General features: G+C 45.4%; 2 protein-coding genes and 1 pseudogene across 3 annotated transcripts; 2 read left to right on the top strand and 1 right to left on the bottom strand.

The window, feature by feature from the left end:
• The first annotated feature begins 23,412 nt into the window (after window positions 1–23,412).
• Window positions 23,413–26,353, top strand: LOC308171172 (non-structural maintenance of chromosomes element 1 homolog; annotated as a pseudogene). Its single transcript has 6 exons — window positions 23,413–23,424; window positions 24,754–24,831; window positions 24,941–25,087; window positions 25,200–25,317; window positions 26,030–26,156; window positions 26,265–26,353. The product of its transcript is annotated as a non-structural maintenance of chromosomes element 1 homolog (transcript).
• A 2,441-nt stretch (window positions 26,354–28,794) lies between these two features.
• LOC308171173 (induced myeloid leukemia cell differentiation protein Mcl-1-like) lies at window positions 28,795–30,773 on the top strand (the record flags this gene model as incomplete). Its single annotated transcript, XM_080546028.1, has 3 exons — window positions 28,795–29,191; window positions 30,021–30,271; window positions 30,636–30,773. The coding sequence occupies 3 exons, from the start codon at window positions 28,795–28,797 to the stop codon at window positions 30,750–30,752; spliced, it is 765 nt and encodes a 254-aa protein (XP_080402154.1). The 3' UTR covers window positions 30,753–30,773.
• Window positions 30,774–40,058: 9,285 nt separating this feature from the next.
• Window positions 40,059–45,951, bottom strand: LOC308171174 (neuronal acetylcholine receptor subunit alpha-4-like; the record flags this gene model as incomplete). Its single annotated transcript, XM_080546029.1, has 7 exons — window positions 45,823–45,951; window positions 45,459–45,503; window positions 45,230–45,339; window positions 44,261–44,477; window positions 43,223–43,906; window positions 42,357–42,587; window positions 40,059–40,184 (listed from the first exon to the last, which is right to left on the bottom strand). The coding sequence occupies exons 2-7, from the start codon at window positions 45,486–45,488 to the stop codon at window positions 40,059–40,061; spliced, it is 1,398 nt and encodes a 465-aa protein (XP_080402155.1). The 5' UTR covers window positions 45,489–45,503; window positions 45,823–45,951.
• Between the last annotated feature and the right edge of the window lie 26,138 nt (window positions 45,952–72,089).

The raw sequence follows: 72,089 nt of genomic DNA on the forward strand, positions 1-72,089 counted from the left end.
CAGCAAAGATTATAGGCAGTTTGATCTATGCTATGACTTGTACCCGACCAGATATTAGCTGGATAGTTAGTAAACTATCACAAACACTGGCAAACCCAAAAGCAGTGAACCTAGTAGCTGCTAAACATGTTTTGAGATACCTAAAAGGGACAAGTGACTATGAGTTGTACTTTAAGAAATCTGATGAAGACTTAAGTCTTATAGCTTATAGTGATTCTGATTGGGCATCTTCTGTGGAAGATAGACGTAGTACTACAGGGTACTGTTTTAGCCTGACAAAACAAGGCCCTGCCATATCTTGGAAGTCAAAGAAACTACCCACTGTAGCACTCTCGACATGTGAGGCTGAATACGTCAGTCTAGCCACCACTACTCAGGAAAGCATGTATCTAACTCAACTATTAAACGGCATGGATAATAGAGTCTACAGTATTTAAAGCTATCGTATTATCGCTATCCAACTGTTTCGTTTAGTTTGTCAAGCTGTGATATTGTTTACTGTCCATCAGAAGACATGGCTGCAGATACACTTACAAAGCCAGTAGTTAAGTTTAGGTTCAGAAAATTCAAGAGTTTTTTCTTTGGAAACTAATATGGGTATCATCATTTTCGGCTTGAGATGATGAGAACAAGTGGGGGTGTTGGGATGTGTGTTCTCATGTGTTAGGATGAGTGTACATTCATGGTACATATTTGTGTTGTAGTGCCTTGTGCACATTTATTGTGAAGGTTATATTGTTATCTGTACATGTGACATGTGTAACACGTGACGTTTATGTATATATATATATATATATATATATATCACGTGACGTTTATGTATAAATATCCGTTTTGGCGCGAATGTTGTTTCAGACAAGTTGATGGATACCACAGTATTGAGGAGTTTGCTGGTGCTGTGAAGATTTTGGTAAATAAACCAATAATATGAACATGTGAGTGTGATAGTCCTTTTTATATGGACGAGGATAATATATTGCACATACAGATGGCGGATCAAGAAACTGAACGTCTTCAACTTGCGTACGTGCCTAGCTACGGAATGTTTTCTCCTCAATAATCGTGTTTTCACGTTCGCAAGCTCTCAACGATCATATTCTGCTGTTGCACAATATTCTACTGCGCCCCATAGTGTCTTGGTGGTAAAGTGAAGGCAGTCAAAGGCATACTGTCATTCACAGGAGATTAATGCTGGTGCGTGTAGTTCTTTTGGAAAACGTGTTTATTTTAGAATATTTCTCATATAAATAAATATAAATAATACTCATTACATTTACATTTTTGATCAAATAATGGTTGTGGTAATGTATTATTAGCGACCCCCACAGATGTAGGATTTAGTTTCTCTTAGAGAGAGAGCTGTCAAACACTTGTGATCTGTACATTGTGACATCATAGGTGACATTTCAGTGATGTCATATGATTCTATAGTAAAAACAGAGGAACGCAGTTTCAGACAGTCTTTCATTTCAGTAGGAGATGTAAGAAGTATAGCTAACAAGAGAGAGATGATTAATTAAAAGATGAGTTGTGTTCTAAACCAGCTGGGAGGACGCAAATGTGTCTGTGTGGCTGGCCTGGCAGCCGCTGCTGGTTACTACATCTATAAAACCTGGGGCTCTGAAGAGGCCCCTGTTATTATCACTGAGGAGGAAGGTAGGTTACAGTTATCTCTGAACTGCCCTAAACGGAGATAGAACCTTATCATTCTAAGCTCACGAAATGTCAATGTCATTATTCCTTCTAGTCCACCGAGTGGACAAAGTTGGATGGTAATTTAGCTACGGCAAGCATGGCTCGAATTTTACAAATCACGTTACAGTACATAACATCAACCCACTATAATAGAGTGCATTTATTAGTTCAGGGGGCCTCATTTATAAATAAAAATAAATAAAAAAGTACTTGAACGTCATCTCATCTTTGACTTTCACGTAAGCACATTTTTCTAAACGGACGTGAGCATTATTTATAAAACGGGCTGAGATGGTTTAAAGTTGCGTGCTTCCTTCTATAAATACCAACGCAGGTAAAATGAACGCAGGTGAGGTTTGTATTAACGCCCTGTGATAGCGGCTCAATTATATGAATGAATGGTCTTTATTGTCATTGATATAGTACAGGTACCAAACAACGAAATTTAGGAGGGGTGGCTCCCCTGGTGCTAGGAAAAAAAAAACTAAAAACAAGAAGGGAAAAGTAGATATGTACACTGCAGGTTATCAATCATATCTACATTACATATCACATTTGATTATACATATCAGGCGGTCGTGTTGTTAAGAGAGAGGCTATCTTTAGACTCCCCACCAAGGCGAAACAGCGGAAATATCAGTTGTTTTTCAAATGTCAGTTATTTTTCAAATGTCAGTTATTTTTCAGATGTCAGTTATTTTTCAAATGTCAGTTATTTGTTCTAATTGGTATTGGTCTCAGGTATCTGTAGTTAGTTAACGTTACAACATGCACGTCTTAACGTTAGCTGGCTAGCCATGTCCTCTGTGTTACCATAGCTACATAGCTAGTTAGCTCGCTGCTCTCGGGTGCGTTCGTAAACACGCTCTGGAAATCTGACCAGCACTCATGGGAATGCCTCTCGTCCAATCTAATTACTCGGTCCCTTTATGGACGTTGAACCCAGTGTGCGCTCCGGCGCTATCAGAACGACTTTACGAACGCAACCCTTGTCGGTTTTCTATGAATGAATGAATGAATGAATGAATGAATGAATGAATGAATGAATGGCATTCCTATTATTCATTAGTTAGGTTACCACAGAATGAATGAATGGTCTTTATTGTCATTGATATAGTACAGGTACCAAACAACGACATTTGGGAGGGGGGGCTCCCCTGGTGCTAGGAGAAAAAGAAAAAAAAGCGGCTGAATTAAGACAAGTGCTATAATATAATATAATATAGGGTAGCCGTTCGTCTGGAAGCGGGAGAGGGCAGAGAAGGGTGGCTTCTCTGTAAGTTGCATTTGTAACGTTTGATCATGACAACTAACCAGGCACATGCTTAAATACTCTACTCAAGTTGTAAAAGAAAATCAGGGGAGGTGGTAGATTTGATCATAAGAGGACAATTTTAGCATCCCCACAGCGTCAGTGACTTCAGTGTCAGTAACTTGGTAAAAATGTCATTGCATGTGTGCGTGCCGTGCCCCCTCGCACCTTGAAATAGCAGTAATACCACGTTCATTGATAAAATGACATAAAGTATGGAAAGGGGGGGGGGGCGATTTTGACTGTTTTTATCGAGTGCTGCTTATACTGTAATAATATAATGGTCTTATTCTTATATGGCTGCTCACTCCCAGACACCGGGTAAATCCAGTATAATTGAGCGCGTGGCCGGGCAAGGTCCGTTGTGGAACGCACTAGGCATGTTGAAGGGGAGACAGCTCCGGAGGGATATAAAGAAAGACTGAAATACAATCATAAACATCAGTTCCCTTTAAATCTTGAATTAAACTCATTTTCTCGGCTGATAACAACATCGTTAATTTTATTACGAGCCACTTGCATGAATTACACTAGGCAGTGCGGCTCACATGCCTGTAATAACTCCGCATAACCAGTAGGTAATGTGCGTAAGCAAGTTGAATACTCGACGTCGAGCTACGATCGTTTCCACGGTCAAATTGACTCACGTTGAAATTGTATAAATCACTACGTTGACGTGGTTTTCTACGTACGACACGGGTAAGATCAACATTTGATCTAAGCACGTTCTATAAATGAGGCCCCAGAAATGATTACAACACTTGTGTGTTGTTGTGAACCACCTATATAGCCTGTAGAACATTCTAGAAACCCTACCAATAAACATAATCATGTTTGATATTACTAGTCCTGACCGTGGACGGCGTGGAGGATCTGCCAGTGACTCAGGCGTGTGTCCTGACCCACCCTGTGGGAAACCCAGACCTCGGTCAACCAGACCAAGACTCACCCACTGTCCTCATCTGTGAGGTAAGATCTCCCACTAGGAGAGAATGATGACAGTCTCTAGTCTAGGTGTATGTATGTTAGTAGTACAAAGCATTACGTTTATTTTGTATTGAGTATAAAACAGTATTAATGCATTTAAACATTGAGACATATATTTTGTATTGACTATAAAATAGTATTAATGCATTTACATTAATGCATTTACAAGAAGCTGTCTTCTGTACCCGCTCTCCCAATATCTCAAACTGTGACCCCCCTCCCCAAGAAAAAGTTTCAGGCGCAGCATTTTCCCCCACTTTAAGCCCTGATGCTGGTGCTGCTGAGTAGCCAGTCAGTTTCCCTATCCCCAACCCCCCCTTGTTCCCGGTTATCCTGTGTGTCAGACACCTGACCCTCCCAGCCTGCTTATCTGGGGTTCCCCATCTCTTGCAAGTCTTTCTCCTGCTCCTATTCCTAGCCAATGTGTTCCTCCCTTAGGTGTATCACAACCAATATGGTAAGGGCATTCAACTGCAATCCTTAAGGGCCACAGTCTCTGCTGGTTTTCTTTTTTCAATTGATGTAATGAATCACTGAGAGTGTACACGTCTGGGTTTCCAGATCTAATTCGAAGTATGAAAACCAGGAGACACTGCAGCTCCTGGGGGGTGAAGTTCAAAACACCAGAGGTGTGCTGTGTGAGAACTGATATGGTACCACCAAACTATATCCACTAGAGGGCAGTGCAATACATTAGGAACAGGCATCCTATATTACAAATGTGGGATTAGAGTGTCATTTGATGTACTTATACTACTGCTATGATGGACCTCTCTGCCACGTGTTTGTATAGGGCCCTATTTAAACTCAATACAGACCCTTCCTCAAAGACTTGCGCGATGCCAGGGATATTCAGCAGTTACCTTGTCTTGCAAGTGTATACAGAACACACTCTTTTTGAGCCAGAGTTGTCCTGTCCTATAGGTTGCCACGGTGTCCGAGAAGTCCCGCATCATGGAGCTGGAGAGGGACCTCTCTCTGCGGACAAGGGAAGTGGCCGACTTGCGGCTGCGTCTGGAGTCCCAACAGGTCTCTGAGGGTGCTGACTCCACTGCCTCACCTCTTCTTGAGGAGGTGATCACACTAAGAGCTCAGCTGGCCTCTCAGGAAGCCAATCAACAGGGTGAGCTGACTGAGCTAAAGGAGAGGATGGGGGCTGAAGAGAAAGCCCACCGTGAAGCACTGGCCCAGCTTCAGGCTTCATCCGGGAGGCTCTCCGGTGACAACGAGCAGTTGCGAATGCGCCTGAGCCAAGGTGAGAAGGAAAATGCAGACATCATAGAGTTGTGGCGCTCTAAGCTGGAATCTGCCATTGCCTCTCACCAACAAGCAATGGAGGGGTTGAAGGTGTCCTTCAGCAAAGGGGAAGGTGCCCAGGCGACAGAGCTAGTAGAGACCAAGAGTGCCTTGGAGAGGCTGAAGGTGGACCACAAGTTAGCGCTGGAGGAGGCAGGGGCCAGGCACAGGGCAGGGGCTGCAGTCTTGGCACAGGAGACAGAGGAGCTAAAATCACAGCTGCTGATTGTGTCAGAAGAGAAAGAGCATCTGGATGAGTCTCTGCGGACCAGTGTGGAGAGTGCTGAGGAGCAGCACCTGGTGGAGATGGAGGATGTGCTGGGCAAACTGCATTCTGCTGAGATGAAGGTAAAGGAGCTGGAAGACAACGAAGCAAAGTTAGTCCAGCAGGTCCAGGACAGAGCCAGAGAGGCCCAAGAGCAGGTGGCAGCTATGGAGGCCCTGAATTCCCAGGAAACTCAAGGTAACTTAGAGCTCCAGAGCCTGAGGACCCAGCTGGAGGAGGCCCAGAGCCAGGCCCGCTCACAGGGCGTCAAGGTGGGCCTACATCCATCTTCCCATTGTCAATCACCATTTCAATCTCCAAATGTATATCCAATCCCATATGTTATAACTAACACATTTGCCAATTGATCATGGAATACATCTGTATGATACTATCTGTTATAGCTTATCCCTTTCATCAAATTCCTTACTTGAATTTATTTTTATTCATTATTACCCTTTCCTCCATATTTATTTTGTTTACTTATTGTCATTTTGTTTTCTTCAAAATGTCCTCCATGTCCATGCATGGTGTCACCATCTGGCCTGTGCTATAGCTCAACGAGTTAAGCTCTGAGTTGGAAGGACAGCAGCAGAAGCTTCTCTCTGTGCAGCACAGCCTGACCTCTGTTCAGCAGGAAAAGAGCTCCTTGGAGCAGGAGCTGGTGAGTTATGGGGCCTACAGAAGGGTGGTGAGGAGCCAGGGGTTGGGCATGGGTGGCATGACTGTTGGGATAGGACTTAAGGTAAGCTCAGGTAAGGAAGAGCATAGCATCATCAGCATGCTAGTGAATGCTACAAAGAATGCAATGTTGTGCTACAAAGATTCATCACATGGTGGTGACACATTCTTCAAGAGGCTAGATGCCTATAGAGGTTTTGACTTATTATATCATCATGGATAAACCATAATTTCAGTCTTTAGTATAAGCATAACTTGATGTCTCATTATGAATTGTGAGTAATTTTGAGGTGTGTCTTGGAACAACACATTCCAGCATGCACACACATACTAATAACTTTTTTTATTTCCTCAGAAACAAAAACTGGAAGAAAGCACAGATGAGAAGATTAAATCAACACAAACTATGCAAGGTAAATGTATTTACTTGGGTTGATCTTTCATACCCTTTTTGTTTGACAGATCTTACTTGTAGATACATGAAGTAATCTGAATTCAACTCCTTCTTTCAGAGTTGCTTGAGAAGCTTGGCAAAAAGGAGGAGCAATGCACATCTCTCTCCGATGAATCAGAGGCTCTAAGGAGCCAACTTGCAGGTCAGAGCTTTGGCCAGAATGGTGGTGTTTAACGTACAGCACACACACAGTACAAGTCACCATTTTTGTGACATTGTTTTTTTGTTCTAGTTGAGTAAAGTGTGAGTAAATTCCAATGAATTGTCTTCCTTATGGGTTATTTTTCATTCCATAAAACACCGGTGTAAGTGTGAATATGCCTGGTTAAAAAGGGGACACGTGATGATAAAAAAAAATCACAAAATATCACCATTATTGCTCTCCTTGGTGATAAAGTTGTGTTTATGTCCATTGTGTGGGAAAGTTGTCTTTACTGACATGTCCATTGTGTGGGAAATACGCGTATGTTGTAACAAAACGGCGTGTGTTCTTGTTCAGGGACTGACTAGTAGATTTAATTGTGTTTCTCACATTCAGGCCTGGAGAGGAAGCTAAAGGCTGGGGATGAGAAACTTGATCAGATCACAAAGGACAAGGCCCAACTCAAAAGTGACATCTCAGACATGATGAAGTCAACAGGTGATCGCTCAGAACAGCTCACCAAAATGAATGAAGACCTCACTCAAAAAGAAAGGTACGGTACATGCCTTTAACAGCCCAAAAATGTTCTGATGAAGTCTCTCGTACATTGCATTTTCAGCAGAGGTGTGTCCTCAAACATGCCAATCCAAATGTTATTTGCTCTGTTGTAGAACAATGAAACGTTAATTTTCATCTTACAAATGTTGATACCTGACTTGCCTTTAGTGTTATTTAAGAAATTACAGTTGTATAATCTTGGGTGATGTTGAAGTGTCTTTACATTGCTTGCTGAACAGAATACAAAATATTCACAAATTACTCATCTTGTACTTGTACTGTAGTTTTAATGCTCATCTCAAATAGTAAGATGTTGCTCATAAAGCATGTGATAGTTGCTATATTAAAGTAGGTCTCACCATATTTCTATCTTGGTTTATCAGGTCTTACTGAGGTTAATTTTGTCTCCATATGTGACATGGTCTGGTGAAAAAGTCCCCAAGTAGGGCAAGGTAATTTTTCAGTTCAGAGATTATGAAAGTGCAGATTGTAAGCTTTCAAAGGATGTGTCATACATTGAAAAATAGTTGAAGAAGATTTGCTTATTTGAATGTTGGTATCATCTCGTTGCGCTACCTAGCAGCTAAAAAGAAAACATCGCTATACTGACATGTAACTGCATGTTTAGCACATCAGAACACGCTGATAGAACATCAACATAACTACACATAATTAGATGATCACACTGTCCTTGCTTTTGAACATGAACATTTTAAAACATGTTTGTTTAAAAGCCATGTATCTCTAACCCAGTAGCCTAGGAACAGGACGGCTGGCGATACAGTGAATCCAATTCACAAATTATAAGTAGTTAGTGATTCTAAAACTGTTATTTGTTATATTGAGTGGGTTTTTCAACACTTCAGACCTCCTATCTGCAAAATTCACTTTTTCACAGACAGACTTATCATGTGCAGCCTGAAGGCCGATTTAAACTTCTGCGTAAAATCGACGCCGTAGCCTTGCGTCGGCCCGCGTGGGCCCGCCTTGCCTACGGAGAGGCTTGACGCGCACATCTCCAAAAATTTAAGAACGCGTCAGTTTCTACGCAACCATAAGCTCTGTGATTGGTCCGCTTGGTAGCACATGATTCCGACTCTCTCGTCGGCCAAAATGCGGAAGCCATGACAGAAATGTCATTTACTTTTTCTGTAATTACTCATTAATAAAGATTAGAAAAATTATGATAACCATCGTATTATCTTAGTTTAGTGTCATTTCAATGGATCATAGAACTTTTATTTACAACAAGCATAACAACAAAAATATCGCTATTATGCCGCTTTGAGCTTTGAGCTCCGTTGAGTTCCTAACCCGAAGAGGCACAGCACAGGGGCATAGAAAACACACTGCCACCTAGCGATGTGATGGTGTAATTGCAGCGCGGCCTACGCAGAAGTGTAAAGTGCGAGACCCCTTACGTAGATTACGTAAGCTACGCACGTAAATTCGATGCAGAACTTTAAATCGGCCTTTACTTTAATTTAAAGTGAAAACCGCAAATCAGAACATTTTGCAGATAGGAGGTTTTGCGTTTCGGCCATCGATATGATCAATATTCAGTCTATCATTCTTTAAAACTGTCCCATAGAATGAGCCTCTAGTTTGTAGTAGTAGTTTAGTTATCCCCCTCTCCCCCTCCTTTTCCTAGGCAGTTAGAGGAGTTACAGACCCAACTGGCAGAGGAGAAGGAACGGATGGCACGTTCTGAAGAGCAACAACAGCAGGAACTGGGCCGGAAGGACCAGGAGCTGAAGGAGATCACAGACAAACATCAGGGTCAGCTAAACAGCCTGCAGAAGAAAATTGTTGACCTGGTGAGTGATGATCTGGATAAAACATTGAAAGTCAGGGACAATAAGAGGTTAGTGAAGACTACCGAAATGGCTTTGAATGTTATTAGAAATGCCTTTTCTTGAGTGCTGCCACATATGAACCTATAACACATAAATTATAGGGACTTGACCAGACCTTTTCCTGATCATTCTCTCCCTCCCTGTCCCTTTCCTAACAATTGGTGATGTAATTAGTTAAAATGTCTCTCTTCTTATGCATTGTATAGGAAAAGCATGTGCAGCAGTGTGAGACCCAGGCCAAGGAGCTTGAGGCCTCTCAGGAGAAGGGCCTGTCTGAGGCCTCAGAGCGCCATGCACAGGAGCTTCAGGGTCAGGCTAACAAGGCGAGGCAGGAACTGAGCATCTCCAGGGAGAAAACCCAGGAGCTGGAGAGGCTGGTATCTGACTTGCAATCTTATAAGGAGAAGGCCCAGGTAAGCACCAACTTATCATAGCATCATATTGTTTGTCTCCAGTGTATTAGAATCACAGATTCTGTGGAGGTGCTGCCTTTTAGTACCAAATATCCACCAATGCAGTGTTTCCTCTATATGCATTTATTCGTGGCAGGCCGCCACGAATGAATTTCCTCCGCCACTAATTGATTCAGACAGTCCACTTTGATTCAGGCTGCGCAGAAAGGCAGCGAGTTATTATGACCGGAGAACAGAAAAAAAGCAGATTGAAGCTAGATTTAGGCCGCTTCCAGACCTACATTTCGTTACGATTTAGGGCGTAGTTAGTTACAATATGTTACAATGTTGCAATTAACCTCGTTGTTTGTGTTCGCACTGCAATCGAGACTGAATCGCTCTCAACAGGCGCGCGGCGCGAGGCGACGCGCTTTCAAAACAGTTTTGTGATTGGTCCGAATTTAGCGGGACATTTGGATTTCTCTTTTAGCCCGTCGCTGGTGCCTTTAATCCCGTATCCTAATCGAAAATGCAACATCATCAGCGACGACTGTGGGTTATTGCATTTACTGCTGTTCTCTGGTTCATGTTCTTATACCAGTGCTCAGTATAGAGTATTTTAAATGAACATTCGTAATGTATGTCTCTGATGTTCATGGTCAACTAAATCAGCCTATTTTGTGAAACAAATAATGTTCCCGCTAATGGGTTAACCGAGCATTTTCGCACCTAACGTGCAAGCACCTAGCTTCGAACTATTCATAGCAATATGCGCGGGGCAAAAATAATCTATTGCCTCTAAAATCACCACGAACAGAACGGCGGAGGTACGGGTAAGCAGGGCTCATGTTGGTGTCCTCAAAGGTAAGAGTTGGTTTTCTTTAACTCAACTGATAGCATTACCTTGCTGTTGTTGTTTATCGAATGCTCCATCTGACTGTCACACTGTGATTTTACTTGTGTAAACAGTTAATGAGTAACGTTAGCCGGTTTTGTGCATGTACTCTCATGTAGGCCTACTTCGTATTGATCTTTCTCTGTGTGTGTGTGTGTGTGTGTGTGTGTGTGTAATGCGCCTTCCGCATGTTCCGCTGCAGCTGTAGGATATATTGGTATTTGATCACCTTCTATATAAAATCACCTGCTCGGCTTTAATGACTTAACCGCTATTTAAGAAATTATAATTGTTGCCACCCTCTAGTTTTTGGTGAAATTACGTCTTTGTTTTGAGCGCCAGTGCGCACTGCGCGCGAAAAATTAGCGCTCCACCACTAATATGAAAAATCCTCGAGGAAACACTGCAATGGCCATGTTTTGAGCTGTTAAGTAATGTTTGATTGTTGTAATGCAAACTGTGATTCCCACATGTAGTGGCTATAGACATACAGGATGTTCACATTTTGTTGCCTCAGAGCCTGGAATCTGATTTTATTGTCTTTGTTTCACTGATCTAGACAGCAATACAGAAATACAAATTCTAAATATTTGTAGTAGTAATTTATAAAATAAAATAAAAAAAATACCTGTTTGTAAAAGACCCCCCTCGCTGTGGCTCAAATGCAAATCAATAATTGTGTTTGCAACAATGAATTCAAGTGATGCTAGAAATGTGTTTCTTTGGCTTTACTACAAAGCATTACGTTTATTGCAAACCCAGCACACTGGTGCACCTTGTCCCATGTGAAGAATAGTGGTAGCTGCAGCATGTTATGGGTGTGCTTGTCACTTGATCAGGGGTCAAGAGAAAGTTGAGAAATTTGCTGAGTTGGTAGTGACATCCTAATCTACACAGTGTGTAATTGTTTTCTATTAAAATCGGGGACCCTACAAGGACAATGATATTCATTCCGATATCACATGAACTATTATCCTTGCACTCAGATGGACTCAATTCATCTGAATAAATTGTTGAATAAATGTTTGCATTTTAGCTAATTTTAGGAGCGCCACAGCAAGGGGGGTGTAGACCTTTGCAAACAGGTCTTTACTTCACTTTGTAAGTGTCCAGTAGGCTGTGTAGATCAGTGTGAAAGAAATCCTAATTTAATGTATTTCGATTCCAGCCTCTGGGGCAACAAAAGATGAAAATGTTGAAAGAGGGTGTAGCCTTTCTATAGGCACTGTATATACACTTTATACTACAAATGTCATTGCACATATTTTATTAAGGTTGCTCACCCTGCTTCCTTCTACTACATATTTTGGATGTGTGTAAGAACATTTGCCTTTGGTCAGGATGGGTGTGAGAAAATGTTTATGAATGTTGGAACCCAGCTCGTCCCTTCAAATGCCCTAGCAGTAATCATAAATTTTCATGTTTATGTTACAATTAACAACCAGCAAATTATGGTCCTAATATTCATCTTCATTTCAGCATTTTCTGTGTGGCTATGTTTTTTTTTTTATGGGCTACTTTGAAAGCAGGGGTACTATAAACTGATGCTTGGTGGTGGTTTTAGTTTACCACCTTGCTCTTATAGATGGAGTTTGATAAACGTATGTGTGACTTGTGAGTTTGTTTTGTAATTGTACCTCAACTTCTTAAGAATCTTGATTGATTGAATGGAACTGCTCTGATCATTTAGCATAGTGTTTTGGATGCAGTATGCATTATGCCATATGAAAAGGCTAATTGATATTTCAACCCATGAACTGCTCTCCTGGTTTAGTCAGTGTTTATCCTGTTTTACATGCAAAATGTAAGTAATGGAAAAGTAGACACTTTGGTCCTTGAGAAATCACTAACATAGACCTAAAAAGAGTTGCCATCACAATTATAATTCACACACAAACCCATACTCTCAATTGAAAATGTTTGATTGCTGTACCCCTGTTTTCAATGTATTTGTTGTAAGTTCAGGGTGGTGTCTGCTGTGGTATCTTTTTCCCCATAATGTTTATGCTTGCACCAGCTTAACCCTTCCAGTTGCATTTTATTACTTTTGTTCATTTGCTTTACTTCATTTTTTGTTGTGTTCACTTCACCTTTCCCCTTTTTCTTTCAACTTTTTTCCCTCAGTCTCTTTCTGCTGAACTTGACTCCTCCAAGCAGGACGTTGAGCGTTTGTCTGCAGACCTGCAGAAGCAAATCACAGCTCTGGATTGTATATCTAAGGAAAGTGCTACGTTCAAGGCTCAGAAGGAGAATCTTGAGAAGCAGCTCTCAGATGTACAGGCCAATCTCTCTGCCTCTGAGGCTTGTCACAAGGAGCTCTCATTCAAGACAGAAGAACTCTTGACATTTAGGGACAAGCTCACAGAAGATCAAGATAATCTTTTGACCACAAACCAGCAGTTAGATAGAGAGAAGGCTTCACTGTCCAAAGAGGTGGAGAATCTGAGAGCTGTTGTTCAGGAGGCACAGGTCAAAAACACAAGCCTGAAGAATGCTGAAGCTGAGCACCAAGCCCAAATTGAAGAGCTTCAAAAGGTCAATACAGAGAAGAATGAGGTCCTCCTGAAGTACCAGCAAGAGATTCAGCAGCAGGAGACTAAGAGGGAGGAGCTTGAAAAAGACAAAACTGATCTTGCAGAGGAGCACAGCAAACTAAAAGTTGAAGCTGAATCTGTAAGTTTGGAGCTTGTTCAACAGAGGAATAACCTAACAAAAGAGAGGGAGCTCCTGCTGTCCCAGCAGGCAGAGCTTCACAAGAGCCTACAGCTCCTGCAGAAGGGCAAAGATGATCTACTTCTGCAGGTTAAGGAGCTCAAAGGCCAGGCAGAATCATCTGCAGAGGCAAAGAAGCTTCTTGAATCTCAGCTGCAGGCTAAAGCCAATGAGCAAAATACACTGACCTCTGCTAAGGATGCCCTCTCTAAAGAAGTACAGGACTTACAGACAAAACTGTCAACTGTGACACATGAAAGGACTACTCTCCTGGAGTCTGAATCCAATCTGAAGGCAGAGGTTGCCTCTGTTTGCATTGAAAGAGATACAGTGGCCTCTGAACAACATCGCTTGCTTAAAGAGGTAGAACAATTTAAGGCCACTCACACTGGATTGATAGCTGAGAAACAGGGTCTGCTTGACGAGAAAGTCCAACTGCAAGCCAAAGTTCAGGACATTACTCAACAATCTCTCACTGGAGACAAGGCCATGGATGAGATGTCTTCCAGCCTTAACAATGCTGCACAGGAAATAAAAGCCTTGAATGCAGAGGTTAAGGCCTTGAAGTCTGAACTGAAGCAGAGAGACCAGGCAAAGGGGGACTTGGCTGGAGAAAAAGAGTGTCTGTCTACCAAGCTGGAAGAGCTTGGCAGAGAGGCCTCCTCCCTGGCTAAGGAGAAAATGGACCTCCTAGCTGTACAGTCAAGGCTGGAGCAGGACATTTCCTCTCTCCGCAGCAGCCAAGAGAGCGGTGATGGGGAATGCTCAAGGCTCCTTAGTGAGGTAGAGAAGCTGCGAGCTATCCAGAAAAGGCTTGAAGCAGATGCCCAGGCCCTACATGCTGAAAGGGCACTGATAGAGGGACATTTCAATGCTGCCACGGAGGAGGCATCAGTGTCTGCTAAGGCAAGAGAAGAATTGGACACCAAGGTGGCATCCCTGAGTGTTCATAAGGAAGCCTTGCAGAACGAGCGAGACAAAGCCACTCAGCAAGTCACGCAGCTTGAGGACCAACTCAAAAATGCTCTTTCCAAGCAGCTTGAGGTATTCCACACTAACATGTCCTGAAACTAATAATCATATTTGAATGGCTGAGGTTGTGCTGCACCCTTAATGCTTGCATGCTGATTTGGTCTCCTTTCCTGTTGTGCTTACATTTTTATTTATTTTTATTTTACATCTTCACATACTAACTTCTTTATCTTGCTTTTAGTCCCTTACAAATAAGTGCTATTAAAAACCTGGAATCCTGTGGACTAAGAACGTGATTTGAGAAGTTGGGGTCTTCTGTTCTGGACTAAACGCCATGTTCAATAGTTAATTTCCTAATGCGTTCTAGTCCAGGAGTAGGCTTAACCTACTAACGGATTTGCACTGTCGGACATTAGTTGTGTTTCTACATGCACACATGATTAAAAGACGCAGCCATCAGAAACAGAAAGGCGAAAATCAGTGAGCCCACTCCCCTAGAACATCCCCTGGCCACAACATGTTTGTATACATACTGAGTATTGGGTAGGACACATTTTAAAAACCGCTTTTGTGGGACCAAAATAAATAAACATTGTTATACAGCACAGCTGTAAATCACTGATGGATATTTCCATTGACACAACAGATTGAAAGTAAGGTAATTATTGAAAGTATCCGTTCTCAGACCACAGGATGTAATAAATATATTTTCTCAACTCACTTTTCACTTTTAAGTTAACCTTTCATGAGGTCCCTCTCATTAATGCTGTAGACAAAGCCATTTGCCTGTTGCGTAGCTGTAGATCTTGGCATTGCTATGATTCCTGAAAATTACGACTAAATCACACAAGATCATTGTAAACCCACTAAAGCCTCAAAATCTAATTTGGAATGGGATGACTGACATGCAAAGCATGCAATTTAATTCTGCATGGTATTACAAATGTTGAATAATTGTCTCACTAACTAGTTAAAGGTAATTTGGGCTGTACAAAACAACGCTTAACCAGAGGATTTGCAAATCTCATGATATCTGAGTTTGCCACTCACCTCAACCAACCCACACACTAGTGAGTTCTTCTGGCATTATATTTGTCTGGTTGACAATGTCCATCTTTCCATACAAAGGCAGCCGAGACCTCAGGGAAGACTTCAGAGGCCCTGGAACAGCTGACACAAGAGAAATGCCGTCTGCAGCAGGAGAAGAGCGAGGCCCAGTCTCTGCTGGAGGAGTTCCGCAGTGCCAAACAGGAGATGCAAAGTCAGGTGAGACAGGAATTCCAATGCTGGAATACCCTAAGGGGAGCATTGTGGGTTGTAAAAGTAGGAGGAGTGTAGAGTGGCAAGTCACTTAGCTTGGGGTTTCCTGATAGATCAATACAATCAAGGGAGATTAGGGGTGTAACGGATCGCCCCCCACGGTTCGGCACGCATGTGTACCGCGGATCAATTGCAAAATGTAACCAAGTAATAATATTACTTAATATTAGTTAATATCCCTTGTAAATCACAATGTAGAGTTGCCATGAAAAGATAGACGTGACAGTTGCGTGCTTTGTTTTACTCTAAAGCGCAATGATAGGTTGATAATGGGGGAAAAAACTCCAGAACAACAAGGCTGCGTTCGTAAATTTGCTCTGGAATCTGATCAGCATTCATGGAACGCCTCTTGTCCAATCAAATTACTTGGTCCATTTATGACGTCGGACCCAGTGTGCTCTCCGGCGCTCTCAGAGCAAATTTACGAACGCAGCCCAAGTGTATCATGGCGAGTGCTGCTAATGTTGGCGACAGAGAAGAACTCGAAATGCCTCCCTCGTCATTTAAATCCCATGTATGGGAGCACTTCGGCTTCTCTGTCAATTATAACAATGACGGACAGTGTCATTGGAAGTGTGGTCGATAAAAAAGTTACGGTGTTTAAGCGTTGTGCAACGAGAAAGTCGTACGAGCATGGCCACACATTTGCCACGACATCACCCTGGTGTGTTGACGGGAGGCACGAAAAAGGCAGCTTGACAACTTCTGATAATGTAGCCAATTTTTTCATACCATGTTTAAAGTAAGGTTTCACTTTATTATTTAGTTAAAAGTGGCATAAAACATGTTTATTTGTCTGCTTTAAAGAGCCCAGTGATTCACTGCTGCAACCAGGTGCCTCCTCCCTCTCTCCTACTGGCTACTGCATCATTTAAGTTGAATGTGTGTTTCTGTTTAATATGTAGCCTAATGTTTGAGTGTAGAATATGTTATGTATGTATATATATATATATATATATATATACACACATACACACATATATATATATATTCCAGTTTTGACATCTTGAATGTTGTTGGGTTTTACACAGTGAAAGTGGTGTTTTTACAGAATTCGAGGAAAAAGTTTTATTTTATTTTTATTTTTATGTTTTGTGTTGATCCGGAAAATTATCCGATCCGTGACTCAAAAACCGTGACACGATCCGATCCGTGAGTTAGGTGATCCGTTACGCCCCTAGTAGAGAGACAGACAAGACATCATCATTGTGTCTTTATGTCCATGCATTCTGTGCTATTGTTGCCATGGAGGCCATGGAGGTCAGGTCGTCTGTACTGTGGGCCTCTGGCCATAAGGGTAAGACATGTTTTACTATCCTAGCTTGTCAGTCTGTTGGATTGATAAATGCTAAATGCGATCCTTGGGACGACCCAACTCTGACGTCACCCGTTGGGTAAGGGTTGGGTAAGGGAGATAGATATAAGTTTATTTTTCCCAGGGGGAACTTTTTGTGGGGTGGTAGGCTACAAGCAACTGTTGGTACTAATCCACATGTCCATTAGAGAGCCAAGAAAACCATCATTAATAAACAAATACAGTACAAGACAGAAGATTACAACTGAATATGATTGGGAGGAGTCATTGTTCAAGGGCAAGGGTCAAAGGTCACCCCAGAGAACCCACTTAGGGCTTGATTAGGTTTTGCTCGTGCAAAAAAAAAAAAAACACCGTCAGCCCCCAGTTGGACTTTCAAAAAGGAACGTCCAAATGGTGAGTATAATATCCAGTCGATTTCACAGCAGACCTGTGTTCCCATGAAACACATAAGTATGCTTGATTTACTTTTCCTATTGCAATGAAAACAATGGAATTTCAATGGGGTTGGTTGGCAAAAGTGAAAAAGAAATCCTATTTTACTACATTCACAGTCATCTCCACCCTATCAATTATAGACCACCATATATAATGACATTAATAATAATATAATGTATACATATTTAGGCCCTCTCTGGCCCTGGCCCCGCCCCTGGACATAGCTCCGCCCCTGGTGTGTGTGAGTGAGAATAGCAAAGAGGGAGGGTTTGTGATGGTCTTCTCCTGTGTGGCTGTGTGACAGAGAGAGAGAAAGTTTATTGTGAGTTTACTATGCAGGCTGGGAACTGTGTGTGTGTGTGTGTGTGTGTGTGTGTGTGTGTGTGTGTGTGTGTGTGTGTGTGTGTGTGTGTGTTTGTAGTATGTGTGTGTGTACGTTTGCGATGTTGAATCTAGACTGGTAGATCTTGGCAGACTGTCTACTTGAAAAGTAGATCTTGGGCACCCCTGGTGTATAGTATATCCATCCCTGACAAAAAAATAAGAGAAAAATGAAATCAGCATCTCTACATTTCTGGCAGCCATTCCATTCCAGTGTCTGTTGAATTCCAACACAGACACACCTTATTCTACTTAGTGAGGTACTGATTAGGTGATGACCAGAACCAAATCTTATTTAACAACAAAAAGTATAAAAACCACTGCTGTGGTCATCACTATCCTCTTAGTCATACTAAAAAACAGTGCTAGTTGTACCTCAAAGGTAATTGGAATAATAATTTAAAAAAAATACTGACCATGCCAAAACAGTTGAAACGAAAAGTTTTTGAGTGAGGAAAAGAACTGTTAAGCAACACTCACTCATCAACTTAAGATATGCGCAATTAATCTCTCAAATACCATCATGATTTGTATCCTACCACAGTTTACAAGTCATATAGAGCCTGTTTCAGCTACACGTCAAGAAAACATTAATGATTGGTAATGAAAAATAACTGGCCCCCACAATGAAGGCTTTGCTGCTTGACGCAGTCAGAGGTGACTGCGTCAAGCAGAGGTAAGAGGTAAGCAGAGGTAACTGCGTCAAGCAGGGGTAAGAGGTAAGCAGAGGTAACTGCGGTTCTCGACAGTGCCTTTCTCTAAAGCAGTGGTTCTCAAACCTCTCTTCCGGAACCCCCAGGCCCTCCACATAATATTTGATCTGTTCCACCACCAGCACACCTGATTCAACTTGATTAGTTGGAACAGATCAAATATGTGGAGAGGCTGGGGGTCCCCGAGGAGAGGTTTGAGAACCACTGCTCTAAAGTGAATGAGCCTCGATCTCCCAACTCTCCAAAATCTCTTATTTATTAATACTAACATAGAAGTTGATGTACTTTGTAATTATGTATTTGAGGGGTTGAAAAATCATCTCACTAAACAGGGTCTCTCTCTACCAGGGTGTACATCTGTATGTGAAGAACCTGGACGACAGCATGGATGACGAGGCCCTGCGCAAGGTGTTCGCCCCCTTCGGAACAATCACCAGTGCAAAGGTGGCGACGGAGGGTGGACGCAGCCAGGGCTATGGCTTTGTGTGCTTCTCCTCCCATGAGGCGGCCACCAAGGCCATGGCTGGCATGAACGGCCGCATCGTGGCCACCAAGCCGCTGTTAGTGGCTCTGGACAATGGCAGGGAGAGAGCAAGGCCCTCACCACCAGCCAGCGCAGGGCGATACAGGCCTCCAGCCCAGAAGCTGGACCGCACGACCAGAGACAAGGTTTGTGAATTTATTAATACTAACATAGAAGTTGATGTACTTTGTAATTATTGTCTATGTATTTGAGGGGTTGAAAAATCATCTCACTAAACAGGGTCTCTCTCTACCAGGGTGTACATCTGTATGTGAAGAACCTGGACGACAGCATGGATGACGAGGCCCTGCGCAAGGTGTTCGCCCCCTTCGGAACAATCACCAGTGCAAAGGTGGCGACGGAGGGTGGACGCAGCCAGGGCTATGGCTTTGTGTGCTTCTCCTTCCCTGAGGCGGCCACCAAGGCCATGGCTGGCATGAATGGCCGCATCGTGGCCACCAAGCCGCTGTTAGTGGCTCTGGACAATGGCAGGGAGAGAGCAAGGCCCTCACCACCAGCCAGTGCATACAGAGGACGGCCAGCGCCCACACCACGCCATTCTGCATCCCTAAGGCCCAGACACTGAGAAGTGTGTGAGGGGTTGGATTGGACTCTCATGGCCAAACACACACACACACACACACACAGTCACACATACAGACAATACACAGAATACACAATAAAATTATTTAAATTTAGATTCTCTCCTATTGACTTATTGTTTGCCCCAAATACACCTATCGCACTAAAGACACCTAACTTGGCTATATGACAAGCTCTTTTGGAGTCGGTGTGTGTACACAGGTGAAATAGGATGCTGACATCCTGATAGATATATTTACCTGATAGTGAGCCTGAGAGGTATTCCAAGAGCTTTCCACGGAACCTCATCGGATATATGCTATCAGATATATGCTACACAATTACCATCATGGCATGGATCAAAATAAAGCTTCTGCAAAGCTTCTCTGGACTTCATGAAATGCATTTATGCAACGAAGTGTGTCTATAGGTTCTAAACTTTATGTCCACTATCGCAGCGAGTAGGACTGGGGCGCTCAATACACACACACACACACACACACACACACACACACACACACGTCTGACATGGGGAATTAGCCTCCTGTGTTTGTGTGTGAAGTCTTTCTAATCTCTGATCTCTTGGATAAGAGCTCAGATGTGCCAGAAATAACCTGTAGCGGGGCGTCCGGTGTCCTGGTGTCATTTTACGCACACATTTTCAGGTCGGTTCAAGACGGTTGCATATTTTAAGAAATAAATAACATTTTAAGTCATTTTTTCTGAGTTGGGTTGTCCCACTCACATTTCATTTTATTGGACAGATATAGTAAAGACAGACAGGAAAGTAAGGAGAGAGACATGTCAGCAGGGCATGGGCCAGACTCTAACCCATGCCAACATGGGCACATGTGTGCACTGTAGACAGCGGTGCCAGACCACTGGACCACCACAGGCCACGGTTGCATATTTTCTGACTTATATATCTTCTTCACTACTTTTGTTTTCCCCTTTGCTTCTGGGTTTGGATATCGTGTCTGGACATGTGTGTGTGTGCGTGTGTGCGTGTGTCTGTGTGTGCATGTGCGCGTGTGTCTGTGTGTGTCTATGTGTGTGTGTGTGTGTGTGTGCGCTTTCATGTATGTATGTACTTTTTTTTACTGTCTAGCCTGGGGAGCTGTGACCAAGGTCTCTTTTACAAGGGAGCCATGCAAACAGAAGAGTAGATCATGGAGAGAGACACGGACAGTACAAACACGCAGACAATGAAGACAGTAACAGCCATGTCACAGTCAGAAACTGACAAAACACAGACAGCAAGACAAGACACAGAGTGAAAAGAGGACAGATGGAGAGAGAACAGAAGTGGGTTGATAGTACAGGCATTATACAATATGACCTCAGACAAATTGCAACAGAAACTCTTTCAACTGTCCTAGTCTCATGGATATGTATTTCATAACATATCAAAAGTCTTAAGAAATCCAAGTGGTGGAAAGTATTGAAAAATACTGAAACTGGTGATGCCACAATTTCCCCTTGACGCCCATGTTAAATAATGTTTTTATGCATGTCTTCTTGTCTGATGTCCACACAAAGTGTTCAATACTGTCCACAATCACCCAGAAACTGTTTTACATGAGACATGGAGTTGGATGCAGTACTATATGTGTGTAAAAGGACATTCTTAACCCATAGATGCATACAGGTAAGTGGGTCAAGAGGAACCAGTGGGTTCGTTTTCTTGCAATATATTCGTAATGAAAGGTTTTTATCATTTCATATTCCAGGTATTCCTAAAAATATATATATCAGACCATCTAACCCTAACCCATTAAATTTTTATTTTTTTTTACCTTTTACACTTTTTAAGTATTTTTTGTATTACTAGCCCAAGCTTCCATAAGAGGGTCAAAGATACCTGCATGCATCTGATCTGGATGAAGTTGCTGTCCTCTATGCACAGTTGATGGAGGGATCAGTGTCTGCAGAGAAGGCGTGCAATGCTGATGTGATACTCAGAATAAAGGAACAACTCAAAAGCAAAAGTGAATACTTAAAATCCTGTAGCAGGACAGCTGCCCTCTGGTTGCAGTACATGGATATGGTGGACATACTTCGCAAGTTTCTGAGAGCTGAACGTACTGGCAATTGGGCACTGCACCTTGTCTGTCTCAAGAGGTGGTGGATCACAATACCCAAGACAATAAATCAGCCCTCAGATCTTCAGTTCTAGTTGTGTGGTGAAACCCTCGGCCACCATAGTACAGTAGGTGATTGGGTCCATCCTTCTGTTCTGAACGATGAAACCAGAAGGACTGTTGTCGCTGAACCGGAAGTTGATCGGGTGTTTCATCATTTTCAGCCGCCAATGTTGGGGTCCAGGAAGTTGTGTTCGCTGTCCGACCAGTACTCCTCGTCGCACGGGTCCCCCCTCTGGCTCTCGGCGTCGCTCTCCGTCCAGTTGGGGTCCCAGCAGGCCTGGGGATCCGGCGGCTGCAGGGCGTCGGGGAAGAGGCGCCCCTCCGGGGCCGGGGACGGGGTTCCGGCCATGGAGCCTCCGCACGACTTCCAGGCGTTCTCCTGGAGCCCCAGCGGGGTCGAGCCTCGACTCTCTCCCGCCTTGGGCCACATCTTGTCGGGGAAGCCCCCTCCGGCTGGGTTGCCATACCCCATGGGCCAGGCCTTGGGCTGGGGGCTGGGAGCGGGGCTGTCCCAGTGGCGGGGGGTGCCTGGGTGTGGGGAGGGAGAGGGGGAAGGGGCGACCTTCAGTGAGGGTGATGGGGAGGGGGTGGGAGAGGCCATAGGGGTGTTTGGACCGGGGTAAGTGTTCCACTGCTGCTGCTGCTTTTATTGCCTTGCTGGGGGTGAGGGGAGCCAGCGTGCCGGACCTCCGTTTTGACGACCGCGGTCTTCTCCGGCGTCTCTCCCGACGCGGCCGCCTTCTCCTGCTGCTTGCCTTTCTTCTTCTCCGAGGTGGCCTTCTTGGCCTCCAGGCGGCGCTGTCGGCAGGACTTGGCCAGCTCGGGGAGCTTGCGGACGGCGCGGCGGAAGTTGTCCAGCACCTGGATGGTGTCGGACTTCATCTTCTGCCGCTGGCCCTCCTCGCTGCCGTGCTCGTCGGTGAGCGACACCTTGTAGAGGGGCAGCACATGGAGCTGCTCGTCCTCGGGGATCTCCCCCACCTTGCGGTTGTCCTCTTTCGTCAGGGTGCACACCTGGGAGAGAGGCGGTGGTGGGGGGGGGGAAGGGGAAGGGGAGAGGAGAGAAGAAGAAGGGACAAGGTTTAGTGTCTGCTGAGTCATCGTGGCGGTGACCGGGCAGGGGGACGTTGTACTGCGGACACACACACAAGTCTTTCTGGCAACTACCCCCCTGAGAAACAGACGAACGACCTAAGAACAACATAGACATGCACAGATAGAGTGAGAAGGAGCGAGAGAGAAAGACAGACAGAGAGGCAGACAAACAGAGAGACAGATGGACAGAGAGAGACAGACGAACAGACGAGAGAAAGAGAGCGCGAGAGAGACAGAAAGAAAGAGCGAGAGAGAGCAAGAGAGAGAGAGGTAGTGGGGGGTAGTGGACGTCGACGCATCGTCCCAGCCCTACTTACAGGATAAGCTGTTGAACTCAGACATACCCTGTCTGAGACCAGAGTGTTGTGGAATTTAACGTGTATGCAGAGTGAACATAACACACTCCGGCTTATATGAGAGAGGTCACTTAGAGTACCGAATGGACACAATTGTCTCATGTCAGCGCAACCAAGATCTCTCTGGCTTCCCAACTGTCTGTTGAAGAACCCGTCGGAAGACAATGGTATGGGCTGTCAACTGATTATCATGTTGGGATAACAACAATCCCCTTCAATTCCTCTATTAAGTTACATTTACCCATCTGTCTTGCATTGTTGAATATAATAAATGTGTAATAACAATGAACAGATTTCCGAATTACACCTAGCGGAGTAGATATCACAGATGCCAATACCAGTGTTTCCTCTATATGCATTTATTGGTGGCGGGCCGGCACGAATGAATTTCCTCCGCCACTAATTGATTCAGTCCACTTAAAAAATTAAAAAATAAAAAATAAAAAATACACCTCTGAACATTTTAGCTGATTAAAATATATCTGATCCTAGATCAGCGCTATAATGGATGTTGACTAAAAGTGCACCTAAATCCACGCCCATCTCTCTCTAACCGCTGATCCAAAATCAGATTAATGACATTAAACATTCAGTTGACGACGTGACACAAGGGCTACTCCTGATTGGTCTAAATGTGAACCGGCATGAGAACCGTGCAGACTCAACCATCCCTGCTGAAAAACTGTCGCAAGTTGAAGAACTCGCGCAAGTTGGAAATACTCGGAAACTTTCGCCAAGTTGGACATACTTTTCCTGTTGTGTTTGAGACGGAGCCAAATTAGGTCGTTGTTTTGAGCACGCATGTGCGTTTCATGCGCGTGCACGCGAAAAAAATCGAGGGCTCTCCGCCACTAATGTAAAAATTCCTGGAGGAAACACTGCACTGCTATGTTTAGCCAACTTGAATGCCAACATGGCCATCAGGTTTTTTCCTGGCTCAAAATGAGGCGGAGGTGGTACCAGTGGTGTTTGACATCGGGGGGGACCCATGAAGCAGGGCTGTCTGGGGGTCCTTAAACATCAAACACTTAATTTCTTGCATTCTGGTGAATTGATATGCACCAATTTGTGCCCTTTCTGCATCAATTTATGGTGGAATTGTCATTATTTATGTAAAGGAAAACACAATATTCAGGCACCAGATGACCATTCAAAATATAACGTAATATAATGCAATATAAGGCTCTCAGGCATTCTGTACTTTCAAATATGTATTCTCCTTGAGCAGTCAACATACTATCAGCTATTTCGCTAGCAAAAACGAAAGCTAACTTATTTGCGAAACAGCGCCCCCGCCACGACGCACATTACGCAAGTCGACGTATTGACGTAGTCGATTACGTCGACGTAGCGTCGTCCCAGCCCTAACACACACACACACACACGCACACGCACACGCACACGCACACCTCTAAACTGGGGTCCTGAACCAGCATCCATGCATTACCTTGGAGGCCTCCTCGTGCAGGCTGCAGTACTGGATGCTGCGAGAGCGACCGTGGACAGAGCTCTGGGGCCTCTCCCTCTCTCCCAGGCCATACTGAGGGTTGATGCAATAACATTTGACAGTATAAAAACTGGTGATTTATACATGGATCAGTAGTCTTGATATTGTCATTAGTTCATGGAATCATCAACCTTACGTATAATATTATCTTCTCCTGTCTAGGTGAACATGGCTGAGACTGATGTGACAAGAATGTCATCAGATTATGCAGACAATGAGTTGGAATTATTCAGGAAAACAGTTAGTGGATATCTATTCATAGCTACCAATATTTGCTCAATGACATATGGACCTCATTGACAATACTTTACAATTAATAATACTTAATGTCGTAGTACTATGTTTTCAGATGGACATGATTGTCGAGTCCGATAATGGAACCGCCTCGTCCACAGAAATTCTGAATTGTGCTGACAGCATTGTGGCAAGGAAACTAAAGATAAAGGAAACGGAATATGTATTGAACAGGCTTGTTCAGGATAAATGGCTAAATGAGGTACTGTCTGAAAATGTATCTACTGCACATTTTTTCCCTTAACTCTGGAAGTCCTCAGAGGAGTTCTTGTGTTACGTAGGACTCGTTATTAAATCTATTATATTTTCTTCAGAAACATGGGGAATACTCCCTCTCCACTCGCTGTGTAATGGAGATGGAGCCATACATTCGATCGATGTACCCAGGACCAGGTCAAGGTCTGACATATTTGTCACACTATTGCCTTGCAGGTAAAGTCACAAGTAAAAAGGTGTCATTGCAATGATTCATTGCTGATTACCATGTCTACTATCCACACTTAACACTCTGCTCTCCATACTGTATGTTTTTCTTCCAGTTCCTTTGTTCCTCCATCTTCTAATGATGTGTGTTTTGTTTTCTCTAGTAAAGTGCTGTATATATAAATATAACATTTATTATTTGTATGTTGTAATCTCCAAGGTCTGCCAGATACTCTTTAAAGAGGATATACAGGCATATATAGGCCTATGTGTGTGTGTTTGGTAATTGAGCACAATATTGGTATTTTTTTATTATTTTTTGACTTTATTGCCATGACATGTAAACATGTTAGGAATTTGGTTTGGGACAGTGGAGCACGGTTTACAGCAGGACAGGTGCAAGACAGGACAAGACAGTGCAAACCAACATCATAGTGCAAGAGTCATAATTAGTATAAATATAAAGTGCAGAGATCAAGTGTTCAAGTGTTCATATCCAGACAGTCCAAAGCTCTCTGGGTGGGGGTGGAGGGAGGGTAGATAGATAGGGGTCAGGTCAGGTATTTAATTGACAACATGTTTTCACTTTAGAATGTATCTTCATCAATTCCCCAAAGCCAAATACAAATGTGAAACTTAATAATGTTCAATGGAATTAACTTGATTGGCAAATAATTTGGCTCCGTTCTTCATTGTGATGATTTGGTCTTTTTCCCCTCAGTGCCAAATGTGTGAGAGCCCTACATGTGGCATCAAAATGCACACCCATTGTGTTGCCAGATATTTCAAAGGAAGGACTGATCCACGATGCCCTGCTTGTGAGGACTTTTGGCCACATGAGATTCCAGGTAAAACCGTTCTATAATCTCTATCATGTCTCCCTGTTAGTTGAATTACTTATGCCACGTGGTATCACTAAACGTTATTAAGTAAAAATGTGCTTCTCTTCATTTCAGAAGTGAATCGGCCTCAATCACTGGCCCCTCAGAGCCAGTCAACATCATCATCAACATCAACCCATCCCCGTAGATCAAGGAGAACATAAATAGTAAATTATTTCAATACTGATATATCCCTGGTTTGAATTTTGAATCATATCATCTTTTGTCCTCTAGTTTTCTTTCCCCCACTCATTCCAATATATTTTATAATGATTTGTATTAAAGTTTATGAATTAAGGGGGTTAGTTTTAACTGTTTATCGGGAGCTCGAAATTAAGCAGCCATCTTGCAAGTTTCGCCACCGGAAGTCCCTGATTTCATTCTTATGTAGATCAGACCGTGCAGTTCAGTGTTGAGTTATGCTTTAATGGAATGTAGCCTTAACTCAAAGTTTCTACTTGCATGTTTCTGTGCTTGAATCTGGTAGATTTAAGATGTTTAATTGTTTAAATAAAATGTTGCCACTTGTTATAATTTTTTTTATGATTTATAGTTTTTATTATTTTCAATAAACAGACAATGAACAGACATACATCACAAGTAACAGTTGACGTTGGACAATAAATTAAAAAGACAAATAATAGACACAACAAAACATGAAGGTGATGTACAGCAATATAAATCTACAGCATAACAATCCTACTTATAGCAGTTTACTTTCACGTTTTACATTTGGGATATTGCTATTTATACATAAATGAAAGTAAATTTAAAAATTAAAAAATATTGCTATTTACATGAGCTGGAATTGCCATTATTTCTCAATATATGAGTGATACTGCCCCCATTTCAAGCGGTAATCCTCCACCTTCTCTAGCAGCCTATATGATAATTGTTCTAAGGCTGCCAGCTGCCCAAGAGAAATGTGCCACAGAGACGGTGCTGGTGCTGATGAGGCCTTCCACTCTTTAACCAATAGTTTCCGTCCTAGCATTAACGCAGTCTGGATCCAATTGGCGAGTGGTGGAGTCACCTCACTTAATGCTTTGGGGTCACCCAAAATAAAAAGACTGGGGGTGAACGGAATGTCAAGGCCAACAATTTTTTCCAGAAAACCATGTATGGCTAGCCCAAACTCCTGGGTTTTTGGACATCCCCAAAGCATATGCACTAGAGTGCCACTTGTTATAATTAGATTGACTTTGGCAGTGAGAAAAAGTGTAATTGTTAGTGGATTATCTTAATTTTAGTTTAAGTTTGTTTCTTGGGGTGTAATTCTGTGAAATGTGAAAACCGCTTCATTATTTAACGGTCGTTTTAAATGGAAAGCTGTGTTTACATAATTTGTACCTGTGGTTCATTAGGTTGTTACATTTAAAAAGTCTTGCCTTGTTTGAATAAATTATGGAAATTACTCCTCATCTCTGAAAGTATCTGCAGGAATAATTTGGGAACACATAATTAAATATGCTTGTTTAATATAATTAAATATTAAATACAACCCTGGTCTACATTACGCAACCTTCATTAGACCACTAGAGGGCAGCACAACTATATATTCGGTCTGCTGGACATTGATTACCAGGGGCAAGACCACATTATCGCAGCCGTAGAGTACCCTGAAGTTATATAATGAATGATTTGCCTCTGGGGCTGGGTGTGCTCTTGAGCCAAAATGAATACAGAAAAAAAGAATGTAAACAAATGAACTTATTGGCCAAGAATGGGGCGCACCTTGTCCACACCTTCCCATGATTCATGAACTGTCATAGAAGGAAGGAATGTTGGGTAACAAGGCAAGAACATGTATGTTGGATGTGTGTTGGAGTTAACAACGGTAAACTAAACTTCCATGGTGTATCTTAAAGAGGTGGCAGTGGCTCAGGAGGAAGAGCTGGTGTCGAATCATTGCAAGGTTGGCGGTTTGGCGGTTCGAACCCCAGCTGGCCATGTGCCGAGGTGTCTTTGAGCAAAGCGCTGAACCCCTAATTGCTCCAGGATCGTCATCTATGGCCGACCCCTTGCCTAGAGCATAAAATACCAAATTCAAATACCAACAATAGACTGACAAGTTGATTGCATGGCGATACAAACTATTCTTCTAATTCTTCTTTTTAAAGGCCACTTGTCTGTTTTAGTTTACTAACTTCAGCAAGGTGCAACCATTTGGGGGGCTCGTCATAATAAAGGATACAACCTTTAGGGGTTGGTTCGTCATAATCAAATGCATTCTTCTTCCAACTATAATAACTCATTAATCTCTTGCCTGTCAAATGTGTTCGTTCCCACAACAAAAAAAATAAGGCATTCTGGCAACCAACCCCGATACGAAGGAGGCGGGTCTTCAGTGTTCGGCCCCGCCCACTCTGACAGTGTAACACCACCACAGCGACAAAGGGCGTCTCTTCGTTTCCGCTTTACTTTCCACAGCGATGGAGGACGTTTGAGTCGCACGGTAAAAGGCTAGCTTCTTTTTTTGTGTCTCACACACAAGCTAGCAACCTACCTAAAACCTTCAACAATTAGGGGTTTTGTTTACTTTTTTTCTTTCTCTAAATTAATTAATCCCTTCTTTTAAACCGTGTTTAAAGCCATTATGCTGAACATGTTGTCCACGGGGAAGCGAGAGAGCAGCTCTGGAGGCCAGGCCAGGGCAGGAGGGGGGACACCGCCGACACGGCCTAAACAACTAGGGGTCAACGACTACCATAAGACTACCAACAACAGCCTGCTGGAGAAGAACCAGAGAGCCCTGGACCACGACGACGACGGCTCTCTGCCCTGCACCCCTGCCGAGATGTCGTCGCCTGGGTGCGGGGCCCCGGGGGGGGATGTGGGGGTCCTGGAGCACGACACCAGGCAGCTCGTCGATGCTTTCTATCGGGAATATACGGAACTTAACTCTCCTCAGTCGAGGTGGAACACCTCAAGAAGCAAGCCTCTGTCCACCATGAAACGGGTGGTGGAAGACGTGATAGCCAAACACCGATACGCGTATAATGGTGAGTTGAGTTGTTAGGCTCTAACATCGTGACGTTAGAATTATAAGGTTCTAGGATCTCCATTTTTGGTCAAAATGTAGTTTTGTTTTTACATAATCTGATCCATTAGGTGTTTATTAATGCCTGTGTGGTGTTATTTTTAAAATGTTGACATTTTTGAGTTAGTAATTCATAAAATACAAAGGTTCCATCTCACAAAACATAATGGAATGTAAAAACGTTGACGCTCAATATCTCTGAACTGCCCTAAACGGAGATAGAACCTTATCATTCTAAACGGAGATAGAACCTTATCATTCTAAGCTCACGACATGGCTGTTGGGTTTACAGAAGCATAGTAGTAGAGAGTAGATTTCGTCCCAACTTTGCTGAGAATTATACTATAGTTACGTTTACATTTTGGGCATTTAGGGGATAGGCAGGCAGACGCCTTTTCCCAAAGCAATTTCTTACAATCGTTACTACATTTGATGACTAAGTGAGTGAATCGTCAATCCACCAGTGGTAGCAGGAAGAGTAATCTAGCTCAGGCCAGGGGCCACTGGCAGTCGTCGTGATGGAAGAAGAAGAAGAAAAACTTTTTTTAAATGTTTTTTTGTTTTAGACATTGGAGAAAGTACAAGAGGGGGGAAGTAGAAATCTCAGGAGCAATTAAGAAGCGTAGTAGTAGCGGCGATTCGGTCAAACTTAAGCTGAAACTTAAGAGATGATGATGGGCTACATACTACACCAGACATATGTAGCTATGTTGTCTTTATGACAATTGGATTACTGCTAGCTGTTATTATTAGGTGTAAAATAAGTTTCTAACCCAAACCTTGACATTAAGGTATGCTCCTAAAACTCGGGATGGACGAGAGAGGGGATGACATGAGTTTTGTCACGTCCGTGGCCAAGAACATCTTCAGCGATGGGCTGACCAACTGGGGTCGCATCGCCAGTCTGGTGGCCTTCGGGGCTGTGCTGTGTCAGTACTTGAAGGAGAGGGGCAAGGAGGATTGCATAGAGTCGGTGGGCCAAGAGATCTCCTCGTATCTGCTTTCTGACCAGCGGGAATGGCTGGTCAAGAACAACTCATGGGTGAGTCACGTACTTGTGTGTTCCGCTTTGGGAGGATGTGGGGTCAAAAGTGTTGATGTTGCATAACCATTGTGTTGTGCAACGTTGCCTACATACATGTCATCACTTACTGGTTCAAAGTGAATCATTGTATGGTCTGCGATGCTCATCATCGATAAAGTGAAGACACGATTTGTTGCTTTTCACTGCTTTTGCACAATTAATAATAACCGGTTTCTTGGCATGTCTGGAATCAGTCTAATCTTCTGGTGTTTTATCATAACCCGGAAATTCTCCCTTTAAAAAGGCAGGGGTGGGGGACAGACTAGAACTGTTTATACTATTGATTAAATTAACCCTAGGTTGCCTTTTGTTTCCTCCTCAGGATGGGTTTGTAGAGTTCTTTCACGTGGAGGACCCTGAGTCGACAGTGAGGAAAGCGCTCATGGCGGTGGCAGGGTTTGCAGGCATCGGGGCGACACTCGCTCTGATGATCAGGTGAATGTCATGGACTAAAGAGACTTTCGGTTTTTTTCTCATTCTTGTCAAGCAAGAAAAAATGACCATCCCCACGGGACTTCCATTCTCTCCTCCTCTCTTTCTGTGAGGAATACCACCATGGAATAACAAAATGATTTTTTTTTTTTTGCCCACCGCGTTAATTTCGGGGCCCCAATATCTTCTAGTTTTGGAGGGTCAGAATGAGGACACAGTAGAACTCTGTGATTAGCGTCTGAGTAGACCCATCCCCAAACCCATCACCTGACTCCTCCTATTTATGTACAGTTGTATAGAATTTATTTTTGTAATAAATATTGAAAAATGCCTTTTTGCTGCCAACAACTTGTATAAACATCCATGTATATCAACAAGATAAGCCACTGCAATGGAAGAAAGCCCCGAATTCAACCAAGAAAGTAAACAAGGGCTATGCGGATGAAAGTGAACAAACAGTAGGAGGGAATACAAGCAGGAAGAGCTGCAGTATATGTTGCATGTCATACTTTAATCAAGCTGATTTCTGTACAGCCCATTCATAACTTCAGGTTCTCCAAAGGGTGGATATGATATGCTAGGCATGGCGGGCAGTGAATTTGCATAGGTGCTTCCTGCTTAGGGAAACATTGAGGCTATTGCACTAGGCAATGCTAGGAGGGATGGGCACGTTGGATAAGAGTCAGGAACATCTTTAGCCTCATGCCTTTCAGCTGAATGTTGTTAGGAGGCCGATGCATTTCCAAATGTTGTACTTGATTTACAATTTGCCTGTGGGTATCAGTGCAAATACGTAAATAACAACAGGATAGCTATATTTAAAAGTGGGGTGAAATGTTGTGGGCCGGTAAAGGGGCAATCTGGGATTGGTACATCCATTTACTTTTACCTAAATTAATGATTTATATCCATCGATTCTTGATCATATATCTTATAAACGCCTTACGTACTTAATTATACCCCATCAGAAGCTTGTTAGTGTTGGTTTGTTTTTTTTGCTTTACTCCATTGTTTGTAAACAATGCAAATGTAAAAAAGAAAACGTAAACAACACTTCCCTAAAATCATGGTTAAAACTATATATTTTTGTCTTCACTAATGGTCAGTGTTTGCATCCATACCTCAGTCTGAATTGAGTGGTAACATTTCTCCAGCTCCATCAGCTGTTAACCAAAAACAAAACAAAAAGCAGGGTGTGCACTTTTGTTGTTTGAATCCCAGATTGCCCCTTTTTAAAGTTGAATGCTAGATCTAGTCTCATGGTACATCGTTTTATTTGGAATTTGCTTAATCTGCAGAAGTTATATATTCACACTTTCCACAGTACTCCTGACATAGAAGATTTACAAGCTCAAAGGTTGTGACTATCTTGTTTTGTTCTTTTGATGATTGATAGTATACTCATCAATAAAGCAGAAGTTTGACTGTTAACCTGTTCTGAACTTTGATACTTCACTTCTCCTCCTTAGCAAAGGAAAAAAAAGAAAAAGATATGCAGAAAAGAGAAGTCTGCAGTGGGGTCTAACCCAGCTATTTCCTGGTAACTTCGCGTGAACGTCGGCTCCTCTCGCATTAACTCCCCTTTGCTGCACCCACTCAAACATGTTGTTTATTCACACCCCCCCGGAGACATGCAAGGCTGCTATTTCCTAGAAGATACGCTGCTGTGGTAACAACAGTCACAGGCCTTTCTACATACACCACAGCCATAGCAGGGCTCGACAGTGCGACCATTTCACTCGCAATTGCGACTAAAAATACATCTGTGCGACTAGGGAAATAAATTCACGAGCACACTGTGCGAGTACAGTTTTTTTTTTTTTTTTCTTTCTTTCTAAAAATAAATCTGCGCGAACCGTGTGGCCACATTTTAAGCCGTCAGCCAGCCCGCTACGACCACGGGAAGTCATGTTAAAAGTGAAGTTACTTCTGTTAAACTGGCGCTAAGCTAACATCGCTAATCGCTAACTCCCTCCTGGGCCTTAAAGAGACAAGCACCCTTTTCTCATCTCAAGCTTCATTAGCTTCATTAGCTCACCACATCTACAGATTTGGTCCCACACACTCCAGATTTGAACCCAAGGTTACAACCAGGGTTAACTACCCAGGGTAGAAAGTAGAAAGCTCTCAGACCTTCAGAACCCATTGAAAGTAGTGGAGGTACTCCAGAAGTCCAAATGCATCTCTAACCCTAGGAAACCCTAGGAAGCAAGTTGCCTAATGGCATGAAAATGCAACATGTTGTACTTGAGTGTGGCAGAGAGGTGGGACCCCCGGGGATGGTGGTGTGCTAACAGCTAGCCGCCGCAGAGGCACCGTGCTGGGCTGGCCACCTCCACATGTCACCACCCCGGGCAGCATGGGGCTGGGGACTGGTCATCTGGATGTGGGGTAGTTTAATACCCCTAGATGTGGAGTTGTCTGGCCAACGTGTGTGACTGATGTAGCCTGACCCAGCAGCAGGGAGGTGGGCAGCATGGAGACAGACCTCTGCATGGCCTGGCTGGGCTGCTAGCTGACAGACCTAGCCCTAAAGCCTGGCTGGGCTGCTAGCTGCTAGCTGACAGGCATGACATGGATGAATGAATGAACATGCTGCTAACCAGGAGAACTTGACACAGCTAGTTACCATAATACAATGCCATCAACTAGTGTTGTTCCGATACCGATACTAGTATCGGCATGGCCACCGATACGCACAAAAATGCTGGTATCGGTATCGGCGAGTACTAACAAATAATAACACCCGATACCAAATTTACACAGTGTCGGAAAGAGACAACAAATATGCAGTTTGTAATCTCTGCTCAAAAGAAATTCCTCGCGGAGGAACGCACGCAAGGACTTTCAATACCACGAATATCATAAGGCATTTGCTGCGTTCGTCGATTCGCTCCGAGAGCGCCGAAGCGCACACTGGGCTCGACGTCATAAAGGGACCGAGTGCTTTGATTGGACGAGAGGCGTTCCACGAGTGCTGGTCAGAGTTCCAGCGCGACTTCAAGAACGTAGTGTAGGTAGTGTTCAGCGACGTCATGTGACCCCGCAAGCAGGAAGTCACTAAGCTAGGCTAAGGCCCATAGCAACAACAACTATTAGCGCGAGAGTTTTAGGTCTTCCTCTGTGCACCTTGCACAAGTGTAGATAGCGTGCGACTTTTCAGCATAGCAGGACATATTTTAGATGATAAGAGGAACAGGCTGAGTGCCAAAAACGCTGAGATGCTTTTATTTCTCAAGGCTAATCTGCCAGTGATGCTGCTTACTCAGAAGTAAGGTTTGAGTGTTTACTTGCTGTTGCACTACTACTACGACTGTTTTATATCTTAAAGTTATTTTGTTTGTAATTGTTTACTTGCTGTTGCACTACTACTACGACTGTTTTATATCTTAAAGTTATTTTGTTTGTAAATGTTAACTTGCTGTTGCACTACTACTACGACTGTTTTATATCTTAAATGGATATTGCACTGATTGGCATCTGTGAGAGCCACATTTCAGGTTTTATAAGGGGTTGATTTTCTTGTCACCATACCAGGTAGACAATAAAAAAAAGTTCTATAGCATTCACTCTCTGTTGGTATTTTTTCCTGTTTTACAAAGGTTTTGAGCAGTGCCAGACTAAGTGTTAGCAATAATTTTACATCAAGGTGAGTATGCGGCTCAAAAAACATGTTTTTTTGTTTTGTTTTTTCAAACGCCGTGGTATCGGATCGGTACTCGGTATCGGCAAGTACTGCACGGTCAGGTATCGGTATCGGGATCAAAAAATGGTATCGGAACAACACTACCATCAACTCTGCGGCTAGTAGGGCTGTAGGCATGGGCCAATGTGTGATTTTGGTGCAAAAAATTGCAAAATCACTAATAAAAATGTGTTATAATAAAAATGTTCACTGTGCTCCTAAATTTATTTGTGTGCCCCTAAAATGTTTCATTTAGGAGCACATGTGCTCCTAGTGAAAAAGGTTAGCGTAGAGCCCTGATACTGCACACTGAGGGAACGGAGCTTAGGCCTGCCCTGGCAGTGGTGGTGGTGGTGGTGGGGGTGGTGGTGCTTTTCCCTGGGGCGATGGAGGTGGGGGTGGAGGGGAGGAGGAGGAGGAGGAGGCGGTGTGGAGCAGCCTGGCCGGGTGGAAGAGAAGGAGGAGGAGTGGGGTGGTGGTGGGGGTTCCTCCAGGAGGATGGTGTACTGGCTGTGGCTGGAGGAGAGTGACCCGCCCAGACCCGGAGGCTTCTGCTGCTGCTGCTGCGGTAGCCCCACCAGGGGGGCCTCCGTCTCCGTGCGCCGACCCAGGGACCCAGGTCAGCCCTCTAGTGGAAAAGCCCCAAAAGTCATCAATATAGTGAACAAAGTCATTGTCTTCCTCGTTCTCCTCCTCCTCCTCCTCAAAGTCATCAATATAGTGAACAACGTCACACGTCACACGCAGCCTGGCAAAAAGGTACCCTTCGGCACCTATGGTTCCTGCTCACGATGGGTAGCTAAAGAAGCGACCCGACCCAGGCCGACAAATGGAAAAGCGCCAAAGAAGCAGGCCAGCCCGGGCTGACCCGGGTCAGCCCTCTAGTGGAAAAGCCCCAAAAGTCATCAATATAGTGAACAAAGTCATTGTCTTCCTCGTTCTCCTCCTCCTCCTCAAAGTCATCAATATAGTGAACAAAGTCATTGTCACTGTCACTGTCAAGCACCACAGTGTCACTGTCACTGTCCAGCACTAAGGCTGCCACGATTAGTCGACTAGTCACGACGACGTCGACTACCAAAATCGTCGCCGACATATTTGGTAATCGCCGTAGTCGCATGTTTTTTGGGAGCTGAAATAAGCGTTTTTTTTTTTTTTTTTTTGCCTAGCACCAGGGGAGCCCCCCCTCCCAAATGTCGTTGTTTGGTACCTGTACTATATCAATGACAATAAAGACCATTCATTTCATTCGATAAGCATTCGTTTTTCTTCCCTGAAGCTGCCACTGGCTAGCGTCTCCCAGTGTCTTTGATGTACATGCGCAGTGTCGGTCATCCGGGGCACACGTGACTTCCCCGGAAAAACAAACAGAAAAATGTCTTCCTGTCCTCGTACCTCTAAAGTGTGGGAGCATTTCAACCACAACGTTGAAAAAAAGAATGTAAAATGTAAAATTTGCAAAGCTGAACTCGCTTATCATGGCAGCACGTCTATGATGCGTGAGCATCTAAAAAGGAAGCACGTTGTGGCAGATGACGAGGAAGACGATGGCTCGTCTCGGTAAGCTAGTTAGCTTGTTATTGCCTAACGATATCGTTACGTTAAAAGCCTTCTTACATTATTTTACGTTGTCATCAAAGTGATACTTATCAAATAGCTAAAAATGTTGTCTTAACGTTACAGTGCTAAGAAGGCGCGTTCTACTATGAGATGAATGAATGAATGAATGAATGGTCTTTATTGTCATTGCTACAGTACAGGTACCAAACAACGAAATTTAGGAGGGGTGGCTCCCCTGGTGTTAGGAAAGAAAAAAAAAAACTTTTAAAAACATCACAAGAAGGGAAGGAGCTGGTTTACATAAATAAAGGCTATGTACACTATCCACTATACTATACTGTACAGATAGACGACTAGGGTTGTCATATTGCACAATAGATGAGTGAAGCAAAGCAAAACTTTTGTACTCTGTACAAGTATTTATTTTTGTTTTTGTATTCTTTTGGTTGCCTAGTGCCTAGCCTACCTCATTTTACTCAGCAGTTTGCACCCTCTACTACTCTTTACATTACATGCAAGTGATGCCAGAAATAAATCTGCAAAGTTCATTAAAATATCTATTTTTGAGTGAACAATCATTTTAATTGTCTTTATTTTTAGTTAGCACATGCCTACAACAACAACTAACAACTTCAAGCTAAATTTAGAAGCTGATTTAGAAGATGATAGCTAAATAAGAGCGATTGAGTAATTGTGCGATAAGCTGTAATTTATGATCCGATTAGTCGACTAATCGTTAAATAATCGGCGACTAGTCGACTATGAAAATAATCGTTTGTGGCAGCCCTATCCAGCACCACAATTGGACATGAGGAATTGCTCCCCTGGCTCTGCTCCTCTTCATCCTCACTGTCCAATACTAGTATGTGTTCTGGCACATCATCATCATCATCATCGTCGTCCGATAATACGATCAGTGGAGGAGGAGCGTAGAACACAAACTCCCTCCCTACTTCATTCCCTCTGGTTGTCCAGGGGATCACTCTCAGGGGTGATCTGTCTCTGAAGCCAGGAGACGATACATGAGTGTCTCTCAGACGATGGTGGGACACAGAGGAAGAAGGATGACCTAAGAGAATAATGACATATTATCATATAGTCATCAGTGTTTCCCCTAGGTTTGCTAGGATCCTCCACCTCCACCCCCCCCCCCCCCCTGTTGTGAAATGTTAATTTCTCCCCCCCCCCACAATTAGTGTAACAGATTAGTAACAGAACAAGTTATCTCTGTAATATCATAATATCAATTATGTGACTAGAACAAATATGATCATTTATAGACTTTATTGTTGAGCCACAAAGCCATCACTTATTTTGTATTAATTGTTTTACTGTTTTGACACTAACAATCTTGACTTCACTATCTGTCCACTTTCTCACCTGGTTCTTCCTGCTCTTGCTCTCTCACTCTCTCTCTCTCTCTCTCTGTCATCTCCATCCTCCTCTCTCCCTCTTTGCACTGACAATCACACACAAACATATATGACAGGGTCTGGTTAAAAAGTCTGCAAGTCTGGCAACATCATTTTCCAGTTTTTTTACTACCTTTCATTATCTACCTGTCATCTGTCAGTGATGACATGCTGACATGTTTAAATAGCAAAAAAAAAATGCTAATTCAAGATTCATGTTTTTTTATTGCCATGTGTGTCAAACGTTTATTACATCCTATTACAAGTAATGAAGGGGGGTGCTGAGGGTGCTGCACCAGAACCATCGGTTCTCAAGGCTACTTGTGGTCTTGACTACCTGTCCACTTTCTCACCTGGTTCTTGCTGTCTCTTTGGTGTGCTGACTCCATCCTGCTCTCTCTCCTCCTCCTCTCCCTCTCTATCCTCCTCTCTCCCTCTTTTGCTGTCCACCGAAAGGCAAACATAACAACCAGAATATGTATAATCTAATAAGAGGTATAAATTGATCCATATCAATCCACTGCCCTGCCCCCCCTCTGAGTCCGCCAGTGACCAGTGGTAAATGTCTCCATAACCCCCCGCCCTCGAATGGTTAATTGCTTTTCTACAAAAGCTACCACATAATATAACAAATACACAGATGTAACATTATAAAAAAATACACAGTTGTAAGTTGTAACATTAAATTCATTTATTTACAATCATTAATAATTTCTTAATGACTTACTTGACTTAGGTCCTTTTCTTCGGGTGTGAAGAGTAGGGCCTCCGACGAGTTTACGCCACCGGTCTCTGTCCCTCGCCACAGCGGCCGCCGCCTGCCAGGGGGGGTGTTCCATCAACGTCGCTAAAGGAAAATCTAGGCCTATTCTCGCGAGACTCTTAAAAAGATCCAGGCATATCTTGATAGATCTCGCGAGACTTGTCAAAATAAGCCTAGATTTTCCTTTAGCGACATTGAAGGAATACCCCCCAGGATCTTTGGCCCAGCATGTCCCGCTCCCTCTCGACGGTTCTCCTCCAGGTTTCTTTGGGGCGTCCCCCCCTTGTTCTCCGTCCATCATTCAGGGTCCATCTGAGGGCTATTATATATTATATATTATATTATATGCGTTGATGGTCATCCGGGCTTTTCCTCAACACGTGGCCGATGTACTTCCATCTTCTCTTTCTGATCTGCGTGCTTACTTACCATCTCTATACCAGCACGTTTTCTCACTTCTTTCGTTTGACACCCGTGTATATATATATATCCTTCCGCCACAGAATATAGTCCCATAAACAACATTAACGATTGCATTGTAGGCTTGGCCACAATTCACTGGCCTTTGAGCCAACTTGTTCGTGATTGGTGCCTTGGAACGACACTCCAGATTGGTAGACTGCTATTGGCTAAACAGTGGGCGGAGTCAGCACAGGTGTTCTTAATCAGATTGATTGGGAGGCGCATTGATACTGGAAATGCGGTCGGAGCTGAACTGAAGGGAGTTGGGGGTATTTACCACTGTTGCTAGCCAATCAGAATCCAGTATCCAAACATGAATTCTATATTGTATCACAGGGTGCTTGAGGAAAATGTGAGACCATGCAAAACTGAAGCTAAAGCAGATGTGGACCATGCAACATGACAATGACCCAAAACATGCCAGTAAATCCACCAACGAACGGCTCAAAAGAAAGAAATGGAGAGTTCTGGAACGGCTGAAGTGAAAGCCCGGATCTGAATCCTATTGAGATGCTGTGGGGTGATTTGAAACGGGCTGTGCATGCAAGACAAGACACCCCTCAAACACCACACATCTGGAATAATTCTGCACGGAGGAATGGGAAAAACTGTGTCAGAGATTTAATTGAGGTTATTTCAGCCCAAAAGTGCAATACCAGCTATGAGGGCAAGTTAGTTTTTTTTTTTTTTTTAACACATTTCACTTACTTTCAGAATGTCCTTTTGGCCATTTATTTGTTATTTATAGCTCATGGACCTCAATATATCCTGTGTATCAACAGCCAGTCCAGGTGCGTCCCAATGATCTAAAGCAGCAGCGTCCTCCTCTCTCTATCTACATATCCTAAATACAAAGGTTCCATCTCACAAAACATAATGGAATGTAACAACGTTGACGCTCAATATCTCTGAACGACCTTAAACGGAGATAGAACCTTCTCATTCTAAACGGAGATAGAACCTTATCATTCTAAGCTCACGATACTGACCTGGAAACACAGGACAGAAGAAGACAAGAGGGAGGACGACTTTCAGCTGATGGTTTTAATCTGTTCAGGTCTATAATGTCAGTGCAGAAGAAGAGTAGGAGACAAATAGATAAGGAAAGGCAGCACTCAAGTTGAGGGGGGGTGGCATGGCCCCCCTAAATAAAAACAGTCAAAATCATCCCCCTTCTAAAACTGCCCTCCCCCCTTTCTATCCCTTATGTCATTTTATCAATGAACGTGGTATTACTGCTATTTCAACATTTAGTTTTGCGCATATTGAGTAAAACACTGTGGGCGAGGGAGGGGGCACGCACACATGCAATGACATTTTTACCAAGTCACTGACGCTGTGGGGATGCTAAAATTGTCCCCATATGATAAAATCCACCATCCCCCCTGATTGTCTTTTCCAACTTGAGTCCTGAGTAAAGGAATGGAGTTTCTAGATCATTCCAGCCAGCCAAGGAGGCAGGAAGAGGCCGACGGTCCCCAGGATGCACACCAAGATGAACACACAGAGGAAGATGCGGTCGATCACCATGGCGACATACTTCCACTCCTGCTTGACCTGGAAGGCAATGGACACAACAATACATCCGTGTCTCAGTCCAGTCAGAGAATAAGACAAGACAATGTTGATTATTAGTTCTGTTATTATGATCATAATGTTTCCTATTATGTGAACCGGTTTTAACTCTGTTGTAGTGTGTTGTTGTGTAGTGGTCATGTGACCTTGAAAAAGGTAGCCACATCATGAAGTCACTGGCATCATTTATGGTGTGTGTGTGTGTGTGTGTGTGTGTGTGTGTGTGTGTGTGTCAGGCACGTGCCGTGAGCTTTTAGATTGGGTAAGCATAAGATATAGAAATACATGTAATTACACATACACGCTATCAGTGAACGCAGTTTCAAGGAAATGCAATTTTGATGCCCTAGAACCCGCTAATAAACTGTAGTGTCACTTTGTGATCAGATTACCAAAAACAAAAAAAACAGTTGCCAGTTTCGACTATATCAGGGGTGCTCATTGTTCAAAGATCTTTTCAAGTAGCCAACCTACTGAAATCTACAAGTCCAGTTTCAACATCGCACACGCACACACGCACAACACAGACACACACCGTTTCCATCCTCCATAGTAAACACAACACACTTTCTTTTCACACTTTGTCACACAGGCACTTGACATCACATCACAGACCCTCCCTCTCAAAGTACTCAAACCATATAAACAAGCACAGATCGCCACCAGCCTCGCGAATCATATACATCATATAAACCGCTCATACCAGGCTTGCTGTAGCCGCTGGCGACTCTCCCTTTCTGGGTCAGTGTGAACATCGGTGAGCGTGCGGCCGGGCGGCCTTTAGCCAGTAGTTGTGTTTTTCCAGTCCAGTCCAGTCTACGAAATCCCTTTAGGTCGCTGACAGTAATGTCCATATTCACAAAATCAAGCAAGTTATCCTTATTGATTATTATTATTTAGATCGTTTGAGCTAGCTGGCATAAGCTATTCTGCCGGGCGAGAGGTGAAATGTTAAGTGAACTTGAAAGTGATAAGAGCCAATCAGTAGCTCTTATCGGAATGAAAGACCTACTCTGATTGGCTGTAAGCATGCTTACCCTGGTCACATTAAACAGCGGGTTGAGGCATCGGAAAAAAATAAAAAAGACATTTTCACGCATTCGAATGTACGCGAGGGAAAGCAGAGAGCGGAGTGCTTATATGCAAAGCAGAGTAGGGAGTGCTTTACTCCTACAGGTGGCGCTAAAAATGCAACGTCAAAATGAATGACTCCTGCAGCCCTGGGACCTAAAATACGACTCTTTTAATGAAAACAAACAAACGGTTACATGCACTTTTATTTTAATATTTTCCTTTTTTCTTTTTTCGTTGGGTAAGCACTGCTTACCCTGCTTATATGGACGGCACGTCCCTGGTGTGTGTGTGTGTGTGTGTGTGTGTGTGTGTGTGTGTGTGTGTGTGTGTGTGTGACATAGATGGTCAATCATTAAATACACATTTCATACAGACAGTAAAAATGATTGGGCTCTATTTTCAGCCGGCATATAACAGAAGCAGGTCCAAGCGCAGGTGTATTGTTTAGTTTGCGTCGGCAGTAACAGGTGAAAGTACCACAGTGCTAGGCTAGGGGGCGCTGTCTCGCATGCACTCAGGTGGGCTGAATAGCGGTCAGGTGCACTGAACAATTCTGGCCTTAAAATTAGCACTAATATTACAGACACGCCCCCCCCTAACACCAGCTCCCACGTTCGCACTAGAACTAGTTTTTTTTACGTAGAACAGCACAGAACCCATAAGGTTGTGAACGAATTGATTTCTCTTCGAAAGCATGTTAGCATGCAACACAAAACATTACACCATACTGTTATTAGTCAACCATATTCTTATTCAGTCACTCATCCACCTAATGTAAAAAGGGTAGGCGCATTAATATCGTTTTTTGTTTGGTACTTTTGAGTTTTCTGTTAAGATGCGTAAGTGACATTTTGTTTATAAAAGTTGCAATGTTTTGATTATGTACTCATGGGGAAAAACCATACATGTAAAAAGGGTAGGCGCAATAAGCCATGGCTTCAGCCTACACCTTTTTGGTCCTGGTGTTACGCATTGTGACTGTGTACATTTTTTATGTTTTTAATGTTTTTAATGTTTAATATCTGTATTATGAATTGATCAAAATAAACATTCTCAATCAATCAATCAATCAAAACCTACAGAGAAGTCCATGTCCTCGGCTCGGAGGTGGTCAGCGATGTACTGCACCCCCTCCACAGCCTTCCACAGGGAGGGGGACAGGGAGAGGAGACCCTGGGCGTCCCCGGAGTTGCTGGAGCCTCCAGCCTTGGTGGCGTCTGCCCGGCCTGGACCCCCGCCGCCTCCTGTGTGACGCCTACACAGGACAGGACAGCTCCGCCTCCTCTCCTCCCCCAGGGGGTGGGGCTGGTTCTGGGAGAGAGGCTGTGGCTTACTGAGGCTTTTACCATTCAAGCTCTGCGATGGAATACAATGAAAATAGAATAGAATAGAATAGAATGAGCATTTTCGATTTTTTGGGGGGGACAAGCTGATATTTGTCTTCTGCCTTTGCTGACCCTCCAACACATACGCACACATACTCATACACACACACACACACACACGCACACCTCTAAACTGGGGGTCCTGAACCAGCATCCATGCATTACCTTGGAGGCCACCTCGTGCAGGCTGCAGTACTGGATGCTGCGAGAGCGACCGCGGACAGAGCTCTGGGGCCTCTCTCTCTCTCCCAGGCCATACTGCACACTGAGGGAACGGAGCTTAGGCCTGCCCTGGCAGTGGTGGTGGTGGTGGGGGTGGTGGTGGGGGTGGGGGTGGTGGTGGTGCTTCTCCCTGGCGCGACGGAGGTGGGGGTGGAGGGGAGGAGGAGGAGGAGGCGGTGTGGAGCAGCCTGGCCGGGTGGAAGAGAAGGAGGAGGAGGAGGAGTGGGGTGGTGGTGGGGGTTCCTCCAGGAGGATGGTGTACTGGCTGTGGCTTGAGGAGAGTGACCTGCCCAGACCCGTCTCCGTGCGCCGACCCAGGGAGAGAGAGGACGAACGGGCCAAGCTGTCCTGGGGGGCACCCTGGGGGGAGGTGGCGGAGGAGGAGGTGGAGGGGGAGAAGTAGGGCTCGTCCCCGGCCCCGGGCCCAGAACACACACCGCTACCCCAGACGCCACCCCCCCGCGCGCCGCCGCCGCGGCCGACCCTGGTGCGCATCATCTCCACGAGCTTCCCGCCGTTGACCTCTTTGACCACGGCCGGAGGACGCCGTATGCACAGGACGCCGGGCACGACCTCCAGGAAGACGGCGCGCACCCAGCGCGGCATGGTGTGCGTGCGCGGCGAGCGGTGGTGCACGTTGAGCACGAAGATGGTGATGATGATGGAGAGGGTGACGAAGATCATGGTGAAGAGGAGGTACTCGCCGATCAGCGGGATCACCAGCGAGGTGGAGGGGATGATCTCGGTGATGAGGAGGAGGAAGACGGTCAGGGAGAGGAGGACGGAAATGCACAGGGTGATCTTCTCGCCGCAGTCGGAGGGCAGGTAGAAGACCAGGACGGTCAGGCAGGAGATGAGGAGGCAGGGGACGATGAGGTTGATGGTGTAGAAGAGAGGGAGCCTCCGGATGAGGAAGGAGTAGGTGATGTCGGAGTAGACCTCGTGGCAACATTCGTACTTCTTGATGTTGTAGTTGGCCACGGCGCTGACGAGCACCCACTCGCCGCTCTCCCAGTAGTTCATCTGGCGGTCCAGAAAGAGGGGCAGGGAGAGATGGAGGAAGAGAGAGGAAGGGAGGGAGGGAAAGAGAGAGAGAGAACAAAAGAGAAAGAAAGCAAGAGAGAGAGAGATAGAGAGAGATGAGAAATGATAAAGGCATTCAGTTCATATTGACCCATAACAGACAATGTGTCCTCAACGTCACAGCCTGGAATGTAATGACAGGGGAAAAGAGCAGAATTCTCACCTGGTCCACGGTGCTGGTCACTCACCTGGTCCACGGTGCAGGCCCACTCCCCTGGTACACATTGGCTGGCCCACTCACCTGGTCCACGGTGCAGGCCCACTCCCCTGGTACACATTGGCTGGCCCACTCACCTGGTCCACGTTGCTGGCCATGCTGACCAGGTCGATCTTGGCTCTGTCGTAGGTCCACGAGCCGAACTTCATGGTGCAGTTCTGCTGGTCGAAGGGGAAGAAGGTGACGTCGATGCTGCAGGAGGACTTGTAGATGGCCGGGGGGACCCACTTGATCCAGCCGTCGTGGAAGAGGTGGGCCTTGGTCAGGTGGGTGACAGTGAAGTCACCGTCGGCACTGGAGAGGAGAGAGAGGGGAGTGTTGTGGATATAATTGATTCTTAATAGATTTAGTAGAACTTACAAGGCACAAAGAGCTTAGATCAATTGTCTCCAAAGAGGCCTTTTATTAAGCCAATGTTTACATGAGCGCAGCAGCAAGAAGCAAGCAGGAAGCAAAAAGCCCCCAACGATGGGCGGGACTCATATTTATAGAACTGTCCTTGGTCATGAGGTCACCATTCTTGGGAACCAATCATATTATACAAATCTGTGATTACATAAGTTATGGGCCCTGTCCATAGTCAGAATGATTCACTGCGCCACAAATCTTGGCTCATCCCTTACAGGAAGGAAATGGGCCTTCCTTGAGTGCTAGATTCCGCCCTTACTTTAGAGAGACTTACATTTCTCAGTATAACATGATATAAAACCACTACAGGAGCCAAACGAATCACACATGTACTGTACATTCAAGCTACAAGCACGATTCGATTGGAGTGAGATTGTATGCAGATGGAGAGGTAGAGTATCTTAACTCCATGGTTAGTATGTGGATGGAATGTTATATGTACAGCATTCTGTATTTAGGGTATTTGGATGGAGTTTTTTGTCTATTAGGGGAGGCCGGTTGAGGCATCAGCTACCTCCACCAGCCTTCCCTGATAAACAATGTATATACTATCATGTATTTGAGGGTGGTGGGTAGCCTGGATGTTGGAGGCTATAGTGGATCAATAATGACACTTTGGGGTGAAAACCTAAACGTACTTGTTGTACAGAACGATGTCTGGTCTCCAGATGAGCTGTGAGGGGATCCTCATGGACGTGATGTTTTCATATTCTCTAGGGTTCCACCTCAGTTTGTAGTCGTACCACTCCTGAAAGAGCAGAACCAACAGTAACAGTACGGCAACAAACAGACACCTCGACACCAAATCGCTGCCCAAAAACTGCTATTGTCGACAGTATCCATATGATTCAATGGAGAGATACTCACTTGTTTCACCCAGACATTTGTGGTCATCATTTGATTTTTCTCGTCCTTGGAGAAAAAGAACAATGAGACAGAGTTGGCTGTTGGAAGGGGATATGTACTGTATGATCACGGTCTTAAATGACTGATAAAGTGCAAATTCATGGTACCCCTTGAAAAGAAAGGTCACATGTTTCAAGTGTCATACTGTACTATTAGCACCACAGATTCTAATTCATTATGATAAGGGAACGTATAATAATAATAATAATAATAATAATAATATTATAATTATTATAATAATTACGTATCATTATTATAATAAGGGAACGTAGGATTTACGATGTAAATATCACAGGAGTGAAATCGATGGTTCATTGTCCCTCACCACGTCGATGAGCTGAGCGATGGACAGGCCAAAGCGTACGCTGACCACGTCAGTGGTGTTAGCCACGGGCCGTGCTAGCTTGTTGTAGCGGCTGAAGAGAGTGTTCAACAGCCTGTCCTCCGCCTGAGCCCTGGCCCCGGGGTGGGAACACTCTGGAGGAGGGGAGGGGGGGGAGGAGGGGAGGAGGGGGAGTAGGGGAGAGAGCGTAGGAGGGGGAGTAGGGGGAGTAGGGGAGTAGGGGAGAGGTGGGAGAGGGGAGGAGGGGGAGTAGGGGAGGGGGGAGAGGTGGGAGAGGGGAGGAGGGGGAGTAGGGGAGGGGGGAGAGGTGGGAAAGGGGAGATGGGAGGAGGGGGAGTAGGGGAGGGGGGAGAGGGGGGAGAGGGGAGGAGGGGGAGTAGGGGAGGGGGGAGAGGTGGGAGAGGGGAGGAGGGTAGAAGGAGGAGTAGGGGAGGAGGGTAGAAGGAGGAGTAGGGGAGGGGGGAGAAGGGGGAGAAGGGGAGGGGGGAGAGGTGGGAGAGGGTAGAAGGGGGAGGGGGGAGAGGTGGGAGAGGGGAGGAGGGGGAGTAGGGGAGGGGGGAGAGGGGAGGAGGGTAGAAGGGGGAGTAGGGGAGGGGGGAGAGGGGAGGAGGGTAGAAGGGGGAGGGGGCAGAGGTGGGGAGGGGGGGGAGGAGGGTAGAAGGGGGAGAGGGGAGGGGGGAGAGGTGGGAGAGGGGAGGGAAGAGAGGTGGGAGAGGGGAGGAGGGTAGAAGGATGTTGTTTGGGATGAGTAGGATAATGATGAGAATTAGGGGGAGAAACAAAGGGGAGGAAGAGAGACAGAGATACAGTCGGAAATGAGAGGAAGATGGAAGATGGAGGGTGGTGAAGAGGGGAAGGAAAAAGGAGTGATTTTAGAGGGAGGGGGGAAGAGGGAGAGAAGGAAGAAAAAACAACATTATTTTACATACAATTACACGTTACACGTAAACATCCATTATTCATCGTTAAGTGTATATGCGACCTGCTTGGATTGTTTTACTAACAACACAGTACACGCTTCATGGTTCAATCCCATTTTATGTCCGCCATTGATCAACCGCAACCATCCAATCTCCATCTGCTTCATATTCCTCTCTTACTCAAATATAATGGATCAATACCAGCACAGTGGAGCTCTTCATCTTTGGAGTTTGCATGCAGGGAGCATACACTACTGTGGGGAACATGGCGCATTCTGGCCTGCAGAGGGAGCTAGACTGCCGTGGAGGGGAATGATGGGCTGATTACGGACAGGTGTCAGTGATCAGGCTCGTTATGATGGGCTGATTACGGACAGGTGTCAGTGATCAGGCTCGTTGTTCCACTGGTCTATTTAACCTGTGTGTGTTTGTTCCCTCGGGAGATGAGTAGGGCAGGAAGTACCTGCCGCACGGAGACACGGAGAGACCGAGAGAGAGAGAGCCGCGGCGAGGACGCACGAGACCCCGAAAGGGGGTGAGGTGCAGGGAGCCGGACGGACGGAGCGGGTCCCGAAAGGGAGGACTAGCGGGGCGAGAGCGAGGGCTCAGCCAGGAGCGGAATATCGGGGCGAGAGCGAGGGCTCTGCCAGCAGCGGACGGAGCGGGTCCCGAAAGGGAGGACTAGCGGGGCGAGAGCGAGGGCTCAGCCAGGAGCGGAATATCGGGGCGAGAGCGAGGGCTCTGCCAGCAGCGGACGGAGCGGGTCCCGAAAGGGAGGACTAGCGGGGCGGGAGCGAGGGCTCTGCCGGGAGCGGAATAGCGGGGCGGGAGCGAGGGCTCCGCCGGACGGAGCGGGTCCCGAAAGGGAGAGACAGCGGGAGTGGGAAAAAGACTCGCTCAGCACGTCAGTGACGGTGCTGAGCTGTGCTGAACTAAATAAAGACCAATTCTGTACCATTCCTCTGTGTCGACCTCCCTCTGTGCCTAGAGATCGCTACATCTGGCGCCCAACGTGGGGCACAGAGAGGGGGTCGGCACACACGCCCAGAGGACCATGGACTCATCGGTCCAGGTGGTGGCGCACCTGGCCCGGATGCTACAGGCGCAGGAGGTGATGGCGGCGGAGTTGATGCGGGGACAGGCGGAGCAGCGGGCCATGCTCCGCGAGCTACTGGACCGCACCGAGCCACCGGTTCGGGCCCAGAGGAGGGGGGTGCGGGACGCGCCGGAGGCCATTCTCGACCCCTTCCCCGACAACCACCTGCCTCGACCGCAGGTTCCAGCCCCGGGCCCAGCCCCGGGCCCGCGCCCTACCCCGACCCCGGCTCCGCGCCAACGGGCCGGCGGGGCGCGGCCTGGGGTACGGCCTGGGGTGGAGCCGCGGCGGGAGCCACCAACGCCAGCCCGGAGGACGGGGCGGGACACCGGGGGGAGGAACACACACGGGGGGCCAACCTCCACCCCACAGACGGCCCCACGAGCGGTAGAGGAGGGATGCTGGCGATGCGGACAGCCTGGCCACCTCCGCCGGGAATGCCCCGAGATGGAGGTGGGTCAGGTAATCCGCGTCGTCGGCAGTCCGACCCCTCCCCCGCGTCCAGGACAGGCGTTTTACATCCCAGTAAGGGTACAACGCGAGACGCACCAGGCGCTGTTGGATTCTGGTTGCGGACAGACCATGATCCACCAGCGCCTGGTTCGACCCGGGGCATTGTTAGAGGCATCGCGGGTTGGGATACTGTGTATACATGGGGATTGTCACCAGTATCCGGTGGTCCCCATCAAAATCCGTTATGGGGGGAAAAAGTATAGTATCAAGGCGGCGGTTAGTCCGAGCCTCACGCACCCCCTAATTTTGGGTTTAGATTGGGCTGGGTTTCCGCAGGTATTAGGGGAAACCACGGGGGTGCGTGCACGACCGACAGGGAAATGTGAGGCGTGCGCAGTGCTCTGCGCTGATGCGAGGGCGTCCGACGCTGCCGAGGAGCCGGAGGAGGCGGTGGGTCCGGCACCCGCAGATCCACCGCCTGCGTTCCCTCCAGTAGCCGACTTCCCCCTCGAGCAGTCTCGCGACGCCACTCTACGCTCCGCCTATGACCAGGTGATCAGTATTGATGGTGTGCTGGTACGGCCAGACGCTGTGCGCGCCCACCCGTATTTTGTATTGATTAGGGACAGACTGTATAGAGTGAGTCGTGACACTCGCAGGGACGAGGAAACGACCCAGTTGTTGGTACCTAGGAGCCGCCGGAAAGCTATATTTCAGGCGGCGCATTATAACCCGATGGCAGGCCACCTAGGATACGACAAAACATTTTATTGGCCGGGGATTCGGGCAGAGGTGCATCTGTGGTGTGCATCCTGCCGCGAGTGCCAATTAGTCAATCCCCCGGCCGTGCCCAGGGCACCGTTGTGCCCCCTTCCCCTGGTAGAGGCACCATTCGACCGGATTGGGATGGATATAATCGGGCCATTTGAACGTTGCTCACAGGGCTATCGGTTCGTGTTAGTCCTCATAGACTACGCGACTCGATACCCCGAGGCAATACCGCTTCGTACTATCTCTGCAAAGAGTGTAGCACAGGCGTTATTCCAGGTCATCTCCCGGGTGGGGATCCCGAAAGAGATCCTCACCGACCAAGGCACTAACTTTATGTCACGAACACTTAGGGAACTTTACGGGTTGTTAGACATTAAGGCGGTCCGAACGAGCGTGTACCACCCAGCTACCGACGGGCTGTGTGAGCGGTTCAATCGGACGCTTAAGTCAATGATCCGTAAGTTCATTCACGAAGATAGTCGTAATTGGCATAAGTGGTTAGACCCTCTGTTGTTCGCAGTGCGGGAAGTACCCCAGGCTTCCACGGGGTTTTCCCCCTTTGAGCTCCTATACGGGCGCAAGCCACGGGGCGTCCTAGACCTGATTAAAGAAAGCTGGGAGGAAGGGTCTAGTGACAGTAAGAATGAAATACAATACGTCCTGGACCTACGAGCAAAGCTCCACGCACTGGGGGTTATGTCACGGGAGCATTTGCTCGAGGCCCAGGAGCGGCAGAAACGGCTGTACGACAGAGGGACTAGACTACGCAATTTCGCACCGGGAGACAAAGTCCTCGTATTACTGCCCACGTCTAGCTCTAAATTACTCGCCAAGTGGCAAGGGCCGTTCGTGGTCACACGGCGAATTGGGGATGTAGACTACGAGGTAGTGCGGTCGGATAGAGGGGATTGCACGCAAATATACCACATTAACCTATTAAAAAAATGGAACGACGTGGTCCCTGTTTCCCTGGTGACGCTACTTCCCGAGCAGGATGAGTTCGGGCCGGAGGTCCCAAAAACGAGTACTAGCGCCCCGGCCTGCGTAGGCGACCGTCTCTCGGCGAACCAGCGGGCGGACGTTGATCGATTGCAACATAGGTTCGCAGATGTGTTCTCCCCTATACCCGGTCGTACTCGCCTCATAGAGCATCAGATAGTTACGCCACCGGGGGTTACGGTACGTACGCGGCCATACAGGCTGCCGGCTCACAGACGAGACGTGGTGAGCCGGGAATTAGACTCTATGCTAAAACTGGGCGTGGTCGAGGAGTCGCATAGCGACTGGTGCAGCCCCATCGTGCTGGTGACAAAGCGCGATGGGTCTGTACGGTTCTGTGTGGACTATAGACGGGTGAACGCGGTGTCTAAATTCGATGCCTACCCTATGCCCCGGGTCGACGAGCTCCTGGACCGGCTTGGCACGGCTAAATATTACACAACATTGGATTGCACGAAGGGGTACTGGCAGATACCATTATCGTCGGCAGCCCGGGAAAAAACGGCATTCTCTACCCCGCGGGGGTTATTCCAGTTCACCGCGCTTCCGTTCGGGTTGTTTGGGGCCCCGGCCACGTTTCAGCGGCTGATGGATCGTATTCTGCGGCCGCACTCTGCGTATGCTGCGGCGTACGTAGATGACATTGTCGTCTATGCGGACACCTGGCCGCAGCATATGCAGAGGGTGGCTGCGGTACTACAGTCGCTGAGGCAGGCGGGGCTGACGGCGAACCCGGCGAAGTGCGTGATCGGGCGGGGGGAGATCCGGTATCTGGGGTACAGCCTGGGCGGTGGGGAGGTGCGACCGCAGGTGGACAAAACCACTGCGATCGCCGCCGCCCCGCGGCCCAGGACCCGGAAGGACGTGAGGCGGTTCCTGGGACTGGCCAGCTACTACCGGCAGTTTGTGCCGGGGTTCTCGGAGCTGGCCAGCCCCCTTACCGACCTGACCCGGAAGGGGGCCCCGGATCCGGTCCAATGGAGTGAGCGGTGCCAAGTAGCGTTCGATGGGATTAAGAACGCCCTCTGTGGGGAGACAGTCTTGTATGCTCCTAACTTTAACATTCCTTTTTCTCTGCAGACAGACGCGTCGGATAGAGGGCTGGGGGCGGTGCTGACCCAGCAGGTGGAGGGATTCGACCGTCCGGTGCTGTACCTGAGCCGAAAGCTGTCGGAGCGGGAGGGCAGGTACAGCACGGTGGAGAAGGAGTGTCTGGCCATTCGGTGGGCGGTCGGCGCCCTCCGGTACTACCTGCTGGGGCGCGCATTCACCCTCTACTCCGACCATGCTCCCCTACAGTGGCTCCACCGCATGAAGGACACCAACGCGAGGATCACCCGGTGGTACCTCGCGTTGCAGCCCTTCAACTTCACGGTGGTTCACAGGCCGGGGACGCAGATGGTAGTGGCCGACTTCCTCTCCCGTGATGGGGGGGGGGAGTAGGCTATCGGCCGGTTGTATCCCCGGCCTCGAAACTGGCGGTGGGGATGTGTGGGGAACATGGCGCGTTCTGGCCTGCAGAGGGAGCTAGACTGCCGTGGAGGGGAATGATGGGCTGATTACGGACAGGTGTCAGTGATCAGGCTCGTTATGATGGGCTGATTACGGACAGGTGTCAGTGATCAGGCTCGTTGTTCCACTGGTCTATTTAACCTGTGTGTGTTTGTTCCCTCGGGAGATGAGTAGGGCAGGAAGTACCTGCCGCACGGAGACACGGAGAGACCGAGAGAGAGAGAGCCGCGGCGAGGACGCACGAGACCCCGAAAGGGGGTGAGGTGCAGGGAGCCGGACGGACGGAGCGGGTCCCGAAAGGGAGGACTAGCGGGGCGAGAGCGAGGGCTCAGCCAGGAGCGGAATATCGGGGCGAGAGCGAGGGCTCTGCCAGCAGCGGACGGAGCGGGTCCCGAAAGGGAGGACTAGCGGGGCGAGAGCGAGGGCTCAGCCAGGAGCGGAATATCGGGGCGAGAGCGAGGGCTCTGCCAGCAGCGGACGGAGCGGGTCCCGAAAGGGAGGACTAGCGGGGCGGGAGCGAGGGCTCTGCCGGGAGCGGAATAGCGGGGCGGGAGCGAGGGCTCCGCCGGACGGAGCGGGTCCCGAAATGGAGAGACAGCGGGAGTGGGAAAAAGACTCGCTCAGCACGTCAGTGACGGTGCTGAGCTGTGCTGAACTAAATAAAGACCAATTCTGTACCATTCCTCTGTGTCGACCTCCCTCTGTGCCTAGAGACTGCTACAACTACCTTCTCATCTATCCTTCTCTGGCCCTCAATGTAATCCCTGTGATGCCCAAGATGCCTTTCCCGTCAGTAATATCTGTACATGAACTTGAATGACCTACAAAACGAAGTCATATAACCATAGCAGTGGAGGCTGGTGGAGGTAGACATCGGAGGATGGGGCTCATTGAAATGCATGGAACGGAATAGGGAATGGTTTCTTATTCCATCCCATACATTACAATGAGCCCGTCCTCCGATGTCTACCTCCGCCAGCCTCCCTGAGCCATACATTCAATTGCATGACGCAAGACGTGTGTTCTTTTGGCTACATCATGTGGCTTATACATTTGATAATGTGTGTATCATGACTTGGTTGTTTGAAAAGATCTCAAAATAATATAATTGATGGTATAATTTGGGTTCATTCACAACTGAGACTGCCTCCTCCCACTAGAGGACGCTGTTACAACATAGAGTCCAACAGTTACTACCAACCTTATGTGTGCGTTCTGCAACGTAAGATTAGATTAGAAAATTAAATGTTTAATTAATAATAATAATTTTAAGGGGTAGTGGTGGTCTAGTGGATAGTGAGTTGGACTTGTGATCGGAAGGTTGTGAGTTCAAATCCCGCCTGAAACCACACCACTACTAGTGTGCCCTTGAGTAAGGCACTTAGCCCTCAGTTACTCCAGGGGGAATGTCCCTGTAATTCGTAATTGTAAATCGCTTTGGATTAAAAGCGTCTGCTAAATGGCAAAATTATTAATTAGATTAGATTCAACTTTATTGTCATTGCATTGTACAGAGTACTGAGACAACGAAGTGTAGTTTGGCATCTAACCAGATAGTGCAAATAGTGGCATAGTGCAAAAGACATGATACTATAGACAGTGCATGATATTACAGTGTAAGGTATTACAGTGAGTATAAATAAATTAGTATAACACATACATGAGATGAATATCAATATGATATGTACAGCTGAACAAGGGCAATAGGTCTGGTGGTATGTTACATGTAATGTAAGTTGTATAATTGGAGACCAATAATTATAACCATAATAAATATGGTATGTGTAAACAAGCAGTAGTGCAACAAACAGTTTAATTGAAGTCCTGAGTGTGCAGCCAGTAGAGGTATGGGGGGGGAGGGGGTACACTGATACTGGGAGATCATGTTCCTCTTGTTGGGGGGTGGAGGGAGGGTGGTGGGGGGTTCAGCAGAGTAACAGTTGCAGGGAAGAAGAAGCTGTTCCTGAGCCTGCTAGTGTGGGAACGGAGACTCCCTGTTACGGTCAGATAGGGAACCCAAGCGCAGACACAGACAGAGACAGGTTAAAGTAAAATAAAGTATGATTTATTTTAGGGAGTAGGCAGAGAATGGTCGTAGGGCAAGCGGGGGGTCAGGCAGGGGGCGTAGTCAGCAGGCAGGCAGGGGGTTTAGGCAGGAGGGGTTGTCGGCAGGCAGGCAGGGGGGTTAGGCAGGAGGGGTAGTCGGCAGGCAGGCAGGGGCTAGGCAGGAAGAGTAGTCGTTAGGCAGGCAGGGGTCAGGCCGGTAGGGCAGGCAGGCAAGAGGGCAGGTAGGTAAGGCAGGCAGGAGGGCAGGTAGCAGGAGTCCGGTAGGGGTACTGGGGAGGTAAAGGCAAAACAGGGGTAAGTAGGAGGCAGGTACAGGCAGGGTAGTAAATAGGTAGGGGAGCTGGAAGCGTATCTTTACGGTAAGCTGAAGCTACGATCTGGCACACATTAACTGCTCCTCCTGAGACATCTTCTGCCCCTCAGCACTGCGTCTCCTGAAGACACCCGCTTTTCCCCTCTACTGTGTCCCTAAGAACTTCTATTGCCCCCTTGTACTGTTTCTCTGTTTCTCCAGTGTCCAAAAAAAGTCTAGGTTTAGAAGAAGGTGATAGAAGAAGGTTTTTCCTTCTATCAATAGCCCCGGGCCTGAGCTGGATTACTCTTCCTGCTACAACTGGTGGATTGATGATTCACTTGCTTACTATTCAAATGTACAAATGTATCAGCGTAAGTCGCTTTGGAATAAGGCGTCTGCTAAATGCCAAAAATGTAAATGTAAAAATGTAAATGTAAGCCTCACTTTAACACATGTTCATATCAATGAGAGAATTGAGCTTTGGAACCCGGATCGTCAGTAGATACTGAAGTAAAGTATGATCATGTTAAACACATAACAATGTTATGTCGTGTAAAGGAATAGAATTAATTTGTAAAGTCAAGGTGAAGATAAAAAAATGACTGAGTTTCCCCCACTGCAATCACTATCATTGCACACAGTTTTTCAGAAGTAGAATTTTCCTAGGCTGTCAGCTGCTGAACTCTTGAACGTGTATCTCTCTATGTACTCCCCCTTCACACTCCACAATACCTTTTTGCCTTCATGTGCAAGAAAGAGGGTCATAGGACAAAATAAAATAAATCTATGTATAGCTGCTGTTTACTGTACCTTGGAGAGGGAGAAAACACATCAGAATTCCCACGAGATGATAGGAGTCGATAGGAGACATATTCCTGACGTTCCCAACTTCTCTTGTTGCCCATAACATGGAAAACAATCAAAGTCTTCTCCTTTCTTTGAGCTGAACCACCATCTGTCTTTCACTCCTTGTTCCCTTTGATTGCCTTCCTCTGTCATCCTTCTTCATTTGTTTTGATACGCGTTTACTGATTACCCAATCTTTACCTGATCTTTTTCTTTTACAAAGTTGGCCCGAAAATCAACATTTCAAAAACTCTGTCACTCCTGTCTCTCCTCTGTCTGTCCCTCCTGTCTCTCCTCCTCCGTCCCTGAGTGATGTTGACTCCGGTCAGTCTGAGGCTGACTACTTTCCTGTTCCATCCAAATGAAAGACATAAAAATGATATCCTTGGGTGCAGGTCAAACATAAATGAATCCCCCCCCACCCGCCCTCTCTCCCCATCCCCTTCTCTCTGTTTTCTCTCTCCCTCTCCCTCTCTCCCTCTCTCTCTCTCTCTCTCTCTCTCTCTCTCTCTTGTTTTAGTGTCTCCCTCTGTTGTCCTGTCTCTCTCCATCCCTTCGGCGTACTAGAGGGACCTGCTTTTCACTCACTCCCCTTTCATCTGTCTTTCACTCCATCACAAGACAAACAGCCTTTTCAGCTGCCTTTCGCTATAACACAAAACAAACAGCCTCTCTCTCTCTCTCTCTCTCTCTCTCTCTCTCTCTCTCTCTCTCTCTCTCTCTCTCTCTCTCTCTCTCTCTCTCTCTCTCTCTCTCTCTCTCTCTCTCTCTCTCTCTCTCTCTCTCTCTCTCTCTCTCTCTCTCTCTCTCTCTCTCTCTCTCTCTCTCTCTCTCTCTCTCTCTCTCTCTCTCTCTCTCTCTCTCTCTCTCTCTCTCTCTCTCTCTCTCTCTCTCTCTCTCTCCCCTCTTCAGACCCAGGGAGAAACATTCCCCGCCTCAGGCACCTGCGTACTCTCACTCAGAATGGGTAGCAGGTCACATTCTTATTGTGTGCTTGCCACTATCCATTAAATGAGCTTCAACCATCCTATCCATAGAAATGTCACAACAATATACTTCTTTTGTTGGTTGGCAGACTTTCATCTTACCGTTGCTATACAGTATGCACAGTACTCAAGTTGTAAAAGAAAATCAGGGGGGGATGGTGGATTTTATCATAATGGGGACAATTCTAGCATCCCCACAGCATCAGTGACTTCAGTGTTCAGTGACTTGATAAAAATGTCATTGCATGTGTGCGTGCCCCTCCTCGCCCACAAGCTTGCTTTCCTGGTGGGACAGAGCATCCACAGAGAGCCCAACATGAACCTGGATGACTTCCTCTACTACCTGTGAGAGGGGAGCAGCTACCTGAAGAGCACTTTGGAGTGAACTTGCCTGCCCTCTCTGCCTGCACTGCCCTGCCCTGCCTGCCCTCTCTACCTGCCTGCCCTGCTTGCTGACCCTCCTGATCTGCCTGCTTCATAGAAGCTCTGCCCCTATTCCCCGGAATCAATAAATACACCCAGCTTTGGGTTTTACTCTCCATCTGCCTCTTGTGTTCTGCACTAGTCTGGTTGTCACAAATAAAGAGAGTTGACTCAGTAGTAAGAGGGCATTGGCTGGCAACCATAGGTAACATACTGTATATGTAGTTTTACTGTCTAAACTTCCTTCCATTATCCTTATCAGCCAACATAGTGAATTCAAATCATATCTTTCATACAAGCACAACATTGACTTCAGAACATCAATTTCTGGGGAAAAGTAACCACACATTTCACTTTCCCCTTTGAACATCCAGAGGAAATTAGATGCAGTATGTCCATCCAGAATCCATGTTCAGCTCTGTTATGTGCTTTTCCACAAAAACAGGCATTTCCCATTGATCTTGGCTACATCAAAACAAATGATGTTGATGAGACGGACCAGAGAGGGACTACGGAATGCAATCATAAGCAGCATCAAAACATGTCTTCTAGTTTAATGCTACTGTACATCTTAATACATATAACAAGATAAAAAATATATATACATTCCACATAATTTGATTATTACTTTCATTTCTTAATTCGGGTAGCACAAGAAAACATTAAATTAAATATTGAGTGACAATTACTGTAATGAATACAGTATGTAATTCATCTTATCAACTATGATGTTGTGTATGGTATCATTGTAATCCTTGACCTTCAAAACATGGGGGTAGACATAATTTGTTCAGTGTTAAGTTATCATGTTTGGTTCAGGAGATATGAAGCAAAATACATTATTCGGCTATGGTGGAAAGGAAAATGCCCGCCATGGCCACCTGAACACTTCATGATGTTGTGTATGGTATCATTTTAATCATTGACCTTAAAAACATAAGGGTAGACATCATTTGTTCTGTGTTATCATGTTTGGTTCAGGAGATATGAAGCAAAATACACAATTGGGCTATGGCGGAAAGGAAAATGCCCGCCATGGCCACTAGGAGGAGTTTTTGCGAGGGCTCCACGTCTGAAAATGTTCAGCACCCCAAACTGTACAAGTGTACCAAGTTTTGTGCTTTTATGAAAAAGTGAACTATTTTTTCACATATTAACCGGACTATACCAACTAGTGGACATATTTTAGATTGGAGCAAATCGCATGTGACTTGATTACGAAAAGGGGAGGTAGAGCTCTCCCCGAAATGTCCGTGGTCGTAGTGATTACTGCGCCGTTATTTGTTTTACTTCCTTTGAGTCGAAAATGCTGCCCGTGTATTCAATAAATAACATATTTATAGAATTCAGTATTCTGTGAACCAATGAATGACACGAGAATTGTATGACGTGCGCAGTGATACTCAGGGGTGAGAAGCCCTACAAATGACCTGATACAATTCGTATCAGTTGATCAGATTTGAAAGAAGTCACTTCTATGTCACTTCTATGTAAGTACATCTAAGGCGTTCTGTGAGGAAATAGAGCTAGCTACACGATGTTTATGACCTTACATGCTGCCAGATAATCACTGTCAAAGTAATTAAAGAATATAAGCTTTTAATTGAGCCACATGAGATGGTTTCAAGTCCAGTTGCCACCAGTTGTGATTTTAGCGAGCTAGTTTAGACAGGCCGCCTGTTCTAACGCGATGTTTAAATGTTCAATAATATTAGCCAGTTAGTAATTAATACATCTAAGCAATGCATTTTAACTGTAGACTACAGAAGCAACGATGACTCTATTAGCTAATGTATGAAGTACAAAGTGGTTGTTAGTTAGCTAGCTAAGGCTGGTCTCTTGCCTCGTGCAGCACTTTGCGCCAGTATGTGGTCACGACTGTGTAAGTAAGTAAAGTAAGTAAAGCTTTATTTATATAGCGCCTTTCGTACATGAAATGCAACTCAAAGCGCTGTGGTCACATAGACATGTGCTCGTGACTGTCTTTAACCATCTATGGCACCTTGTTGCCTCTAGCCATTATTGGCCTTTTACATTCACACAATGCATCCCCAGTTATGATGCAATACTTAGAAAAAGAGGCAGGGCCATAAGGAACCAATAGCAGTGTTTGAATTTGTCACATGTCTCTCTGGAGGCCATGCAGCATCCCTTTCTTCCAGACCTTCCCACAAGAATTAGCTTAGACATTTCTGTCCACAAAAATCGATTAAAAACATATTTTCCTGGCCTTTTTCAACTTTGAAAAAAAAATATTCACAATAATAGGTAAGTAAAGCTTACTTTCTAATAGTTTAATTTACTTTATTTGCTAATTAAGTAATGGAAACAATCCTAGTCCCTAAAATTAACTACTCTGTCCATTTACCTCATAACCATAAAACCAGACTCAACAACCTAAACAACTCCATTGAGAAACTTAGCCACATCCCCCAAATCCCCCCACAGGACTTTCACACCTACCAAGATCTGATTCATTGGACACCCCTTACAGGAACTAACATTTGGACTCTCTGGCAGAAGTCTTTAAACTAGTGACCCTCTCTAGCGCAGACCAGCGGGAGAGCGGTACTAATCCCCATCACCTAGAAACGAGTGTCAAAAGCATCTTCAACCTCTCTAAGTCCTTCCGACCTACCCCAGCCCAAATTTCCCTACTCAAAAGGGGCCTCTCCTTTATCCCCACCCTCGACTTAACCAAGAGGTCTCGCACGCGATTACAAACGGAGGCTCTCTCCTACCACAGGCGTCTAGAATTAATAGCCTTCTTTGATAAAGACCCCGAAAACACAGTAGAGATCCCCCGGTTCCTACCCAAATCCACCTGGGAACCTTCCTACACCCAACTCCCCCATTTACTATCCTGTCTGAGGCAAGCGGATGACGAAGCCATCTCCTCCATGCCCCTTCTCCGGGAAACCCCCAACCTACTACCAGAAGAAGTCTCAGCCCTCAAATTACTCCAAAATGACCCACACATAATCATCAAACCGGCAGATAAAGGCTCAGTGGTCGTCGTTTTGGACAGAGACCAATACATCACTGAAGCCGAAAGACAATTAAATTTACCACAATATTACACAAAACTAGCGGCACCTATCTTCCCCAACACTGCCTTAGAAATCTTTGACATACTGTCAGAATTACACGGCACAGGCCACATTAATGACAAACAAATACGCTACCTGGCCGGTGAGGTAGATCCACAAGCCAGATGCTTTTACCTCCTCCCTAAAATCCATAAACCCCCTTCCTCGTGGCCTAAGCCCCTTGAGATACCAGCGGGCAGACCCATAGTCTCAGACTGCGGCAGCGAGACCTATGGTATTTCAGAATATATTGATCATTTCCTTAACCCCCTAGCTACTCTTCACTCTAGCTATGTTAAAGACACTTACGACTTCATAGCCAAAGTTAAATCAGCCCAGTTGGGCCCCAATGACCTACTCTTTTCAATGGACGTAGACAGCCTATATACTAACATCGAAACTGCACCAGGGTTAGCGGCAGTCCGCAAATGCCTATTGGAGAATCCGGTAGTGGGTCGACCGGACTTTCAAATTATGAGACTCCTGGAAATAGCACTTACCAAAAATGATTTCAACTTCAATGGCCAAACCTACTTGCAGATCAAGGGAGTAGCCATGGGCAAAAAAATTGCCCCAGCCCTGGCAGACATCTATATGGGAAAGGACCATCCTCCCCCTCAAACCATCTTACTACCTCCGGTACTTAGACGACATCTGGGGCATTTGGCCTTACTACAGGGAAGAATTCAAGGAATTCGCTAATATACTAAATTCCCACCACAAATCCATTACCCTCAAACATAGCCTTGATTTTAACTCCATTGATTTCCTAGACACCACAACCTTCAAAGGAAATAATTTCCCCCTAACAGGTAAACTGGATATTAAAGTGTTTTTTAAGGACACTGATACCCATTCCCTCCTCCACCGAACTAGTTTCCATCCTCCCCACACCTTCAGAGGCCTAGTAAAGTCCCAATTACTTAGATTCCACCGATTCCAGACCTTCCCACAAGAATTAGCTTAGACATTTCTGTCCACAAAAATCAATTAAAAACATATTTTCCTGGCCTTTTTCAACCTTTAAAAAAAAATATTCACAATAATAGGTAGGTAAAGCTTACTTTCTAATAGTTTAATTTACTTTATTTGCTAATTAAGTAATGGAAACAATCCTAGTCCCTAAAATTAACTACTCTGTCCATTTACCTCATAACCATAAAACCAGACTCAACAACCTAAACAACTCCATTGAGAAACTTAGCCACATCCCCCAAATCCCCCCACAGGACTTTCACACCTACCAAGATCTGATTCATTGGACAGTATGGACACCCCTTACAGGAACTAACATTTGGACTCTCTGGCAGAAGTCTTTAAACTAGTGACCCTCTCTAGCGCAGACCAGCGGGAGAGCGGTACTAATCCCCATCACCTAGAAACGAGTGTCAAAAGCATCTTCAACCTCTCTAAGTCCTTCCGACCTACCCCAGCCCAAATTTAGAAACAGAAAACATCAAAACACAGACATGCGTGATAGAAGCCTCTCCATGGTAGAGGCAAGCAACCATACTTTGATTAGAGTCAGTTTGAGGATAAATGTCGATATATTCTGACAGATTACATCTCCATGGTAACGCCATCGAGGTAACATCAACAGATGATAAGGAAGTGGTGGGCGTGGTCTCAGGGGGGCACAGGAAGTGCTCAGGGCATGGTGACATCACATCCTCTCTCCTCCGATAAACATTGGCTGTGTTCGGAATAGCGTACTAGCATACTCAATGAGTATATACTGCATACTACCTACTAAATTCATAATAATACTGTAGTATAGTAGTATCCGAAAACCAGCCGACCATTATGCATCCGCCGGGAGCGGCGAATTTAAACCTCCATTTTAAACCTCCCTTAGCTAAAATATGTAATTTTGGCTTTACAAGTGTTAACATGTCATTTTATGAAGTTTTAATATGTTTTCAGGCGAGAAAGTAACCACATATATTCCCAAAATGTGTCCAGTTTACCAAAATAACACGTTTATATATCTGATCTGACGATTTTTTGCGCCTTCTGTTCGCTAGCTGCGTTCGTAAATTCGCCCTGGAAATATGATCAGCACTCATGGAATGCCTCTTGTCCAATCAAATTACCTGGTCCCTTTATGACGTTGCACCCAGTGTGCGCTCCGGCGCTCTCAGAGCGATTTTAACTTCTCCCTTCATCCAGGACACCTTGTGCATAGTCTACCCACAAATAGAGTGCTTATATAATAAAGTTCCATGAACAAGAGTGCTCCAGGCACAGGCATATGGATGCTTAGGGTCATGGTCCTGTTGCTCACGGCCATACTAGCCTGAATACGACCTGTCGTAGAGCGGGATAGCAGCGGGAGCGTTTTGAAAATTATTGTGTGCATGAGAGTTTGGTGTTTGAATATTTGCGTAGTTTGTGTGAGTGAAAGGAGAGTCAGTGTGTAAGAGTTTATTCCCCCAGCAGCTTGCTGTTAGGGGGGATATTTTAGTTTTTTCGTTTTGTTTGTACACGGACGGCTCAAACATGGTAAAAGAACTCGGAACGACAGACGACACGACTAAGAAAACGGACACCGGCATGGCGAAAGAAGGAGAGAGAGAGAGAGAGGAGATGGAGAGACAGAGAGGGAGAGATGGAGAGAGAATGGAGAGAGAGAGAATAGCGAGGAAGAAGCAGGCGGCGGAAGCGAGGGCGAATGCGGAGAGAGAGGAGAGAGAGGGAGAGAGGAGAGAGGAGAGAGAGGAGCCGGCCTACAGCAAGGAGTTGACGGTGGCGGTGGAGCTGGTCGGCGAGGAGAAGGTGACGATGATGGCGCTGCTCCGGGCTCGTCGTGGGCTGTCGCTACATCAGATTAAACAAATACGAAGTCACGATGAGCCATCCAAAGGGGAAAGAGAGGCTGCTCGACGGCTTCAAGATCAAGGAGACGAGGGTCATGGCGAGGGAGCTGTGCGGGGACGAGATGGTGGTTTCCTTCATCGGGCTGCCGGTCTACACCAAAGACGGGGACATTTTACGGAAACTATCGGACTGGGGGGTGCAAGCGGTCTCCCCGATAAAGAGGAGGATGTGGCCGGGGACCAGCATTTGCGAAGGTACACGTTTTGTTAAGGTGAAATTCAATGATGTTGTTAAGTCACTGCCGTACTCGACCAAGTTCGAGACGGACAATGGGTCTGATTTCTTTCGGGTGATTCATGACAGACAGGTGAAGGTGTGTAGGATGTGTCTGCAGCCAGGGCACATTCTACGGGAATGTCCCGAGTTCAGGTGCAGAAGGTGTGGGCTCAGCGGGCATTATGCGAGGGAATGCGCGACTTTTGAAAACAAGTGCAGGGGGTGTGGGGACCTGGAATCCCAATGTAAGTGTAGGGAGGAAGAGGAAGTAGTGACGAGTCCAACCACTGTTTTTAGACAGAGGGAGGAAGAAGGGAAGGGGGGAAAGGGGGAAGAGGAAGAGAAGGGAGAGGGAGAAGAGGAAGAGAAGAGCGAGGGAGAGGAGGAAGAGGGGATGGAGGAGGGAGTATCGTTGACAGCTCAGACTGTGTCAGAAACTCAGAGTACGAGGTGGTCGGGACTGACAGGAGAGAGTGGGGGGGGGGGCATGGGGTCGAGCCTCGACAGCTTTATGGGGGTAACCCAGGCATCGGAGTTGCAAGGGAGCGCACAGACGACCGGGGGGAGAGGTTCCCAACAAGAGCCTTTGCCCCCGAGAGTCGTGCGCCCGACAGAAGCACAAGAGGCAGGCAACAAATCAAAGGAGGGAACCCCCATGAACAACGAGTCGGAATGGCGAGGGGCCGTATCCGTAAGCCCCCCCCCGAAAACATCTGAAAAGATGTTAACAAGTGTCAGTGACGATGGGTGCGGGGAGCAAGACGAGTCTGAGCTGTTGACGATAGTGGGAGGGAGGAAGAGGGCGCTGTTAGAGGGGAAACTAAAGCGCAAGTCAAAGCAGCAGAAAGCGGAGGGAAACAAGAAATAAAAGTAAAATGGTAGTAAACATGTTTATCCTCCTACACTTGTTTTCAATGGTCACGCTTTCCTCCATAAACATCAATGGGCTCAACAATATGGAGAAGCTGGAGGAGGTGCTGGTGACTTTCACATCTGATTTTCTGATACTGCAGGAGACAAAGTGGACAGACACCAAAATGACAGAAATCAAGGGGAAATGGAGGGGTATGCTGTTTGCAAATAATGGGACAAACAAATCATGTGGGGTAGCAATATTAATTAAAGAGAATAGGGTAGAGAATGTAAGAGAGGTTTTGAATGACGGGAAGGGTAGAGTAATAGGGATAGAATTTAATATAAATAATGTTATGTTTAGATTAATCAATGTGTATGCACCAAATAGAGAGGTTGAAAAGAGGGATTTTTTTGTAGAACTGGGTTTGCACTGCACAGGGAATTGTATTTTGGTGGGTGACTTTAATGTATTTTGCACTAAGATGGATGTTTATAGAGTAGATAGTTTTAAGACAGATTCAGCTAGGAGGGGGTTATTAGAAATGGTAGAGCAGAGAAATGTAATAGATGTGTGGAGAGTTAGGAACACAAGTAAGAGAGAGTTTTCGAGAAGACAGGTAGTTAGTGGGGTTTTGAAGCAGAGTAGAATTGATTTATGTTTAGTGTCACAGGGGATAGAAAAGGAAATAGGGGATATACAACACAAATTCACGGGGTACAGCGATCTTGGGTTTTGGAGACAGTGCAGGAGTATTATGAGAATTTATTCAAAAAAGGTAGTGTAGACAATGACAGTGTAGGAGAAGTTTTGGGGACAGTTGAGCATAGGTTAGCGGATAGTGACAGGGAAGGGTGTGATAGGGATTTATCAGAGGGGGAGGTCACCTTAGCCATTCAGAGCTCAAATAATGGCAAAAGCCCGGGCTCTGATGGCTTACCAGGTGAATTCTACAAGTGTTTTAGTGCAGTGCTTAGTAAGATTTTGTTGAGGGTTTATAAGGAAATGGAAAGGGTAGAGAAGGTTAGTGAGTCGATGGCAACAGGGTTAATTACTTTATTATACAAGAAGGGTAGTAAGTTACAGTTAGGGAATTACAGAGGGATTAGTTTATTGAATACAGATTACAAAGTGTTAGCGAAGATTTTAGCCAATAGGATTAAGTCAGTAGTAGGGTCCATAGTGTCATCGACTCAGGCGTATAGCATACCAGGGAGAGATATAGCGGATACAATAGGGTCAGTCAGGGATACAGTGAAACACATGAAGGAAGAGGGAGGGATAGTGTTGAGTGTAGATTTCAATAAAGCTTTTGATAGAGTAGAGCATGAGTTTATGTTTAGGACGTTAGAGAAGTTTGGTTTTGGGGAGAGGATAGTTCAGTGGATTAGGTTACTGTATAGTTGTGCAAAGAGTAGGGTAAAGTGTAGTGGAGTTTTGACAGATAGTTTTAGTTTAGAAAGATCAGTTAGGCAGGGTTGTCCGTTGTCCAGTCTGCTGTATAGCATTACAGCAGAGCCACTGGCGACGATGTTAAAATCAGACAGACACATTCAGGGTATACATATTCTAGGGGGTGGGAGGAGTTTAATACATCAGTATGCAGACGACACAAACATAACAGTTAGGGACGTAGATAGTGTGAAGAGAGTAGTCAAGTTATTAGAAGTATATGGGAAAGCATCAGGGGCCAAAATGAATGTAGAGAAGTCAGAAATACTGTGTGTAGGGAGTGTAGACATGAGTGAATGCGATTTACCTTTGAAAGTGGCAAAAGGAATGATAAAAGTGCTAGGAGTGAATGTGGGTGTGAATGAAAAAGAAGCAAGGGATGTAACATGGCCAGGGATTTTGAACAGGGTGAAACAAACACTGAATTCATGGAGAAGGAGAAAACTGAAACTAAGGGGGAAGGTGACGGTAATAAACTGCCTGATCCTATCAAAGGTGAACCATGTTTTAAGTGCACTAGATTTACCTTTGTGGGTCACGAAATAATTGAATGGGGTGATAAATAGTTTTTGTGGGATAGCAAGCAGGCACTAATTAGGCACAGGGTGTTAATAAATAGTTATAAGAATGGGGGGTTAAAATTGATAGATATAGAGGTGAAGAAAAGGGCATGAATATTGTTGGATGGGTTTCTTTGAGGATTATTTGCACAGGTATGGGGGGTGTGGTGTGAATGGTCTTTTAATGGTTTTTAATAAACCACGGTATGAGGGCATGTCACTGTTTTATAGAGAGGTGTTTGAGGCATGGGGGAAATATTTAGAGCAGGTAAGGTACAAGTGTGTAGGGAAAGATGAGGTTTTAAATCAGCCCATCTTTTTTTAACCCGAAGATAAAGTATAATAGCAAGATGATAGTTAGTAAGCACTTTGAACAGGCAGGGTTTAGACAGGTAAAACATTTAGTGTCAGAGAACAATTTCAAAACAGAGCAGGAGATAGTGCAGGGAATAAGGGCAGTGAATAGGGATATAAGAATAGGTGGGATTGCAGGAGTGTATAATAGAATTAGGGGCAGTATAAGTAGGGAATGGAACACTTTAATGTTAGGACAGGGAGAGGCAGGTGAGGAAAAAACGATGGTAGAATTAAGGGTAGAAAGGAAAGGTTTAGAGGTCAAGTTTGAGGATGTGAAAACAAAAGGGATATACATGGATTTACTGGGTGATGGGTTGGTGAGGCCAGTGTCAGAGAAGGTGTCGGAAAGGGTTTTTGAAGGTTTTGATGTGGGAAAGGTATGGGCAAATTTGGGTGTGAAATATAATAGCGTAGAATGTGAGCACAATGATTTTAAGATTAGGCACAATAGGGTTTACACAAATGTCGTATTGCACCAAATGGATAGGAATGTAGGTAGGGTATGTGATGTATGTAAAGGGAGGGATGAACATTTTGACCACTTTTTTGTTGAATGTCCAAGTTTGTCTGTCTTATTAGGTTTTAATATAGAGGATTAGTATCTGTGTTTGGTTTTGAGTCAGTGTTTATGTTTGTTTTATGATTTTTCTGAGTTGACCAAGGGCTGCCAGGCATAGATAAGACCTGGTATGCTACTTGGTCTCATGTTGGTTTTGTCTATTCTGGTTTAGGTTTAGGGTTAGGGTTGTGTCTGTCCCACTGTTTGCGCTGTCTGTCATGAATCACCGTGTTTTTTATGTGTTGTATCTTTTGCTTTATCATTCTTTATTGTTTTATCATTTTTTTATTTGTTGCAGCATTCTTTATTGTTTCTTTGTTTGGATTATTTTGCGTATGGTTTATTTGTTATGTTGATTTTATGATTTTTATGATTTTACCAAGGGCTGCCAGGCATAGATAAGACCTGGTATGCTACTTGGTCTTTTTTGTTGTCGTCTTTTGTCTATTCTATGTCTGTCCCACATTTTGTGTTGTGCTGTCTGTCATGTCTCACTGTGTTATTTACGTATCGTATCTCTATGTGTTTTGTGAATAATGTAAATAACCAACTGAAAAAAATATCTGTGAAATGTATTTTTGATAATAAAAGAAAAATAAATAAATAAATACGCCCGATCTCGGAAGCTAAGCAGGGTTGGGCCGTGTTAGTACCTGGATGGGAGACCGCCTGGGAATACACGGTGCTGTAAGCTTTTCGTTCCTCCGCGTTACCGAGGAGAGGCGCGTGCAGCGGCCGAGGAGAGTGTACTCTTTCCGGATAGACATTTATGCATGCTCTCGGGGTTCGAAACATAACTTCCCGGGGTGCCAGCGGGGTGGTTGATGGCTCAAAATGACCGTATGGTGAAGTTAGCAAAGTAGTATTGTGTTTTTACCACCTTCCTAGACGGTGTTATTCACGGACAAATACGGTGCCCGGGGCACACTCTTTGCGGGTTAATAACGTCGCTTTACCGGGGCTTACGGTGAAAATTCAAATGTGTCCGGACAGGAGAGAGGGGCGGGATCGTAAATCACTTTGAATGGAGTCGATTGGAGACCCCCATCGATGTCGACACTGCTCGGCATACTGCTACTAGCTTACTAGCTTACTATATTGTTGTCTTAACAGTTGGTAAAATAACATGATTAAAATAAATATATATGAGCAATAACATATCGTGGGCAAGTGTAACGGAGTAGAAAGTACAGTTCAATTATAGCTAAAATAGAGCTAAACTGCGCCCTCTAGGGGTTTAATGTAAATACAGCTGTACAGTGCATAGCGCGGGACGCAACATGATCCTGCTCAGTTCATCTGAAAACATTGACTGGGTAGGTCACGTTTTCTACAGGGTCTGAGATCGAATATCGTTTGAGAGATTATCAATGTACCTATGTTTTATTTGAATGTTTGATAAGTAAGATAGCTGTTTTGAGTTTCCCCATTTATAGTATTTTAGTTTGGAGCATATCACAAGTTTGTTAATGTGAGTTTTCTGTTGTTAACAATAATGGCGCTAACGTGAATGTCCGTGTGTAACATCATTTTAGAATCTAGCCTGATGACCCTGCAACCGTGTCCACAAATTGATGCACTGTATGTTTTCTACAGGTAATATTATTATTGTTGTGCTATTGTATGTCTGTTGTTCTGCCAAAGTTAGTAGACCGTATTGTAGGAGGTTGGGTTTTCCATCTCGCTAGTTTGCACCACGCTCGCAGCTAACCTAGCAGTCAGGTTGCAGCCATGTGTTGCACGTGGTGTGCATGCGTGTATTCCAGTTGCGCTGTTTTTCTATGCATTGTATTGTTATTGTTAATATATATATATACTTGATTGTTTGACTGTTCAAATACCACTATACGATCACACAAGTGAGGATTTATGTAGTCTACACATTTTGTATTTTTGTTTCATATTATTGTTATAATTTGTGTAGTATGAGTGACTACTGTATGCTCAGTTCATCTGAAAACACTGACTGGAATCTAGCCTGATGACCCTGCAACCGTGTCCACAAATTGATGCACTGTATGTTTTCTACAGAATAAATGAACGTGAGCCATCCAGCTGAGAGTGATTCATGCAAAGATACACCCCGTCACACAAGCACTACAACCAACTTGTCCGTCTGAAGCTACAATACTGGGATCATTCGTGATTGGGCTACAAACAGTCAAATACTAGGCGAACATGTGTGTAAGACACAAATAAACTTGGATTTCATGCATTTCAAGTGGCATATTTGTAATCATGACGATGTAGTCATGTCTAAGAATGCATTTCATCATGTTAATTCCAAGTATAGTGAAAATACCACCGCTCATCCGTGATCAGACTTAGCTGGGGTGCTGCAGCTGAAGAGTATCAAATAGAGTGCAAAAAAGCAGCATCTGCACACTCAAATATGTGCAAAAAACAATGTTTATTGCAAGCTTTCGGTCCCCAGGCTATCGGACGATGTAAACAATAGCTGTATGACAAGTTTGTATGACGCAGTTTGACGAGGCTGAAAGCGCACAGGTTTGCCAGATGGGATTGACAATTTACAGCCTAAACTTTCTATAACCTCAAAATCAAGTAGCCCATTCGGCGGTGACCCGCCCCATCTGGCAACCCTGGACGCAACTCTGCAATTCTGGACGCGAAATGCATTCAGGGAAATAGGAGACGAGATCGTGTCCATCAAAACCGACTTCAAATTTCCCGGAAATAACTGCTCGCCTACTAAATTTCTCGCATACTCAAATCTCGCATACTGTACGTTCGGAACGTACTACATACTCAAAATCTACGTCATATCTAGTATGAGTAGTATGCTAGTATGCTATTCCGAACACAGCCATTTATTTAATCACAGGAGCCACATGCAGACAGGTTCAACACTGTCACCAGTAGATGGCGCTCTACAGCAACGAACTTCAATCGATGTCAGAGAGGGACATGAAATAACAAGCAGACACAGTGAACTGTATAATTCTCAGCATTTTATTGTGCAAAGTACCAGACTCCACTGTTACCAAGACAAACTAATTTCTAGAAAGAAAAACTGAAGCTTCGCCAGGTAACTCAAGCCCAACACTTATGGTGGTACCCTACTGGTGTGGGGTGGTACTACAGGTAGTCTAACACAGGATATCAGTTTTCAAAGCAAAAAGAAAGAAATATTCAAGTATTAAAAAGTAATTCAGTGAAATTAAATGAATAATAATTAAGAAAAAGAGTACAAACAGATAGAACTGTTATAATATTATAATGTATGAACATTGTAAAATAGAGAGGAGGGGGGAGGAAGGAGGGAGAGGAAGGGAGGGTAGGAGGAGAGGACGGGAGACATTGAGGGAAAATAATCTAGAAAAGGCTCATGTCATGACACAACCTTCTCCCTGATCCGATCAACAAGTACATATCCATACAGTATATGATGGTGCAGCCAGCAGACCCCCCCCCCCCCTTCTTCTTTAGGGCTCCTGCCTCCTTTAAACTCCTCCCACACTGGGAGCAGTCGTGTTAACTAGTGTGTGTGTTCTCTGGTGTTTCTTTAGGGATCCTGCATGACTGAAACTCTTCCCACACTGGGAGCAGTGGAATGGTTTCTCTCCTGTGTGTATTCTCTGGTGTGTCTTTAGGTTTCCTGCCTCACTGAAACTCTTCCCACACTGGGAGCAGCAGAATGGCTTCTCTCCTGTGTGTATTCTCTGGTGACTCTTTAGGTTTCCTGCCTCACTGAAACTCTTCCCACACTGGGAGCAGCAGAATGGCTTCTCTCCTGTGTGTATTCTCTGATGGCTCTTTAGTTCATCTGCCCGACTGAAACCCTTCCCACACTGGGAGCAGCAGAACGGCTTCTCTCCTGTGTGTATTCTCTGGTGTTTCTTAAGGGATCCTGCCTCACTGAAACTCTGCCCACACTGGGAGCAGCAGAATGGCTTCTCTCCTGTGTGTATTCTCTGGTGTTTCTTTAGGTCACCTGCCCAACTGAAACCCTTCCCACACTGGGAGCAGCAGAACGGCTTCTCTCCTGTGTGTATTCTCTGATGGCTCTTTAGTTCATCTGCCCGACTGAAACTCTTCCCACACTGGGAGCAGTAGAATGGCTTCTCTCCTGTGTGTATTCTCTGGTGTTTCTTTAGGTCACCTGCCTGACTGAAACCCTTCCCACACTGGGAGCAGCAGAATGGCTTCTCTCCTGTGTGTATTCTCTGGTGACTCTTTAGGTTTCCTGCCTCACTGAAACTCTTCCCACACTGGGAGCAGCAGAATGGCTTCTCTCCTGTGTGTATTCTCTGGTGACTCTTAAGGGATCCTGCCTCACTGAAACTCTGCCCACACTGGGAGCAGCAGAACGGCTTCTCTCCTGTGTGTATTCTCTGGTGTTTCTTAAGGGATCCTGCCTCACTGAAACTCTGCCCACACTGGGAGCAGCAGAATGGCTTCTCTCCTGTGTGTATTCTCTGGTGTTTCTTTAGGTCACCTGCCCAACTGAAACCCTTCCCACACTGGGAGCAGCAGAACGGCTTCTCTCCTGTGTGTATTCTCTGGTGACTCTTTAGGTTGCTCATATAACCAAATCTCTTTCCACACTGAAGACAAGAGTGAGTCTTCCGTCCTCCTTGAGTCTGTGGTTGTGATTTAAGGTGAGTTGGACAAATGAAACTCTCACTGCAATCTAAACAGTGGTGATTCTTCTGTCTTGAGCTCCTCCTCCTCCGTCTGTGTTGTTTATGGCTTCCTGATGCGGAGGAGCTGGGCTCCATGTCTGAGTCTGGGTTGGAGCTCTCTCCTGTAAGAATAGGAACATATACAGGATTAGAAACAACATGAGAACAAGTGCTGCTTCCATAGACTCAGCAGTGCCAGAAGTAACACCACATCTCTGGAGTCTGCACACGCTGTGGGAACATGAAGTGTTCAGAGTGTTAGGATACCTGTAATGGAAAACTGTAATATTCCATCCTTGATAGAACTGTGTCATTTAAATTAGGGATGCACCCAATAGAAATTTCTTGGCCGAAGCTGAATTTAAGGAAACATTTGTCCGAATACGGAATGCGTACCGGCAGTTTTTCATTTCACTATTGATCACTTTTATTGAACACTCCAGCAGACATTAGGCTATACCAACAGCACAATAAGCACAATAACTGGAAATAAATAAATAAATAAGAACAGCATTGCACTGTTTGATCGCGTCATCAAAAATAATTGCAAATTGCAAATAAGAATTTGTTCTTACATGTTTGCCTGGTTAAATAAAGGTTAAATCTTTTAATAAAAAAAATAAATAAATATTGTTGACTGTCTGATTAATACAACTTTTCAGCAATTGAAACCCCTGACAGACTTAAAAACTGATCATTTTGCAAATAATACATTAAAAGGAGCACTGACTAACGCTAGTATAGGCTCAACTTGTCATTCTGGATAATGGAACAGCAAGCCAACTAATGTGACTTTCAGGATTTTTGATATGAAATAACGTTTCGCCCTAAGACTATTCTGACAGTTGACAAAGTGACGAGTGTGCAAGCCCAGGGCTCCACATGTTGCTGGCTGGTTCCTTGTTTTGTCTTCGCTAGCAAACACCAAAGCTAAGCTTATTTGCAGCACAGCGCCACCAGGGTTAAGGTTAAATAGCGCCCCTGCCACCACATGGGCGCAGTGCCGCAATTGCAGTTAGAAATGACAGAAATCCACCGAGTGCAACGCTTGTCGAAAATACGACCGTCAGAGTTTTGACGAGAGCTGGAGGCGGCAAGAAATATGACGGAGGCGGCCGCCTCATAATTCTCTATGCAGGAAAAACCCTGAAACCCTGCTACTATTCACCTGTTGATAGGATGTGTTTTTCCATTGTGCATAGGTAAATTCTAAATACTGTATCATTGGTAATTATAATCAAGTTGTAATATCTAAACTGTTGAGATTGAGCA

Source organism: Nansenia antarctica, assembly GCF_963989245.1.
Source record: "Nansenia antarctica genome assembly, chromosome: 15".
NCBI lineage: Eukaryota > Metazoa > Chordata > Actinopteri > Argentiniformes > Microstomatidae > Nansenia > Nansenia antarctica.